At 38.0% G+C, this 71,332-nt stretch overlaps 5 protein-coding genes across 6 annotated transcripts; 4 read left to right on the forward strand and 1 right to left on the reverse strand.

Moving 5' to 3' along the window:
* Window positions 1–1,187: 1,187 nt before the first annotated feature.
* alpk3b (alpha-kinase 3b) lies at window positions 1,188–16,758 on the forward strand. Of its 2 annotated transcripts, XM_085367020.1 has the most exons (14): window positions 1,188–1,227; window positions 1,397–1,566; window positions 2,753–2,874; window positions 4,186–4,303; window positions 4,439–5,693; window positions 7,194–9,237; window positions 12,908–13,055; window positions 13,168–13,295; window positions 13,405–13,440; window positions 13,529–13,803; window positions 14,009–14,097; window positions 14,207–14,424; window positions 14,946–14,994; window positions 15,122–16,758. In XM_085367020.1, exons 1-14 carry the CDS (start codon window positions 1,225–1,227, stop codon window positions 15,435–15,437), a joined length of 4,971 nt encoding a protein of 1,656 aa, XP_085223146.1. In that variant the 5' UTR covers window positions 1,188–1,224; the 3' UTR covers window positions 15,438–16,758. The 2 variants fall into 2 exon arrangements, with proteins under 2 accessions (XP_085223146.1, XP_085223226.1); XM_085367100.1 differs by lacking the exon at window positions 1,188–1,227 and having other exon boundaries at window positions 1,504–1,632.
* A 5,447-nt stretch (window positions 16,759–22,205) lies between these two features.
* On the forward strand, window positions 22,206–28,449 carry sec11a (SEC11 homolog A, signal peptidase complex subunit). The gene is made up of 6 exons (XM_085353007.1): window positions 22,206–22,360; window positions 22,795–22,904; window positions 23,860–24,009; window positions 24,339–24,458; window positions 27,947–28,004; window positions 28,093–28,449. The coding sequence occupies exons 1-6, from the start codon at window positions 22,310–22,312 to the stop codon at window positions 28,141–28,143; spliced, it is 540 nt and encodes a 179-aa protein (XP_085209133.1). The 5' UTR covers window positions 22,206–22,309; the 3' UTR covers window positions 28,144–28,449.
* Window positions 28,450–30,599: 2,150 nt separating this feature from the next.
* nmbb (neuromedin Bb) lies at window positions 30,600–31,320 on the forward strand. Its single transcript, XM_085353019.1, has 3 exons — window positions 30,600–30,756; window positions 30,984–31,171; window positions 31,267–31,320. The coding sequence occupies exons 1-3, from the start codon at window positions 30,600–30,602 to the stop codon at window positions 31,318–31,320; spliced, it is 399 nt and encodes a 132-aa protein (XP_085209145.1).
* Window positions 31,321–37,843: 6,523 nt separating this feature from the next.
* Window positions 37,844–44,052, forward strand: LOC146639504 (tetraspanin-3-like). The gene is made up of 7 exons (XM_085353032.1): window positions 37,844–37,909; window positions 39,190–39,381; window positions 40,365–40,439; window positions 40,814–40,915; window positions 42,953–43,105; window positions 43,222–43,305; window positions 43,815–44,052. The coding sequence occupies exons 1-7, from the start codon at window positions 37,847–37,849 to the stop codon at window positions 43,905–43,907; spliced, it is 762 nt and encodes a 253-aa protein (XP_085209158.1). The 5' UTR covers window positions 37,844–37,846; the 3' UTR covers window positions 43,908–44,052.
* Window positions 44,053–47,467: 3,415 nt separating this feature from the next.
* On the reverse strand, window positions 47,468–56,560 carry LOC146639505 (proline-serine-threonine phosphatase-interacting protein 1-like). The gene is made up of 15 exons (XM_085353046.1): window positions 56,528–56,560; window positions 55,853–55,953; window positions 55,144–55,218; window positions 54,348–54,382; window positions 54,153–54,259; window positions 53,628–53,690; window positions 52,742–52,834; window positions 52,322–52,367; window positions 52,049–52,128; window positions 51,261–51,359; window positions 50,452–50,548; window positions 50,141–50,237; window positions 48,529–48,617; window positions 47,757–47,872; window positions 47,468–47,599 (listed from the first exon to the last, which is right to left on the reverse strand). Exons 1-15 carry the CDS (start codon window positions 56,558–56,560, stop codon window positions 47,468–47,470), a joined length of 1,263 nt encoding a protein of 420 aa, XP_085209172.1.
* Between the last annotated feature and the right edge of the window lie 14,772 nt (window positions 56,561–71,332).

A 71,332-nucleotide genomic window follows, 5' to 3' on the forward strand; every position in this document is an offset into this window, starting at 1 on the left:
TCAGTGCCAGTCAGTTCAAAGACAAGTTTGGGGGTTTGGAGTGTGTTTATCATGGAAGAAGTCTATATAGGTGACAAATAAAACATTTGTTAATGTCACTTATGCATCCAGTTATCAGCCTTGCAAGTTAATTTAATTTCTGCTTAATATTGAGATTGTCCCAGCATTTTGTTTTCAGACTGAGCCAAGTATTTGAATCAGTCTTGAATCCCTGGAGAATAAAACCACATTAGTCTGACTAAATAAATAAAAATTAAATGAACTTGTTCATAAATGCTCGCTCTCTCTCTCTCTCTCTTTCTCCCTCTCTCTCTCTCTGTTTGTGTGTGTGCAGCAAAGTGTGTGTAGATGTGTCTGTGCATCCTTGTATGAAGATTAGAGCCCATATCTCTTTGGGAGTCAGTGGGATCTGCCTATATAAGGCTGTTCTATTCCTACTGCTTTTCCTCTGGGGACACAATGCAATTGTCAGCCACTGAACAATACATGTCTGAGAACTTAGCAAACTTCACTGTCTTGAATAAACATATATATATAAATGGTTTTACAAGAGGTGATTCTGGGAAATACTGGGCTAAATGCTGTTGCATGATGACTTCAAGCTGTTTTTGCTATGTTCTACTTATACTCGAGAGTTTCCGTGCGCCACACTTTTTAAATAGGAAACTACGTGACCGTAAGAATGTGCTGCTCATGTTAATGCACTCAAAACTAAAGGCGTCATCCTTTTGACTGACAGGCTCAAATGATTCTTTACCACAGCCTGTAAACACAGCTAAAAAGTTGGACAGAGGATACCCAAAGAGAAAATCTTTTTTGTCTTTGCGAAACTGTAATTCACTAATAACAGAATGAGAAAAAAAAGACTTAACCATGTTTCTTTAAATTCTTTTCCTGGTATCTGGTGAACTAACAGATCTGGACATGGAAAATGTTTTGTTTTATTTTTCTTTTGTTTTTGTTTTTAAAGCATCTTCTTGATTTTTTTTACATTTATTTCTCTACTTAAGATATATATTTGGTGAATCCATTAGAGTTTTTTCCCCCCTCTTTATAAAACAGCTATAAAGATGAGTTTTGGAAAGTGTGATGTGCTCTTGTGCCTATTTGCAGGCCAACTATAAATAGTCCAGGAACCTACGCATGCTCATGTTTGATTGGAAATTGCAGTGCCTTAAGCCATTGCTGTGGGGTGTCTGTCAAAGGAAGGAATGAAACTTGTGTATGGTGAGTTAACTGTGTAAAATAGACTGCTGAATGTTGTTTATGTAGCTACTGGATAAGAACATGCAGAAGATGTAAAGTATATCTTAACCTAGCATCTCTTGTGCTGAATAATTGTGTTTTTAATATACAACATTTGTTTTTAATGTTTTACAACTTTATTGTTTTAAAGTTTAAACTCTTCTCTTGGCAACAAAACAATATCTGGTGGAAAATGACTTCATGGAGGACAACAAGACGCTCGTCTAATGGGAATGGGCGGTCTTCCAATGGGGAAGATGTCAATGGAAGTGGCCGCCTTGGTGGCTGCAGCTACCTCTCTAATGTGAGGCCAGAAAACAGGTACAGAATCCAGACTAACTCAGGGTGCTGTCCTTCCACTTGAACCATCTCTGCTGGGAACATGCAGTATGTATGATCCCAGCATGTATTTATTCTATAATATATCTATAATTCAGGGTTTTACCTAACCTGGGATGAGCATGTGTTGCATGGTGTTTTTTTGTTTGTTGTTGCCATGGACGGCAGAGTTTAAATAAACTGCTTATTAAGAGCACAATCTCAGCTATGCACCATTGGCCCCTTTTCACATCAAGGATACACGACAGCGTCTGCATGGGAAGATTTGTTTATAGCACAAGTAGGTGTTGCTCTTCAGGTCCCCTTTTTAATTAATCTTGTGTAATATTTGATTAAACTGCTGTTCTTCTTTAAACTACTGACGCAGGACAAACCGAGTAACATTATCTGCCAGTTATCTTGCATCGTTGCTTTAGGGGAACTTTCACTCTGTCAGCCTCAGCTGAACTTTGCAGAGACCACTGATTATGTCCTTTACTTATCATATCTAGTGTATTACCAAAGCTAAAATCAAGAATTACCAGTGATTTGTGTTCCTGATTTTAGTTACTGAATCATTACTGAATCTAATTTTCTGTTCTCCATCTGTATTGTTTTGCTAAATGTATATATATTCACAATATCTTGTTTAGTGTTTGCTTCAAAACAATAATAGTACCAACTGTATAACATTTAGTGCCTTGTTTATTAATCATGAGTAATATTCAGTGAAGCGTAATGATCTCACCTGACTGTACACTGATCTAATACTCAAGCCTTTATCATTTCATTCATATATTCATATTTCATTCATATCTTTGGACGATCAAATTTTTCATGCAATGAATGTAAATATGGGCTAAATGTAAAGCTTTTTATACTGAATACTGTAGTGAAAGATCAAAGAAACATTTTATTAAAAAACCAAAAAAAACCAAAAAAAAAAACAAGTTAATTGTATTTGCCTCCAAAACTCACAACTGTTTTGGCCTTTGATTTCAGTTCTTACATTCATCATTTTACATATATTTTGACTTGGGACTTTCTTTTAAATGATATGAAAAAACTAACAAACAATCAAGCCCAATATATACAGATAAAAAACTCCAATAAACAAGGTTTTTTAAATGATAAAAGACATATGAATCCAAATAAGTACCATGACTGACCAACTCCATTTTCTTGTAAGGAGCACACTCTGCAGTGTGATTGCTCATTTAACTGAAGAAACACAGCCGTCCTTTGAAGCTACCCTGAAGTCAAAAGCTGTGTCCGAAAATTCAAACGTGAAGTTTTCCTGTGTGGTTAGAGGTAAGCATTGCCTACTCCATACATCTGAGCAACTGAACTGAAATATAGCACAAAGAAACAAAAATAATAATCTAAAAAAAAAAAACAATGCACTGTACGTTTTTGTGCTTATGCTGCATTTTTTTTTTTAAAGAAGGTCAAAGACAAGAATAATACAAAGATAAACCTTTTGAACACCGACAAAGTTGGGAAACTGTCAAATTTAAGTTAAAAAGAAAATGCAATGATTTCCAAATTGCATAAACCCATGTTTTATTCACATTAAAAATAGAAAACACATTAATTGTTTAAATTGTGACATTTTACAGTTTAATGAAAAATCTTGATGTGTATTAGTTTTTCTGCTATCCCTGTGTGAGGCTGGCGACCTGTCCAGAGTATACCCCACCTCTCTCCCTCTGGTGGCTAGGATGGGCTCCAGCCCCACCGTGACCCTGACACGGAAAAGCAAAAAAAAAAAATGGATGGGTGGTTGAATGACTCGTTTTGATTTTGATGGCAGAGAAACATCTTTGAAAAGTTGGAACAGGGGCAACAAAAGAGAAGAAACTAATTAGGTTAACTCGCAAGTGGTCAAAAACATGACTGGGTATAAAAAGTTGAACAGTAGAGAGGCAGTTTGTTGGCAGCAAAGATTGGGCAGAGCTTCACCAATCTGCAAAAAACAGTATCCACAAATTGTAGCACAATTTCAGACTGATTCTCATCAACATAAAATTGTTAGTTCTGTAAAAATGTCATTATCTGCAATACATAATATTATCAAAGGATTCTGAGAATCTGAAAAATATCTTTACACAAGGGGCTAGGCTGAACATCAATATTGGATTCCTGTGATCTTTAGGCCATGAAGCAGCTTTGCATGATCCAGGTGTATGATCTCAGAAACACTTCCAAAAATCAACAATTGGCAGCTTGCACATCTGGGAAGTCAGCATGCTGAAAGGTATATACAGCCTTCAGACAGTATCTTTTTCAGTTTATCTCAGCAAGACAGTACTAAACTGCACACTGTATCTAACACAGCATGGCCTTGTAGTAGAAGACTCCAGGTGCTGAATTGGTCTGCCTGCAGTCCAGACTTTTCATTAATTGAAAACATTTTGCGTATTGTGAAACAAGATGCTACACAGTAGTAAACATGACCCTGTCCCAACTTTCTGAGACATATTTCTGCCATCAAAATCAAAATAAGCTAATACATGTTATGAAATATTAAAATGTCTCAGTTTAAATTATATTGTTGACCTATGGTATTCCAGTATCTATTTACAAATGATTGCAGTTTTGTTTGTTTGTTTTGTTTTCTAGGATACCCGGCCCCTCAGGTTACGTGGTATAAAGACGACATGCAGTTGGATAGATACTGTGGACTTCCTAAATATGAAATATTCCACAATGGACAAAATCATTCCCTGCATATTTACAAGTATGTATACTTGAAAATGCTGTTTGATGAAATCCACAAAGGAGATATAAAGAAAATTCAAATAATAGCTTTGCCATCTAAAATGTTTTTCCTTTCCAACAACTGCTGCTTGATGTGATATTGATTAATTTCCAGGTGCACTGTGGAGGATGCAGCTATATACCAGGCCTCAGCCATCAACAGTAAAGGTATTGTTTCTTGCTCTGGTGTTCTGGAGGTGGGTGAGATGAATGAGTTCAAAATCCACCAGCGTTACTTTGCCAAGGTCAAACAGAAGGCTGAGAGCAGACGCAGGGAAGCAGAAGGCAAAGAAAACCAGGAGCCACCACGAACCATGAGTCCCGATCGTACACAGAGGAAACGCCGCTCGACAATGGAGGCTTTTCTTAGCACACCAAGCTCAATGGAGGATGATGGTAACGAGGAGAACCATCAAGCTGTTGTTCTAGAGACAAAGCCCAGGTTACAAGGGGCCCCTGGGGAGGAGGTTAAAGAAAAGCCAGTCCCAATCCCTAATGGCACAATGTCTAGTTTATCTAAAGGAGAGCCTGTTAATAATACTGGCAGTAAGGCTGAGAAATGTTTATATGACGCTCCCCAGAAGATTTTTACGACACACCAAACGAAAGCTCCCTTTATCAAGAAAAAGATTAAAATTTCCAACAGTGCAAAAGCTGGAAAAGCAGATGGTCTAGCAGAGAGAGTGTCTGAGGAGAGAAGGCTGAAAGATGAGCCCTCGGTCTCTGCAGCTCTGACCTGTAAAGAGTCAGTCCAGATCCAGAGGAATTCAGATGAGATTATGGAAGTAGAGATTATTTCTAGTTCATCAATTACACATTCAGAAGTGACAAACATGATAAAAGAAGATCAGAAATCTGCATCAGAGGTGGCAGTGTTTCCTCAAAGGCCGTCACAGGGTGAAAAGATATGTACAGAGGTAACAGTGGCTTCAAAGAAAGAGCAACTCACTGTGCCACTGTCCCCTGTTGCTTTTGCTTCTTCACGCCATCCTGGGTCAAAAACCGAAGGTGAAAATGCTGCAAAACATGAGCCGAAAATTGGATGTAATGGTACAGAAGAAAGTTTGAAAAGACAACAGCAAATACCTTACATTTCCTCAACACAGCCACTGTCAAGTGTTAGATCAACACTCCTAACCAAATTAAAAGAGGACATTCACGCAACAATCATGGATGGTGATGTAAAGACAAAGCCTTCAGTTGATGGATCTCTAGTCCACGAACACAGTGAGTCAGTGGATACACCTTGTGACAGCAGGACTGCTTTATTTCAGCATCCATGTAAACCGGCTGGACACCAGCTGTCTGAGAAGGAAACAAGCCACAGCCAAAAAAAGGGGCCTGCGTCTCAACTACCCACGCCAAGTGAGGTGAGGGAACCTTTTCACATGAGCTCATGAGTGCTTTGTGCTGCCAAAATCAGTCCCATCACTAACACAGGCATCCAAAATCTATTTACAGCTTTTACAAGTATCCCCCACTGGGTCACAAGAATTAAATGACGCACATGTTGACAGTTGCAGTAGATATACTGACGTAGTGGGTCTGATTTTGTTTTAAGTTTAAAGGTCTGAAAGTGAGATTTTCTACATTTTTAAATATAAACAATTTTATTATTCTTTGAAACATTATTACAAGAAATAAGCAGACTACCAGAAAGTTAAAGTAATGACTTTGAAGAAGCCTACACTTTGGTTTATTGAGGGATCGACACAACTCTCATGTCTGTAAATTAAAGCTTCTCTCAGTTAGTCTAACTTAGCAGAAAGACTGTGAATGGGTAAAGCAAGATTTGTAAAATGTTTTTGCACAGATCAAATAGCTGAGATGTAATATGTTATTCGGTAAGCCGACTATCCTGGCAAATGGATTTTGGTTAGCTGTTTCCTGTCAATATTTCACTGCCAGCTGCAGCTTAAAATGATGCAGAGTTGGATCAGTTATCACATCCCATTCTTTAGATCCTTTTCTAGAAAACAAAAAAGTGTCATCCTTTAAAAGTTTTATCATTCCTTGCAATTGAATGAAAGTAATTGTGATAGGAACAAAATTTGTCATTTTAATTCACTGCATTAAAAAATAAATAAATGACTGGCTGGGAAACAAAGTTATCACTGATTGTCAGTCTTTATACTGCTTACGCAATCACATCAACCTCTACTGCATAGCTGAATACTGACGGCACCTATGACTGAGACAAAACACTGAATGGCTGGAGCGGCACTTAAAATAATTTGCATTCCTTTGAGGCCAGTCTTGCGTGCAGGATAGCAACCTTCATTTTAAACAGGCCTTCCCATACCAGACTTGCAAAGAGGATAAGAGAAAGAAGCAGAAATATAGAGTAATTCTCTTGATTGTGTAGACTAAAGGCTGCTTTTTGAGGCACAGTATTGCTTAATATCCTAGACTATATTGGGGTCATATTAAGGCTTATGTCATCCATGGTTCAGTTCACTAGCAGACTTTAATAACTGCCTCTCCACAAACGTGCTTTTATACCATATTTATGTTTTCCTTTATTAATTATGCTTAATTGAAATCACACTTCTTTGAGGTTTTCCAGTATATTGGCAAGTTGTCTACTGAATGATGAGCAATATTTCTTAACCTATTTATCAATTCAAGAATCGACTAAAACTCAACTCTTGTTTGGCGTTGGCAATGGAGCAGATTAACACACTTAAACTTTTCTCCAGTTCATAAATTTCTCTTTGTCCTAAGGTCTTCTCATTCCTTTCCCTGTTTGTTGCTGGTTACACAGTTGCTATTGATAAAAATTGCATGTGTTTATCCATGACCAGCATAGCCAGGGATAAGGGAATATGTATTTACAGCTTGGAAAATCTGTGCTTGTATTATGTCCCTAGGTTACACAAGATCCCACAAAGATGAACAGGAATGATGCACCTGTCAGCCTTGAGCTACCACCAGACCAGTGTATGGTCAGCTCGCGACAACAAAAGACTGCAATAGAAAGGCCGACCGTGGCAGATGACATCCAGACCCCTCTTTTGCATAGTGGTTTTAAAACAGCCATTGACACAATGACACAGGACGCATGGGATCATTCCAAGGCATCAAATGAAGTTCTTTCCACAAAAGTGCAGAAGTCACCCCTCAAAAGCCCTGTCAGTGGCGAGAACGCTTTAGGGTGTAATATTTCGCTCAGTATCCTGGAGAGTCAAGTTAACACAACTATAAAAGCTGTTGAAGGGACAGAAATACAACATGATGAGAAGGCAGAGCTCACTAAGTTGTTGGTAGAGAGTGACAATCCAAATGAGAAGATAGTTAAGATGGAAACTGAAACTGCTGCTGTAAATGTGACTGAACAAACTAAAACAGAAGAGAGCAAAGATGCAAGGAACAAATACACTGGAGGAATCATTGTGGATGCACCTTGCAATGAAACTGGGCAGAAAGAGCACATATCAAAAGTGGTGAAGAAATCTAGTTTAGACTTAAAACATTTGATGGAAGATATAAATGACACCTCTCCCTCGCGCTTAACAAAAAGCGCAGAGAACACAACCTCAGTAGAACACATCAAAGGTTTTCAAGAAATTTCAAAACCTGAAACAAAAATAATTTCTATTGCTGAACTTTTAAGATCACAAATAAAAGCTCTTGAATCAGCATTGGCTAATCCAGTATCTGACATACCACCCCATTCTAACTTACTACAAAATCAGAGTGTAACAGCAAGGGCACGCCAGGAATTAGTACAAGATAACAGAAAGCTGGAGGTGAAAAAGTTCATGCCTAAAAGAGAAAATAAGAAAGGCGTTGACGAGTCACCCCCCACAACCATAAAGGCAACACTTATGGAGGTTTATCATCAACTTCATAAAACAGACTACGAGCAATCTAAGACTCAAAGTGCAACATCACAGCCTCTTCAGGCTCTTTTGATGCCACCCATCTCTGCTATAGACAGTGGAACAAATAAAGTCATGGCAGGACTTCACGGAAGTGTTGAAAAGTATAATGGAGGTGCCATGGATATTGGCAAGGAAATCCAACCTTCAATTCTAGTTCAGCCAGAAAATTGTTCTGTTGTTGTTTCTCAACAAACAACACCCAAACTAAATTTTCCCTCTTTAACTTCTGAAGTCAAACTGATCAGTACACTTTCAAATCTATGTGGAACTGCCAGTCAGGAACCTGAGTCTCCACTTACAGTGACAAATAAGAAGCAAAGTATTCAAGAGGCAAATATAGTAAATTCGGAGCGTACCAAAGATGAACATGTTCAAGGCAAAGACGTGCAATTCACGCAAAAGTTAACTCCAGAAATTAAGCTCAGCAGCACAAATGAAAGGGATTTGACAACAGTTTCTGATCAGTGCAAAATGGAAGAGCAGTACACAAATACAAGTTCTTTGCAAAGTAATGAAAGGTTTCCCTCTGAAACTGGGTCTAACACTCAAGGGAATAATCTTCCACTTATTCTCAAGGAGGTTAAGGAAGGTTTACCGTCAGACTCCACAGCCAATCAAACTGCAGAACCTAGCCCATCATTGAAGAAAAGAACCTGTGTTTCTCCCATCCCTTCTGCTACTCCACAAGAGCTGGCCTCTGGGGCTCGCCGCAAAATCCTAACACCCAAGGCCAAACCTGACGATACCACAGAGGTCACATCAGCAACTGATAACCAGACTCTGAAAAGGGAAGCATCTACGCAGAGCAGCAAGCTTTCCACAACTGCTGTGGCCCTCTCTGTATCTCCAAGCGTGTTGCGACGGTCATCTGCACTTCAGCCCACAGGTGAACAAACCTCTCTACTAGAAAGGCGTTCACCCATCTTGAGCAGAAAGAAGATGGCATCAGAAACACCCAGCCAGCTGCCTGCTGAGGAGATTCAAACTGAAAGGAAACCTGAAGAGAAGGACAAGCGTAACCCATTCAAAGGTAAAAAGAAAAAAAAGGCCTGAAGGTCTCATGCTTTATCAGAATTCACTCATGTGAGACAAAGGAAATGTTTTAGTACTTTTGTATTTTACTACTTTTGAAAAGCCACTATTGCATCTTTTCTGGCCATATCAGACAAGACACCGTGAAAGGCAGCAATCCATGCTGCAGGTCATCAGAGAGACGTGATTCACAACCTCCTCATTAGAATCTAACAAAACCAGAAGTTTCTCCTTTTCATGAATTCATTTTCTGTATACAGGCTGGTTCTTATAGTACCTACAGTGGGGCAAAAAAGTATTTAGTCAGCCACCGATTGTGCAAGTTCCCCCACCTAAAATGATGACAGAGGTCAGTAATTTGCACCAGAGGTACACTTCAACTGTGAGAGACAGAATGTGAAAAAAAAATCCATGAATCCACATGGTAGGATTTGTAAAGAATTTATTCGTAAATCAGGGTGGAAAATAAGTATTTGGTCAATAACAAAAATACAACTCAATACTTTGTAACATAACCTTTGTTGGCAATAACAGAGGTCAAACGTTTACTATAGGTCTTTACCAGGTTTGCACACACAGTAACTGGTATTTTGGCCCATTCCTCCATGCAGATCTTCTCGAGAGCAGTGATGTTTTGGGGCTGTCGCCGAGCAACACGGACTTTCAACTCCCGCCACAGATTTTCTATGGGGTTGAGGTCTGGAGACTGGCTAGGCCACTCCAGGACTTTCAAATGCTTCTTACGGAGCCACTCCTTTGTTGCCCGGGCGGTGTGTTTTGGATCATTGTCATGTTGCAAGACCCAGCCTCGTTTCATCTTCAAAGTTCTCACTGATGGAAGGAGGTTTTGGCTCAAAATCTCACGATACATGGCCCCATTCATTCTGTCCTTAACACGGATCAGTCCAGAGGTGGGACCAAGTCATTGTTTTGCAAGTCTCAAGTAAGTCTCAAGTCTTTATCCTCAAGTCTCAAGTGAAGTCTCAAGTAATGTCAGGCAAGTCCGAGTCGAGTCTCAAGTCACTGGTGTAAAAGTCCGAGTCAAGTCACAAGTCTTAAACTTTGAATTTCAAGTCCTTTCGAGTCTTTAAAACCCCCCGAAAAAAAGCATGTTGCAGTTATGCTAAATGTAAATATTAGACCATGTAATTTTAAAATCTGTGTTTTTCTCAACACATGACAAAATAGTGAACTTAGAAAATATACACAAATTGTGAAATTGCACCTCTTTAAAATGCAGCTCAATTAAACCTAGCTCCAAGAATAATTTTCACCGACGGTTCTGAGATAAGCTGCATGTTATTCTTGGATGCGGTTGTAGGACCAGCTTTAAAATCGCATGACAAAAATATCATACACATTAAAAAAAACTGTATCACCAACGTAGCCTGGACAACATTTGCTAGTTAGATGAAGTCAGCTATCTCATCGTAGCATATTTATATGCATATTTATAATTATACGGTTCTTGGAGTGAGTGCACACACTCATGAAGTTTAGTAACTTCAGGTCACTGCAACAAGCCCAGGTACAGTTTACCGACGGATGGGTACAGGACCTTGAAACGCACCGTGTAGAACGAAAGACCATCGTACCTATCATAAGTTTACCAGTCTCACAAATCGTCGTCATAAATACACATTCGTTAACCGTTTATTAATAGGACCTTTGAGCTCAACGGTAATTAATCAGTAGTGGAAATAATTTCTGGTACCCATCACAGAAATGTAGCAGTGACAATAATACTGTATGCTGTAATCGCACTGGGCAATTAGTGATACAAAAACCTGTTTTATCCTGTGAATAAAAGTATATGTTTTTGTCAATGTACCATAATAACAGAGGCGAAACGCAATATTGTGTCAGGACAATTCACTATTTATGCACAATAAATAAAGGAGCATAGCGCGACAATTTCTGTTCAGCGCCAGACTTGCTTGTAACCTATATCACCAATTATGTTATGAAAATGACGTATTAACTACTAAAAAACACTGACCTTCGTGTAAATGCTTGGAGCAGACTAACCTGTGAGCTGGAGTGTTCTGGGACGTTATATTTGATCTTTGAATGGCTGAAATCCAGGCCATCCGTCGCGTCTTTGTTACTTCGGAAACATGGCTCGAACAATTTCTCCTCAATGACGTAATCCGATAACAACCGATCTCTTTACCCGTCGGCTTCCCGTGGCTGTCATGCGACCGGCTATTGCAGTTAATAATACAACAGCTTCTTGACATTTTTGTGTTTCTTTTTATCGCTGTGTGACTGATTTCAATTGAAAGCCTGCGTGCGCTAGTACCTCTTGCCACGAGTTCCCAGAATCCTTTGCGGTTTTACCCCTGAATGACATCACATTTTCAATCTCTATATAATATGCATGTTAAGTTTTATATTTGGGGTGAAATATCAAGTCTTTTCAAGTAAACCGGTTCAAGTCCAATTCAAGTCCCAGGTCATTGGTGTAAAAGTCCAAGTCAAGTCACAAGTCTTAGAACATTTTTTCAAGTCAAGTCTAAAGTCATAAAATTAATGACTCGAGTCTGACTCGAGTCCAAGTCATGTGACTCGAGTCCACACCTCTGGATCAGTCGTCCTGTCCCCTTGGCAGAAAAACAGCCCCATAGCATGATGTTTCCACCCCCATGCTTCACAGTAGGTATGGTGTTCTTGGGATGCAACTCAGTATTCGTCTTCCTCCAAACACGACGAGTTGAGTTTATACCAAAAAGTTCTACTTTGGTTTCATCTGACCACATGACATTCTCCCAATCCTCTGCTGTATCATCCATGTGCTCTCTGGCAAACTTCAGACGGGCCTGGACATGCACTGGCTTCAGCAGCGGAACACGTCTGGCACTGCGGGATTTGATTCCCTGCCGTTGTAGTGTGTTACTGATGGTGACCTTTGTTACTTTGGTCCCAGCTCTCTGCAGGTCATTCACCAGGTCCCCCCGTGTGGTTCTGGGATCTTTGCTCACCGTTCTCATGATCATTTTGACCCCACGGGATGAGATCTTGCGTGGAGCCCCAGATCGAGGGAGATTATCAGTGGTCTTGTATGTCTTCCATTTTCTGATGATTGCTCCCACAGTTGATTTTTTTCACACCAAGCTGCTTGCCTATTGTAGATTCACTCTTCCCAGTCTGGTGCAGGTCTACAATACTTTTCCTGGTGTCCTTCGAAAGCTCTTTGGTCTTGGCCATGGCGGAGTTTGGAGTCTGACTGTTTGAGGCTGTGGACAGGTCTTTTATACAGATGATGAGTTCAAACAGGTGCCATTCATACAGGTAACGAGTGGGGGACAGAAAAGCCTCTTACAGAAGACATTACAGGTCTGTGAGAGCCAGAGATTTTCCTTGTTTGAGGTGTCCAAATACTTATTTTCCACCCTAATTTACAAATAAATTCTTTACAAATCCTACCATGTGAATTCATGGATTTTTTTTTCACATTCTGTCTCTCACAGTTGAAGTGTACCTCTGGTGCAAATTACTGACCTCTGTCATCATTTTAAGTGGGGGGACTTGCACAATCGGTGGCTGACTAAATACTTTTTTGCCCCACTGTATAACAGACCTTTGCTATTTAATTTGTATAGGAAAACTTATAAAACTGGGCACTTATGGAAAAATGTGTCTGTTTGTTTAATTTTATTTCTCTCCAGCTCCTCAAGTTATCCGTAAGATTAGGGCTGAAACTTTTGCAGATGCCTCTGGACACTTGAAACTGTGGTGCCAGTTTTTCAACGTTCTCAGTGACTCGACTATTAAATGGTACAAAAATGAGGTGGAGATTACTCAGGTTAAAAGAAAGTAAGTTCTCAGAGTGATCTTTTTGGAAATATGTTACATTCTTTCAATATGTACTGTAAGTTTAGGTCTTCTTAAACATTTTTATATTATTTCTTAATTGTATGTCTTCAAGAGCAGGGGATGAAGCCCAGGTCAATCTTGCCATTGTTCAGGCGTCTTCCAAAGATGCCGGTGTTTACGGATGCTCAATCACAAATGACTATGGGACAGACTCCACAGACATTCTGCTCAGTGCAGATAGTATGTACTGTTTTAAAATAACTTTGGAATACTAGATACTTAATTTTTTCCTTTCATTTCCTGTCTGCAACATGATTACTTTTCTGTATTCTCTCTTATTATTTTGCAGTCTTGACTGGACTGTCCATACGCGAGGACCTTGGGGGTAAGATGACATTTCACATCTTAAGATAACATTTTTTTTCCTGTGCTTTTCTTTTCTAACTATCACCATTAAAAACTTGTGAATGCAGTTGGGGAGGAAATCGAAATGACACCCCTAATATTCAGCAAGGGAGTGGCTGATTCTGGTGTCTGGGGCAACAAATTCTTTGGTCGCATAATGATGAAGGAATCTCATATTGGAGATGGCTGTTCTCATAAAGTCTGGAGGGCAAAAGTCATCTACGGTCTGGAGCCTGTGTTTGAGTCTGGTAACACATGTATCATTAAAGTATGCAACCCCATCGCTTATGGAGGCAAAGAGGACAGCTGTCTTATAGATACAAACCTGGACATCATGAAGCAGGTATATAAGAACGGGCTAATGTCATAATTTATTCATGCCTTCATAAATATGTCATTCGATAAACAGCAATTCCCGTATTAAAGTGGATCAGGTGTCAATTCTGCCACCTTAATAGGATTACTATGGCACTAATCCAGTAAAGACTGAATAAATGGTGTAGGTGGAGCTGATGTTTATTGGCTATTCTCCAATGTTCTACATACAGGAATGTAAAATTCAGAACTTGGCTCGGGAATACTGTAAAATCTTTGCTGCAGAGACAAGAGTTATAGAAAACTTTGGTCCCTCTCTTGAGTGAGTACACTTTATTTTTTCTTGAAAAAGTTATAATAATTTTGTATATCTATCTATACAACAGGGACCATTAAGCATCTCCTACACCCTGACAATCTTTGTTAAACAGGGTGATTCCAGTCTATTTGATGTACCGACCAGCGAACGCTGTACCATACGCCACAGTGGAGACAGATCTCACAGGAGTGTATCAGAAATTCTCTGACCTGGACTATACTGGCAGAATAGACATGAGGACTGGCTCTGAGGTGGAGCAGAAGTGCTGTACCCTGCAGCATTGGATCTTTCAGTGGACCAATGGAAATCTGCTGTTCACTCGACTTGAAGGTATGGTCACACATGAAGCCAGAGTAATATTTAATAAGTAATACGTTTGTGTTTTTCCTGTACTTGCTATAATTTGGAATATGTCTTGTGGTTTGGCACAGAAAATTACCAGAGGCCACCTTGTCTACTTATGTCCCACCTTACCCCACATCACAAGATTCACATTTAACAAGTTTGTGTTAAATTCTCCAGTATAATAAAGGTCCAGTGAGCAAATGAAGCTCAAACTGGTTGAAGAAAATATTGCTTACATACATGACCTCATAGGCTAAAATTGTGCTTGCAATAATGAAAGGATATTTCAGTTTTAACATTTAAATTGAAAGAGTAGCAACAGTATTCCAGATACTTTCAGGCCCAATATGGACATTTATTTTATTTTGATATATTTTAGGTTGTGAGGTTTGGAAAATGTGCATGTTGTCTTTCACATTTCTAAAACTGCAGAGGGTATTTAAATTGTACATCTTTCAATATGACTATGTTACATGAACAAGTAATTTTGGGGTGTCATTTTGCAGGTGTTGACACTAAGATCACCGGTGTTGGAATTTCAGTCAAATCAACAGGGTCAGTATTATTTGAATTGTTCGTTTCTGCAAATTATACTGCGAACACCTCATTTTACAGGTAATTTACATTTATAGGAATCATGTCTGTTACATCTAGCTTTGCTCTCTGTTTTGCATTGCTACAGGCATCAAGGTTTATCTATCGAAGCGAATCCCAAAGTTTTTGAACAGTTTGTCTCTCAGCACAAGTGTAACTACTTTTGTGGTCTACTTGGCCTGCGGTCACTAAAAGTTATGGACTCTTTGCTGACACCAGCAAAGCCAAAGAGCTCCAGGAGTCCCTTGCTTCAGCGCAAGATGGCTGCAGGCTCCTCCAGCCCACAGACTGGGAGGAAAGCTGCTGGTAGCCCTAGACTGTCGAGGAAGACTGAGCAAGAAGGAAGCAAGATGGCAACAAAACAGAAAGCTGCTGATGCTCCCAAAACAATGAAAATGGCATAGAATAAATATCTCTTAATGAGACGTGAGATGTTGGATATATTCACAGCAAGCCCAGGAAGAGCTTGTGGAATGATAGAAGCCTGCTGGTACCTTATTAGAAAGTATAAATCTTACAGAGACAGGAAAAGATGTTTATTAATGATATAACTTTTTACTATTAACAGCCATCATTCCTTGCTATTTAATGTGGACTTAGGCATTTATCTAGTGTAGCAAATCCTAGGGCTAAAGCTGTTCTGTAAAGAAATGCATTAAGCTTTTGTTCTATTCATCAAATACCATAGGTTACTGATTGTGGATGCCTCTCACAGGTCAGTGTATTCATCCTATATGAATGTCAGACACTTTGGACTGAAGTGGAATTGTGTTCTATGTTGTCTATGTGTAATTCTCAACTTTACTCTTTTGTGGTCACATAAATGAAGTCAAGAAGAAAAATGGAAGCAGGATATGCATTAAGCCGATCGACCTGATCTAACACAGGGAGGTCACACTTACCTTTTACAACATTCTCAAAAAAGGTTTATTTCATATGCATTGATCATCGCAAAGAAACTGATCCTGCAGCTTTGGAAAGGCAAAGAGGTTCCTGTGTTAAAGATGTGGCTTGCAGAGCTTACAAATACTCTTCACCTTGAAAAAATAAGATATACCATGAATGGCAATGTGAAAGATTTTGAACTAATTTGGCACCCTTTACTTGCATATCTTGGGAAAATATAAATTTTTGGCAGTCGGGGGACCGGGGCTCCTAGTGGGTGGTTTTTTTTTTTTTTTTTGTCTGTTTTGTCTTGTTTTGTTTAGAGAAAAAGGGGGCATAAGTTCTATTAATTTGTAACAACTGTGATACTTGCTTCTAATAAAAGATATTTGAAACAGGATATGCATTAAGCCAATCACGCAATGCAGGTTTTAAAGACTGAGAGTAACCAGCCAGTTTTCTCTTTCAGGAATATCAAGCCAAATGCAGCTGTTCACGTGACACTGTTGTACAGTGGCTAACGGTGCTGTGCTTTTATATTATAACCTGACATGTTTACTTGCTACTGTAATTTGCACTGCATTTTTAGAAATTGCACATTTGAATGCAACTGGCTGCACAATAAAAGATATGATCTTGTATGTTCTGAGACTCTGTCTTAGTCCAAAATGTACCTTTTAAATTTGGAGTGTCTCTCTTACAAATGTGCCTATTATGGAGTGGGCTGACTAATAAAAGCCATCCCACTCTGTCTCAGACATCAGCTTTCACTCATTATCATATATGTATTTTACTTAGAAAGATTAGTAAGATTGTATCTCAGTGACCCTTGTTATTAATGCAGACTCTTTGAAATCTCATCAAAGCATGAAGTTTCTAATTACAGCATGAGAACAGCTTAAGACAGTTTTTAAAATTCTAAATGCTTTAGCTTTATTTTTCCTACCTACAGCAGAAAATGTATACAATAATATATTTGTCTTGTCTTTCAAGTCACATTAGTGGAGCATCAGTATACAGCACATCTTGGAATGAGTAAATCATCTAACTGATGGTACAAAATCCAACATAAACAACACTTGGTGGCAAAAATGTGCATTAATGTGAAAAGAGTGTGTGCTGACATTAAATGTGTTGTAATGTCTATGATTTTGTGTTCTAATCAAATGCTGTGGCTCCTGTGAAACAGGATAGTGTTCAAATTTGGCCATTGCATGTTTAATAACACTACCGCTGAGGGGCAAATGCAATTACATTCTGTAATATCTTTGATAGGATCACACAAGCAGTGTGTGTTTACTACGTGAAAGGCTAACTTCATCACACTAATCATATTTGATTTTGTGAGTCATTGCTGATGTAAGTGGTGGCCTCGCTCATAAGTGTGAACAGTGCTGGAAAGCTAAATTCATGCAAAAAAGTGTTACTTAGTGTCACCTCTTATGTTGTCTAGTAGCACAAGAGGGTTAGAGGTTGTCACCAGAGGGGAGAGATGACAGACATTGGTGTGAATACCTGATGCTTTATGTTGTACATTTCATACTTCCTACACGCTACCATGAATGTACTGCATTACAAATTTGCCTGTAAAAGAAACCTTTCATTACAATTTTAATAAACAATATAATAGCTTGCAATTAAGTGCAGCTTTGAAATATATTTTCACTTGACACAAGTAAAATATACTTCCTTGAAGCTTATTCAACTACAGTATGTAACTAATTCATAGGTAATTTACAGCTGATATATCTTTATATCATGGAAATGAACAAAAAAGGTCTTTGATAGCCTCATAAAAACAGGTAACTATACATAAGCATGGATAATAGCAATAAAAGACTTTCCAGCAAGCTGGGGAAAAACAAACAATCTTAACAATAAGAGCAAATCTTTATTTAATGTCAAATAGAAAAAAAAAATGAACCGACTGGCCCATGAGCTATACAGATTAATAAATAGCTATCATGTTCACATGACACTGAAGACGGTCTGCTTCATTCATTACTTTATTAATTTACCATGGATGAAGTGTGACTGAGGCGTGGTAACAAGATGAGGAAGACACAACACTCCTGCCACCTACTGTTAGTTCAATCACTGTGCTCTTGACAAAAACTAAGAGAGAGAAAAAACACTTTCACACTGACATTAAACTCTGTCTGTTTTAACTGGACATCTAAAGTATGTCTCTTTTAAACTTGACTAATTTTTAGGTGAATATTATGCTGTAGTGGGCCAAAATGAGAAGTGTCTCTTAGTGTTAATGTCACATTTGTTTGGGCTTAAAACTACTGAGTACATTTTTATGCTACTTGAGAGAGTTAGCATTTTTTAAATATTTTAAATAATCATATTTCTACCACAAAACTGCCACCGAATGAAAAAAATGTATTTAAAATTAATGTTGCTTAAGAATTTAATTAACATCATCTTCATTCTGACAATGCTCTATACCTCTGTACCTTTGTTCAGCGTCAGAAAATGATGTGCACTAATGATATGATCCAACTGTTTCTTACAAGACATTAATAAAAAAAAGTATGGGTGAGGTGAGAAAATTACAGAGAAAAGCTGCACTGACACTGCTCTTCATGGTGCACTGAGTAGCTCTGATAAAATGCAATAAGGAGCTCGATCACTAGCCGTGAACTAAGCATTAATACTCATGACATGACACAGTAAATGAGGGAATTATTAGTCACAAACTGTAGAAATTTTACTGGCACATTTAAGCCAAAGGAAGTTCCATTTCACTTAATAGGACGTAATGTTGAGTTAATGTCAAGATCTCACACTCAGCACCCAGATCCTTAGCACATTAAACACATTTGCAGCGTTGATTTTCACACTCTGGCTTATTATGTGGCAATATATAAAACATGATGATCACAAAGGAGCTTATTTGCATTCGATACTTTCAGCAGAGAACACTGGCAGAAACCTGTGAAAGAATAAAAATGCTCTTTACAGGCTGTGCAAGGTTCAAAATAGGTTTAAAATAGAAAAACAGGATATAAGCAGAAACAGAGAGACCGTGCTCTCTTACAGAGCTGACTATTTGACTCACATTGTTGTGGCTGACTGACCTCAATTACCATTGCTGGTTCATCATGGGTGTGACCATTTAGGTAGATTATATGAAAAGGATCACACATTCCTAAATGCCACAGACTAGCTGGCATTTGAAAAAAGTTTTATCTCCAGTTCTCCAAAAGTCGCAGGCTGCCAGTGGTCTCAGTGGCATCGCTAAGTTGACTGCCAGTGGTGAGTTATTCTACCATATCACAGGAAGCTTTTTCTGACTATGAAACAAAACAGTTCTGATACATATCTCGGGTTATTTTCTCTCACAGGAGAGCTTAAAGGCTAAATCTAAATAAAATCAATGTTGTCTACATACTGTATGTTGGAGACAAGAAAGCAGTGATGATACATAGAGGAGACAGCAACCTGTTTTGACAACAGGGAGTCAAAGGGTATGTCTACAACATCCCTGGGATATCATGTAAAAGTTTTGTAGGGATATTCGTGTTCATTGTAGAATGCAGGTGAACGGCTTCAGTAAATCAGCTAAATGTAATTTTCACAATACCAATCAGCACCCCTGCTATATTTAGTATGACTTGGAAAGAACAACCCATCACCTTATTAAAGCTGTCCTTTATTCAAAGGAGGAAGACTGCTTTAACACCAATAAACAACACACAGGAACAACAGCATTCTCTGCATCATAACGTTAACCTTTAGTAGTTACAAGACTACAATTTAACTATTGTAACAGAGCGTAAAGACATGACAAACAAATTCAGTCCAATAGTCTGTTTTGATAATTTGTGCTTTTACGAAAATATAAATTCAAACAGAATTTAAGTCGCATTGGTCTTTAAGGAATAAACAAAAGCAGTTACTGTAGAGGTTACCAATTGTGAAGCCAAACAGACATTAATGAATAACTAAATTCTGTGGTGTGTGCGAACTGGACAGCTGCATTTCCTGCATTTGGAGGTTGTGCATAATAAGCACAAACCATACTATATTTGCTTTTTTTTTTTTTTTAAAGCTTACCTTTTATTGTAGATTTAGGCCCCCACAGTTGCATGAGATCAGCCCTGTCAATAATATGCATACATATCAGATGACAATGTGTCACATAAATCCAATAGTGTTACTCAAACACATATCCAAATATACATAACCCTATTTGGAAAAAAGCAGAATTTAAAATGGACTTTGGAACAAATTGGGAACAAAAACACAATTAAATGGCTTTTTAATTGTGGCTCAAACACACGTGACATATATTCTACTGATCATGTTATCAGACTAAGTCAACAACCAAGCAATGTTTGTAGGTTTCACGTGTGTGTCCACTAATTATGTTATCACTTGCTCAGTCAAACGCACTTCCTCTAGGAAATTAGATGTAGTCTATGATAGAAGAAAATGGTTAATAATTACTGGTCATTTTTGTTACATTATTGCACTTTTAATTAGGAGACGCATTATTTAAAGTTGCAGTGGAAAGTCAATGCAATTACATTTGCTATTTAATTTGCAGAATAAACTTTAGCCACCTTTAAGGCAGCAATTAATGTAATAAATTATTAGTTTAAGTGATTATTTTATGGTTGGCTGTTTAGATAATGACACTATCCCAGTCACAATAAGTACATCACAGTTTACAAGCTTTACTTCATCTGGATCACAAGTGGAAACAGGATGGCTGCTGTTTGCACTGTGAACATTTAAAGCTGCACTCAGTAATGTGAAAGTAATGACTCAGGGACTCTGATGCAATCTGGAAGGTTAGGACATCACAACTCTGTAGTGATTTTGCACTGATGAGCCAATTGTACTGGTTTTCAAATCAAATGAGTAACAGGAAATTGCTACTAAAAAAGATCCTATAAACTCAATGAGGACTACCTGTCCACAAACCAAATATCAGCCAAAGTTAGTACATAACTGATAATGTAAGCAGAGCAATTGGGGTCTAGAAATAAGCCAGGATTTGGTGAAAGAGGAAGCAGAGAACACACGCCAGTGAATATTGAAAATCAATCTTATTCCAAAGAAATAATTAACCTGCACAAATCTTCTAAGGCAGGACACTGAAAATGATTATTAACATTCAGTACTGCCATACACTATATCAGCCAAAGTATTGAGCCACCTACATATTACACCTACTAAAGGAGCTTTTCTGAGAGCCCTTTCTAAACTTTTACCCTTTTTTGCACCTACAACAGCTTCCAGTCTCTTGGGACGCCTTTCTGCAAGATTTTGAAGTGTGTTTGTGGGAATGTCTTCCTATCTAAGGAGAGCTTTTGTGAGGTCACACACTGATGTTGGACAAGAACACCTGACTTGCAATTTCCCTTCTAGTTTATCACAAAAGCTTTCAGGGTTTGAGGTTGGGGCTCTGAGCGGGCCAGTCACATTCTCCCACACCAAACTCATCCAACCTGATGCTGGGCCTAAGGGGCCCGTGTCAAACACTAGAAATACAACCCCATAGCAATATTGAATTCAATAATTAAGAAATGTGGGTATGTGGATGTGTGTGTGCAACATAAGGAAGTGGTTTAAAAAATGAACTGAAGAAGCTTCTCAGATGAGAGGTGAAACGTCTTCAAGCAACTTAAAGAAGTCCAAGCGCTTTTCTTTCCAAGCTCCTTAGACTACGAGAACTGGATGACTGAGAACCTTCACAGACATGGTTTATAAAGTGTGATGTGTTCTGATTATTGTTTTTTTTTTTCTCCCACAGAAGATGTTTAAAATTCCTTTGGTTAACGCAAGGTGAAATCTGTCAAAATGTGAGCTGTTTGTGAAAAAGCACCAAAGCTCTGCCACACAGTTAACCAACACCCATTCCCCCCAAAAGTGAGCCTTACTTTAGAATTTTCTATTTGGACAAAGTGTGCAAATATATTTATATATTTCCTAGACTTTTATTTTTTAACTAATTTAAAATAATATATATCTATGTATATATTTGTTATGTATATATTTCATTTTGAATTAAAAAAGAGAATGAAAAATGGATGTGTCCTTTTTTGTCCTTTTTTCAATATAGTGTCCATGTTCATTGTTTTCATTTTCAGGACATATCTTAAATTCTACAGTAAACTCCAACAGAAAACACAGCAGCCAGCTGCACGCTTGCAGCAGACAGTGTGGTGTCCTTTTTTGGAAACCCCCCTCTGCTCGCGTCTCGTATCCTGAACTGACACCTCAACACAGCACTGTTGCGCGGGCGGGACTTCCGGTGGAGCGCACCCGGAAGTTTCGGATGCAAGTTTTACTGCCCGACCGTGCATCCATATGGTCGTCACTGTAAACGTTTTAATGTGATTTAGGACTTTTTCTACACCCTAGTTTTGCAAAGATGTTATCGTTAGACTTTCTCGACGATGTTCGTCGCATGAATAAGCGGCAGGTAGGTACCAGACCGTTAGTTCACGGCCACCTCTTTGTATGGCAAGTGAGCTCATAGCTAATGATGACTAGCCGCCGACCCCGTTTTTACCGTTGCAACCTCTCTGCGCCATCAAAAGTGTTTTGTTTCATGCGCATTTATATTTTAAAGCTCGTCCTCTCTAATGCATTACGAAGGGCCTATTTTAACCACGTGTAAAAAATAAAATAAAAATAGATGACTTTGGTGTAGCTAGCTGGTTTCCTGGTTTAACATTACTGTCATAGCACCGCTAGCAAAAGTCAAATGCCGAATGTGCTAAAAATGAATCACCACTGAATTCACAAACGCACAGCAATGTTGCCGTGTTCAGTAAGTTGGGCTAGTTTATACTTGTTAAGCATGCAGACTTGTATTTTGAAATAACTCGTTTTTTTCCCTCGTTTTGTTTGCAGCTCTACTATCAGGTGCTGAATTTTGGTATGATTGTTTCCTCTGCGCTGATGATCTGGAAGGGACTCATGGTTGTCACTGGCAGTGAGAGTCCTATTGTTGTTGTTCTCAGGTGAGTTCGGTGTTTTTGTTGTTACTTTAAATCTTGTCCCTTTTTAATATCTGCTGATAATTTATGTTTGTGTAAACTGGAGGAAATTCCTCTGTGTAGTAAAGAACCATGTTCCATATGGTGGTGATTGGACTTTCTTGCAGATAAAAAAACAATGATATTCTCCAAGGATATTAAGCTTTATACCTTAGAAGTGGGTAACGTTATGATTTTTGAAGTACATATTAGGAGAGTTGTACACATCCTTCAAAAGGCACATTTCTTCTTTACATTTTAATGCGTTTGAGCTCACATGGTTGTCCAAGAATGTGCAGCAGACTGAGTTCAGATGCACCATGTGTCATTCCCCCCTCACTCTCTCCATGCTTTACTGCACACTCAACACTGCCTTATCCTATTAGGATGCAAAGCTCAGTTTTCCTGTATACTTTTATTAGCTCTTTCTTATATGGCGTTTTGTATAGTTTTGGGGGTTGACAACATACTCTTTATGAATTAAATGAACTGTTTCATTGTTGTGAAGCTGTGTAAACTGTTAATTTCAAACAGGATGTGATGATTTGCAAATCATGTAAAGCGTATATTTAAGTGAAAATCAAGATGCTGAAAGTTAGAATTTTAACTGTTTACTTACATCTGATAGCAGCAACAGGTTTCAAGACTGAGCGAGGGGCATGTTTACCACTTTATGTACGCCATTATTTGCCAAAGCTGGTAATGACTGTGATTCAGATTACTTTATGACCCTGTGTAAGTAAGATTCATATTGGCATAGGTAAACTTGTTTTATAACCCAATTAAAAATTTCTTAGCTAGTGTCTTGATTTATTTTTAACCTTATATAAGCTATGCAGCATAAAACTGTCATTTTTAAAGTAGGCATTAATGCTTATTCCAAACTTAAAAAAATTAAATGTTGCCAGCTTTACTAATGTGGGCATCTTTTGTATTTCAGTGGAAGTATGGAGCCAGCTTTCCACAGAGGAGACCTCTTGTTTCTGACCAACCGGGTAGAGGATCCAATCAGAGTTGGAGAGATTGTTGTCTTCAGGATAGAAGGCAGAGAGATCCCAATAGTACACAGAGTACTAAAGATTCATGAAAAGTATGAATGTGTATTTTATGAGTGTTGTTTTGTTAGGTTGGATTCCCATTCCCATCTGTTAAACCGGAATTTTATTATATTTTGACTGATGTGGTGAAAAGGATGGGGCACTCAAGAGCAGCAGAAAGTTAAGCTATTAATGTAGCATGTTGTGATCTAACACCTTGCTGCACTTTGTTGGATTTCCTTTGATTTGTCACCAGTTTTGTATTTAATGTTCTAGGAAGCCTCTGTTATATTACACACATGAATCCTCATCCTTACACAGTATTGAAATGGGTATTTAGTGACGCTGCGGTCTGAAAATCATGCTGATACTTTGTTCACAGGGAAAATGGAGACATTAAGTTCTTGACCAAAGGGGACAACAACGCAGTTGATGACAGAGGGCTGTACAAGCAGGGTCAACACTGGCTGGAGAAAAAAGATGTGGTGGGACGAGCTAGGGGGTAAGTATTTTGGTTGGGAAAAAATGCATAGGAGGACAGATGTCCTAAAACATATTTGATACAGATAACTCCAATAAAATGTATCCCAAAAGGTTGATTCTGTTCATCTGGACGTAGCGTTTTCAGTGGGAGAAACTTTTCGTCACTCATCCAAGTGACTTTTTCAGCCTCAGTTGACTGCAGGTTCCCCAACTTTAGAAACAATACATTGCACAATGACTTTTCATTTCACATTTCTCCCACTGAAAACGCTATGTCGACTGATGCTCTAGTCTTGTCACAGGTGAGAGCAGGTTCAAAATAAACATGTGTAGATGTGAAAGAGTCCAGAGTTGTGGTGATGTTATACTCTCTGCAACATCATCTAGCATGACCAGTTCTGGAGGCTCAGCGATAGCCTGGGAAGCCATATTCTTAGAGAATTCGATTGAAGTTACATAATGCTTGCGACTGTAGTTGAAGACACAGTAAACCTTCTTGTAAGGTTTTTGCTCCTGCATGGTATGTATATGGATGTGCTAAGAGATGGTTTACCTGTACAGCCCAAAGGTGCTGCGTGTACCATCTTATGCTACCAGTAGTGAGAAGGACACAAGCAAAAAATCAGAACTAGAAAGAAATCAGCCTCGATGGATAAGGTATTAAGATATACTCTTCGCAGTGGTTGCTTTGCTTGCTGCTGCGATATTGTCACACAGTTGCTTTTATTTATGCCTGCCATTAAGGCACGGGAAGCTGTTGCAGTATTACCCTGAATGATAGGTGTTGCCCCTCAGACAATAGCGCCACATAAGCGCTGATATAGGAAGAGAGGAAGTCAAAACTGGAAGGAAACACTTGCACAGCATTTTATCAACAAAATCAACATCTCCCTCTGTATATCTGTGCATCTCTGAGCTTCTGTAGTGGAATATCAATTAAAGTAGCAGTGGAAATCAACACTGTGATAGACTTGTTGTCTAAATCCTGCTGCAGCGGCTGTGGCACAATGTGCCAGGTTACAAAATCGAGGTGCATGTTTGGCAAAAGTGCCACAGGCATTGTGATGTGAGATCAAAATCGGCATGTGACTACCCATGATGGGGGTGCACGGCGAGCATAAAAACACCATAAGGAGAAAGCAATGTACTGTGGCCATAACCTTTAAATGTTTTTGTGGCCTGCTTTGTTATTGGCTCTCGAGTGCAACTGTTGTCACTTTCATTTGGATCAAAGCAGGATAAATGAATTCAGTTCAGTTCAGTTCAGTTCATTTTTATTTCAAACATTTCAAACATGTGCCTTCACAATCATTACAAAATATCATTCCATTATTTGTTTGAAAAGGAGTAGGCTGAAGTATTTACTTATTTGTCCCTACCCCCTCAAGTTTTACCTCTCATTCATTTAATTTTTTTTTGTCTTAAATTAAACAAACAACATATGAAACATATAAACATATGAAGTAAAACAAAACATAACATACATAAATCAAAAACAAGAAATTAGCAAGCCCCACCACAGTATAGTTTCTTTCATATGAAAAATACAGAATGTGTATATTTGCAGATACACAAGTTATGGAAAAACAACAAACCAAAACAAAACAAAAAAACAACCAAAAAAGAACCGCAACACCATTACCAGCAACATTACCGTCCTGGGTTAACCCCGTTTTCTTCATTCTTATACTTATTTAAAATTAGGTTTTTATATTTTACTTTAAACTGTTTTATGTTTTGACTGTCTTTTATTTCTTCTGTTAGACTGTTCCATAATTTAACTCCTGCAATTGAGATTGACATAGTTCTTAAAGTTGTTCTAGCACTTTGTATTTTTAAATTCCATTTCCCTCTTAAGTTATACCCACCTTCTCTTTCTATGAACAATTTACAGATTTCTTTGGGAAGCAATTTATTTCTGACTTTATACATTATTTGCGCTGTTTTAAGCTTCACCAAGTCTTGGAATTTAATAGCTTGCATTTTGACAAAGAGTGCATTTGTATGGTCCCTGTACCCTACATTATTTATTAATCTAATGGCCCTTTTCTGTATTATAGTTATTGTTTGTGTGTTACTTTTGTATGTGTTTCCCCAGACCTCTACACAGTAGCTCATATATGGCAGTAGTAAAGCACAGTATAAAATGTGCAGTGCTTTCTGATCCAACATATGCTTTGCTTTTCCCAGGACGGCAATGCCCCGTGCCAATTTCCCCCGAACATAAGTAATGTGTGGCTTCCAACAGAGCTTGTGGTCAATGATCACCCCAAGAAATTTTATTTCATTTACTCTTTCTAAATATACATTGTCAACACATATTTCTACTTCGATGTTTTTCTTTTGGTTTCCAAACAACATAAATTTGGTTTTATCGAGATTCAATGATAATTTATTTATATCAAACCACTTCTTTAATATCGTTAATTCCTGTGTGATCATTTCCAAAACCTGTGGCAATTCCCCACCTGCACACAGTATATTTGTGTCATCTGCAAATATTACAAACTTTAAAATCTCCGATACTCTGCAGATATCATTTAAGTACATAATAAACATTTTTGGACCCAGTACTGAACCTTGAGGTACTCCACAAGCTATATCCATCAAATTAGATTTATATTCATTTATTTGTACATATTGTTGCCTATTCCCTACATAGCTTTTTAACCATTCCAAAACCACTCCCCTAAACCCGTACTTTTCCAGTTTTTTTAATAGAATTTCATGATTAACAGTATCAAACGCCTTCTTTAGATCTAAGAAAACTCCGAGCGCATACCTCTTATTATCCATACATTCACAAGGGTTTATGCTTCATATGACATCAGTATCGTTTGCTTTTCACCAACTTTGTGTTATATTGCGATGATTGGGTGTTCCACACTTGGACTGTATATTTATAAATATATGTAACTAATATAACAGCCACTATTGGTTGGTGAAGTCCCATTGTGAAGCTACATTTTTTTCTGCTTATCCTGGAATATTGAAAAACTTCTTGCTGGACATGGAAACGAATGAAAAGTTTTAGGTGTTGTTTGTGAACCAGGTTAAAGCCAAGATCCAAAAGGAAACTGTTGTGTGACAGCTAATTAACACATTTCCTTATCTAAATCTAGCCAGAAGAACAATATGAATAGTTTACACACACATACTACATAGCGAGTGGTCCAGAACAGTACAAGCAGGAAAACAGTCCATGTAGGTTTAAAAAACAAATGCATCTAAGGAAGCTTTAATGTTAGGTTGGTCTCGATACTGAATAACAGGCCACTCGCTTGAATATAGAAGTTTATTCTGTTGACTTTGAAGCTTATGCACTTAATAGCTACAACAAGTAAATGTAAGTGCTTAAAACAGCATTTTAAATCCAGTGTAACATTCATACTTGCTCATTCTAAAATTCATTGAAGGAAGTTTTAGACGTTTTGTTTATGTGGATTACATTGTGTTACAGTATGTGTCAATAACATTTAACAGCATTTTCTTTTTAATCATTTCCAGGTTTGTGCCATACATCGGAATTGTCACCATCCTCATGAATGATTACCCCAAGTTTAAAGTATGTTGGCTGCAAACAATCTCTGGTTTTTAGGCTTAAAAATGTAGAATGTGTTCTGATTTCTTCTTCCTCTGCTATAATTCTGCAGTACGCTGTGCTCTTCTTGCTGGGTCTATTTGTGTTGGTCCATCGGGAGTGAGGTGCCCAAGCTTCAGCACTTGAGAAGGATAAACTACGTCCAGGAAACCTCAGTCATGCCTTTCAGAACAGAATTAAGTTAGACTTTGTCAAACCCAACTGGCTTTTTGTACCATTTGTTTGAACATTTTGTAGAAATGTGGATAGGGTGTTTACATTTGAAATATCCAAGCTTTAAAAATATTTTTGTGAGGGAATTAGGCTAAAACTAGCATGTAGTCGCTCTTTATTTGTAATCTTTGGAAAGTGAAACGGCGTTCTTAATGACTAATTCAGTCGTTTCTTTCCTGTTAAATTCATTGTCTTATGTGACCAATATGTGAAGTATTTTATGACAACTGAATATGAATGAAAATTAAATATGAAATCTGGTTACCATCCACTATGAATTATTTTACTCTGTGTCTCTGTGATTTCTTTTTTCCTCTGCCTGTTGAAATCAGTGTCAAACATCTTATACCTTCTCGTAAAAAAGAAATTATACAGTTTATTTGCTATTTGTTTGGAGTTCTTCAAATATTTGAAAAATGAGTTTTTGTATTTCTGTTGCTGGTTGTCATTAAAGTTTTCAAGCATTGTTAGTAATGCTATAGAATTCATGTATTTCTTCATGTGGAATTGGTAAAGAAAGTTAAGAGTTTTGATGGTAAATAATTAGTTCTTTCTGGTTTTGGGGTTTGTTTGTGTGTCCCCACCCCCCATAAATTCACCATCTGATTCTTGTGTGTGTGTGAGAGAGAGAAACTGGGGCTGTGTGAGAGAGAGAAACTGGGGCTGTGCCAGAGATAATTTGCTGCTCGCACATTTTGTTGCAAATTAAATGGTGTAATGGCTTGTTTGGTAAATTTCTATTTAAAGGTCAGTGGAGTGGGGTCCAGTGTTTTATTTCTATGGGCTGAGCTTTAATGACTGCAGAAATGGTTGTTGATGACATCAACACACTTGCAATCAAATCTTGGATATCCAGCTTTAATATGTAATCATATAGTGGGAGGTGTAAACTATAATTTTACTATGGATCCACTTGAAATTGTGTTAAGGCACCTGAACTCGGATTGAAATTGATTGCATTTGCAGTTTTCCTTTGACCTGAGAGACGACCTTGTTAGGTGTGGATTGCCACTTCCATTTGAAGCCATGTATATTTATAAACCAATATTTCATAAATATGATGCAGTCTTGACTTCAGACACTAAACTTTCATATGAGTTATGAAGTGTTAAAGAAGTATTTTCTCAAACCCTGATTTTTGAACCAAGCTTTGTTAATTAATTTTGGTTTGGCCTTCAATGAACAAAGCAAATCCAAGTAACCCCAAGCATTAGTCAATCCATGAAGTTAATTGTAGACTTTCGTGTCTAAATCTATTATTTTGACCCTTAGATGCTGATGTCCACATATCGTAAGGCAGCCGTGGCTGTCTCTTACCATTTAATCTGTGAACATAGGTTTGTCTTGATGGTGAGGTGGTTTCCTAATTAAACTGACATTCAGCTGTGCACAATTTATGAAATCACAAGATTGTGTGCTAATGTGAAAGGTTATAAAAGAGCAAGATTTAAAACTGCAGCTCTTTCACTATACTTGTAACTTTAGCACCCTGAAGTGACAGAGAGGCCATCTGTCTTTTCAGCTCTAAATTAGCAGTGAGAATCAGCAGGTTCTCTTGTCCACGGAGAACTGACGGTGATCACAGTGGCATGTTGCAACTGGCCAAATGTCATGTTGCTCATTGTAAGGGGCTAGGCATGGCCATGGGAGAGAGAAGGGGTGTAGGGACCTTAGCAGGAAATGATTATATGTGTGATTATGCTGGAGAGGAAAGCATTAGCTACCCCCTGTGTAATTTTGTGGCTCTAACCAGCAATTTGCACCAACAGTGCACAACATTTAAAAAATCATTAGTTTTTGCTCACCTATGACACTTTTATACTAATAGTTAAAATATAGTCTACTGCGATGCTATATAGAATCATACAGATTAAAAATAAACTGAAAGGTCATGATGACGCATTTGATTGAATTCTCTTAAAAGAAATGCCATATGCATCCACGCATATACCTTTTCCATTTTCCGGAACTTCTGAAAACAATTCCAAATACAGAATTTTATTTCAGTTAATAAACACACATATGTGTACCGGTATGTTGCTGTTCATAGCTTGGTCAGAGGAGTGTTTTTCAGCAAAGGTTCCTGTCTGCTCTGAGTAAGAATAACCGCGTGGCGCGTGAAATACGCACAGCCCGACGCGCAGACCAACAAAACCTTGAGAATGACTCAACTGTCTTCATTTCAATTTATGCAGCAAGCTGACTGAAAAATATACGCATCATACAAAGAGCCCACCCCGGTCGGGAGAGCCTATAAAAGCTGGATACATCGGAGCAATCTACAACCAACAGGAGACACTTGGAAATTTGCGCGCTGGAGGACACTTCACTAGTTGACACGCTGAAATGAGAGGGTTTACACTGAATAATGTCTGCCAGTGTGGCTTGTTTACATATCTTGTTTTATTTTCTTTCACCGCTGCAGTGAGTTTCGACCTGACTGAGCTCAGAAATAAAGTTGCAAAAATCAAAGTGCATCCAAGAGGCAATCTTTGGGCTACAGGTAAGAATATCTGAAGTTACACTGTAGACACATGGGTCGTATTTATGTTGGGTTCCATCTCATCTTTGTATGTATTTTAATAGATAGCATGTTTCTTTCTTTTTCTTTTCTTTTTTTAAAAAACATTTTTATTGTGTTATGTTTTTTTGAAAAGTTATTATGTCTTATGTCTTCCAATTTTTGCTTAGTTTAAGCAATAATTAATGGGTGTTTCTTCGATTTGGAAGGACATTTCATGGGCAAGAAGAGTGTCGTGGATACTCCTATGCTGCCTTCAAATGAGGACCAAGGTGCCGATGCGCTGGAAGTCACCCTTCCTGCAGAGCAGAGTGCGCTCGGGGAGCTTTTCCAAGAGTTTCTGCGGGTGGCGCTGCAAGCGCAGATGGATACACAAGAAAGTCGTTCGAAAAATCAGGCGAGAAAACTTTCCCACGTTTTTGATATAAGATGTCAAAAGGCTGTTTCTGTGTTATAATATACTAACTCGCAATGTCATGCTCTCTCTTTCAGGAGGCGGACTTGTTGATGAAGATTTTAGAGAACTACATCCGAACCAGAAAGTGATGTAAAGGATACAAACCTGGCACGCATTAACATGGATCGAAGGTCACCTGGGCTTATGAGTTAAAATAAATAAGAATCGTGTACAGTCTCATGCTCATCATGATTGTAATTTACTGTAACTGGCTTGCTCATTTGCAATACATCTTTTTTTCCAATTATTTTGATGGATCTATTTTACATGTTCTTGTCATTTGTTTAGTTATTTGTATTAAATAAAATAATGATTTGCACTGCTTTGACTTTGATGTGTGATAAATTATAGATCGATTTGTTCTTTCTGATTGCAAAAGCCCCTCCCAAACAATTCATTAGTGAGCCTAAACACTGATTTTATTATATATACACCGCTGGTGTCCACTTGCACAAGAATGAGCAACACAGAAAAGATGCAGGTTGATAATGCTATAATGTCTGGGCACCTTTCATTGAGATGAGTTGAATTCATACTTTGGTAACACTTGTGGCCTAAAACACAGTATTACAGATATGGATAAAGGTCTTATTTATACACCTTTCATTAACATTTGCGTCAACCTTTTTTTCCCTTATAAAAATAACACTTATATAAATATAAATGTAGGAAGCTTACATAAATCACACTTCTTAGTTTCCTGAATATTTTGACATGAAATCAATATAATCTTTGTACTTTTTTTGTCCTTTGCATAAAGGGATGATCTGTTCTCTCGATCAATATTGGTCGAGCGCAGTGAGATGGCCCATGCAACTTCTTTGCCTTGAGCTATTCTGTTGTATTTGAAATGGATAGGCTATTTCAATTTCTCTCCCACAATGCCTTGTCTGCTTTGTGTCATTTCAAGGTGTGGATTGTGCATCAAATCCAACGTGGTGAGAGGTGTGAGTAGAGGAAGTCTTTATAAGCTCTAATACACCTTTCCGGCAGTGTTTTTGAGAGGGTCAAGAACTGTTATCTTGATATCAGTACGATATGAACCCTATTACCTATGATACACCATTTGTTCAAAACTTTTAAAATTATAGTCATGCAAAAACATAACATAAAAAACATAATTCTGTATCCATGATAGTTATTGCCAGTTTCTGCTGAATATGTACATTTGAAGATGGGTAAGAACCAGATATTATAACTATTTTGAGCCCTGTGCAAAGTGGGAAGCTTTCTTGAAAAAGAAAAATCCATAATTTTCTTTTGTTGGGCACTTGGCTCACTGAGTTTGTTACACGAAAAAAGAACTAGTGCCAAACTCAGATAAACATGTAATTCATGAAAATGCCTACAACCAAATGATTCTCTGTCTCAATAAGATAAGATAAGATAACCTTTATTAGTCCCACACGTGGGAAATTTGTTTTGTCACAGCAGGAAGTGGACAGTGCAAAAGTTATGAGGCAAAAATTAGAATACAATAAGAATAAATACAGTACACAACTGTACAGAATAGAATAAAATAAAATACTATATACAGTAGAATAAAATAAAATAAATATACAATAAGATAAAAATAGAATACAAATACAAATACTATATACAACTGAGTAAAAATACAACGATGGCTGCTTCGTGTCTAGTGCTGATCAGAAAATCATAATCCTCAAAACTTTTGCTCACGCTTTCAAAACCTACTTTTCATGACACCAAATCAACACTGAATTATTTTGCAGTTAATCAATTCTCTTTCTCTTCATTAAAAAAAGAGTAACGAGTGTTTAGCCAAACACAAGGAAATCGAAGTGATTTTGAATATAGCGTGATTGTTGATGCTGGACAGGGTGGTCTGAGTATTTCAGAAACTGCTGAAATGCTATTCCAATAAACAGATGAATGAATAATTAATTCTAATACATTTTCATTTACAATCAACTCCAGGGAAGGGTCACTATAGATAAAGAGGAGTTGAAAATGATTTACTTTACTTCTGGATAGAGCTCCTTCCTTGCTAAAGTTACATGTGGAGATGTGTCTGCTTCTTAGTAGTGTGGGAGTCCCACTGACATGCACAATTCAACCACAAATCACAGTACTGCAAATAACAAACTGTTGTTACCTGGCTACAATTGTAACTGTGCCATATTCTATTGAGTGGTAAATTCTAGACTGCTGTAGGCTGTTAACATTTTGTCTATTTTTGTTAGAAACTGGGTTATCAAAATTGACCCTTAAGTTTGTAACTTCTGATTTTTGTATTTCACATTAGAATCTGGAGCACACACATTTATAATTAAGTCTTTGTCCAGTAAACAACAGCTTTCAGATCCTGGAATGTTCAGGTGCAGGATGCTGTGTCCAACTAGGTTAGTAGGCTAGAAAATTGGCCACAATTTTTACAGGAAAATAAGCCTGCACAATAATTTGAAGGAGAATGAAAAGCACTAAAACATGCTTTTAAAAATGACAAAAGGAAAATCGATAAAAAAAAACATTCTCGTTCCTTTTTCTTTTCTTTTCATTTTTATTTTGTTTAAAAGTGCGAACATGTGTCCTGGAACTTTGCAGTCATCACATAGATATGCAAAATGTACAAGCATTTGATTTTTATGAGAATTTTGGTATTTTTCTTATTTATTTATTTATTTTAAATGTGAGGCAAGTGACTGTTGCAGTTTGATGTAGTGGTAAAATAATTAGTAAAGTCCAAACATGTTGCATGTTTAACTCTTGAGAAAGGTGATGTTTTAATAAAATCTGAGCATGTGCTTACTTACTACTAGGAAAGTGAGAAACACTGTTCCTCTATTCTCTGTTTACTTTGCACTTGTTCCATTGCTCATTTAACTGAGGAAAGAATGCTGATTATAGATGGGATAGAACTAGAGAGTGATAGAGAAGGATCTCTGAGCCAACGTGTCAGAAAAAGCTTGTGTCAGAAAGATTCAGAGATGTATCAGTAGGAGTAGGCCAGAACTTTCTTGGAGATAATGTGAACTGTGTCACAAGTTTATGGCATCAAATGGAAAACACACTGTCAGGAACAGGTCAAGTTGAGCATTTTTGAGATGTGCAGAGGAGGTATGGTGGATATACTGGCAAAGAGTGTTGAAAATGCAGCTGCCAGGCAGGAAGACAAGAGGAAGAACACAGAAAAGGTGTATGGATGTAGCAAACAAGGACATCAAGAGCATTGGTGTGACAGAAGAGGATGCTAGGGATATCGATATGTTGACAGATCTGCTGTGGCGATGCTAAAGGGACCAACTGAAAGAAGAAGAAGAACAAGAGTGGTCCATCACTTGTTATTTTTGTTGATTATTTTATATTTATGAGTTCTGACCTTATCTCTTTTTCTTTCATATAGAATGGTCCAGTATATCTTATGCTAAAGGAAGCACCTTTCCTTAGTAGTTAGAGATTTTGACCAGATTGTGTTATGACTGCCACATACATACTTCTTGGACATTTCACACTGGAGCAAATTTGACTACTTGACCACATCGAAATACCAAGGAGGGAAAATTAACATCTAGAGGAAGTGCAAACAATAGAAATGCACAAGGACCAGTCATTACTGAATAAAACAGGAAATTACTTAAACCGAACCTAATAATGCAAAACTATGAAATCATTCTGTTATTAAAGCTTTGTCCAAAAAAACATCCTCACTAAGCAACTCAGTCTGCATCTCAAGTCAATTTCAAGTCCCAGTGTGGTCCTGTTTTTAAATGTGTACCTCCCCTTCTCTTCCACTTATCATTTTCAGGGTCACAGGGTGGCTGGAGCCTATCCTAGCTGTTTTAGGGCGAGAGGCAGGGTACACCCTGGACAGGTCGCCAGTCTGTCGCAGGGCTAAGACATAGAGACAGACAACCATTTGCACTCACATTCACCCCTATGGGCAATTTAGAGTTACCAATTAATCTAACCCCACTAACTGTATGTCTTTGGACTGTGGGAGGAAGCTGGAGTACCTGGAGAAAACCCACACCAACACGGGGGAACACGCAAGCTCCAAGCAGAAAGACCTTGGCCTGGTGGCGGAATTGAACACAGGACCTTCTTGCCGTGAGGTCCTGAGTGCTAACCAATGTGCCACCGTGCTGCCCATAAATAAAATTTGCACATACATAGATAAAAATATAGAATTTCATGATTTTACTGAGGGGTAATTAGTTTTAAGAATATGGCCCAAAGTTACAGTTATGTATGCCTCTGCCATTGGAACATTTGGTATTCCATTTTTTGTCTTTTCTTTTCTTTTTATATTTTATATTGTGCTATTTTAATCATGAATTAAGTGATTGCCACAGGCAAACCTGATGCATAATTCACATAGTGAATATATGTTGTGTCAAAACAGGCAATCTCTGCTAGTGAAATTTGTAAATTCCATTGTTGTTAGTTTGAACACCAAAAGCTCACAGAGACGAATTTATCCAGTGTTCTTGCAATAAAGCCATGGCTTTGGGCACCACTTTAGGTCATTACTGATAGAGTGTTGCATCTAATTTTCTCCTGTGTAATCCATCCTGCACTCTTAAGAAACATGCGAGCCTCATAGGTGACATGTATTTCTTACATTTGTTTATTTTTGCCAGGGGACTGTGTGGGCACGCTGTGCTTGTTATTATTTATTCAAGCCTGATACTGAACACCTAAAAAATTCATGGAGTTGAAAAACAGATTATTATATGGTTGTAGGCTGTTCTTGCCAACTGCTCATTCTTGATAAATCTCTGTCTCACAATTTGTGTGCCTTTGTAAAACTAGCAATGATACACTGCCACCCTCTGGCATAAAACCACTCATTACACATCACTGACATCTCAGTGTGGAATTTCCCTGTTGGATTTTTAAGAGCTTCAAAGGAAGGTGCTGATGAAAGTATAAAAAATAAAACGAAAAACACGTAAATCAATATTTGTCTTTATGGGAGTCTATATGTAAGTAAATAAACATATAAAACTGACATTTGATACAGGCGAGTGAACACAGTTGAACCTGAATCATATGCAACAGCAGATTGTTACAATACTTGGATCAAAAACAGTCACAAGAGAACTATTCTCTACTACTACTACTACTCCCACATCATAACCAGTTCTGACAATTTTAGGTCCTTGTGTAGATTATTCAAGGAAACAGTGCAGGGTATCTAAAAGCATTTTTTCTAATTCCATTCTGACTCTAGAGATAAACACTTGTAAAATATTATGAGAGGATAGGGCATACTGGCAGCAGGTTTTACACATAAAAACAGACAAATAAGAAGGAAAGAGCCCAAGCTGAGATTTATATATGAAAAAACAACCAAAGGGAAGTCTGCGGACAGCAGCACACACAATTTCATCAACCAGTAATAACATGTAAAGCACAATGGTAGACATTATCTAACCTCTTTAGGTACAGGTGCTAGGCCAGGTGCATTTATAACGAGATCATCATAATCTAATAAAAATTCCTCACCTGGAGGAATGTATTTATTTGTATAAAATAAACTTAATTTTCAATTTCAGTTTCGTTTGCAAAAGTTCAGTTTGGACACAAGCTTTTCAACATGAGTTTTAAAGGACAAATTCTGGTCTATAATGATGCTTAAATACTAGTTGTGACCATTTCAGTTTCACCCACTTAAGTGTTTTTGATTTTAGGAAGTTTCAGTGTGTTTGCTATTGTCTAAGCTGTATATTTATGAGATTACAAACAGCAAAATACCAAATGTTAATCTGTTCACACTTGAGTTTTATAATATAATCTGATAGGTCAAAATAAAAAAACAAGGCATTCAGTCTCAGTTCATGTTAGGTAGTTTCATTGTATATCGGTGTTAACATGCTTTAAAAAAAGACTCCCAAAGTTTTCAGTCATTAATGAGTTAAGTGATAAGGTTTAAGGTTTAAAGACAGGGTTGAGCTTGACACCATGAAGCTATTTTACTTTGCTAGCTTTGTTAACAAACTCAAAGGACATAGATAAGGAAAAACTGTTTAATGAGTGCAGTCATCAAGATAATAAGACATTAAATAAAATTAAAAAATACATACATGCATTAGTCTATTCATGCCAGTTTATGTTTCTCAGAAACCTCCTGCCTACAATATTGGAAAGCTGCAGTAAAATAGGAGTAGCACAGCTGGTAGTTGGCATGAAGGAAACTTGCAGCTGTGGAGAGCAGCATGTAGGGAGAAGAAAGAAACACCCCACATGCAAATTCTAAATATCAAACTTGTTGAGTTACTTCTAAAAGACTGATCAAGCTCACTTTAACTCTGGTGCTGTGTCAGAACTTTATGAAATAGATGCTGTTTCAAATAACACCGCACGATAGATTTACAGACTCACAGATCATTAGCTCAAATGTAGTACAATGTTGTAGACAAACGTCCCAGCATTACCCCCAGTTTGTTTGTTTTGAATGGTGACGTCACCAGAGCACGTGACCGAGCAGCGCTTCCTTGCGGCTATTTTATTGGTCAAACCTAGAAGAATCTGCACAGTGGGGTAGGACGAAGCCATTTTATTATTTTAACAGCAAAGGTGCAGGTGCATCAGTATTTTATTTTTTAAATATACATATATACTAAGTCTTTCCATTTAAGCTCTCTCGATACGATGGGCCAGTGTGGGATTACGTCATCTAAAACCGTCTTGGTTTTCCTCAATCTAATATTTTGGGTAAGGAAACGGCAGATGCTTGAACAATGTGCAGCATCCCAGTAAGGCCAAGGATGGAGACTGTTAGCAAACTGCGCCAGAGATGCACTGCAGTTAGGCGATAAAACAGATGCATTATATGGCGGTAATTATGTGTACAGACTCACTCTGACGTTAGTGTTTACTGTAAGATGCACGGACCTTAACTGGAAACCCATTTGAGTGGTTAGCAGTAGCTGTAGCTGTAGCGTGTTCTTTAGCTGCCGCCCACAACTTATAGCTATGACGTTATGCAGCAGCAGCTGAGTTAACCTCCAGCGCAGTTTGAGCTGCATCATGCTAGTATATTAAAAGAACAGCAGAGCTAAATTAAAGCATGTATAGATGAGCAAAATTCAAAATATACGATCAAGCAGGATGACTGAATAATATAGAGACGTGAGGCCCAGTCCACACTGCTTATGCGTGCTTTGTCTGCGAGCCTGAATTACCATTATTCATGTGAAGCTATGATGTCGTTATAGCACATGTGGGTGATTGAAATGTCTTGTTTTTGTGTCCAAGTTCATGATTTCTATTTAAAATCATTTATTAAATGAATTACTTGTAGGTTTTTAATTTGATAAATAAATAATATATTTATATTTTGAGTTTATTCAAAAAATATATATGATTTACAATTTTTCCGTTTTGGTAAACATGCCTATATTTGTGTGTGAGTATAAAAGCAGCATAAGGAATATTTCTCTATTGGATATCATGTTGTAGATCTTATATATAATGTTGTGTTTGTAGCATTTTGAAAAAATGTTTTGAGTTTGTAAGGCTGCTATCTTGTCCAGGACTCTCTTGGTTAAATAAAAGTAGTGAAAAAAGAGAAGACTAAGAACACTTTTAAAGCTGGGGTTTAAATTATTATACATTCAAAATCTGATATAACAATCATTTTAAAGCTGTTCAGCTCATTAAAATAATTGTTTAATGGTTTGCATGTTCTCAAATGTCAGGGTGGTGCAACCATACAAAAACTATAGTTTAATTATGAAATCAAAAAACTAATAATAGGGGAGAAGTGTATGCTTTTGCTACCAAATAAAAACGTTAACACAGACGATTAAGTAAAAGCCTGTCTGAATTGAAAATAATTACAAAAGTTGCAAAGATGGCTTAAGTCAGGTGGTGCAACTGCAAGAAGTGTCAGTTAAATTCTTTTAGGCCGAAAATGTATTATTAAATGATTTGCACTCACATAAATTGAAGCATTGGAAAAGCAGGTTATTTTTCCCTGTTTCTCTCTGCAGGCTGCAGCTGGAATTTTATGCTACATTGGAGCTTATGTGTTTATCACATATGATGACTATGACCACTTCTTTGAAGATGTGTACACGTTGATTCCAGCTGTTGTAATCATAGCTGTCGGAACTCTTCTCTTCATCATCGGTTTGATTGGCTGCTGCGCAACAATACGTGAAAGCTCCTGTGGCTTGGCAACGGTGAGTGAAAAAAGTGGTTGTATGCCTATGGTAGGAAACTGTAGGAAACACGTTAAGAAGTGCCAAGGAAGGTGGGTGATATATATCAAGAAAATTTGCAATAGCTATATTTCTGATGATAAAGTAAAAAATACTGAATGGTGTTTTTCATGCTTGCAGTTTTCAGGCAGCACCATTAATATTGTAAGTAAAGGAAGGGCATTTTCACAATATTGGCACTAAAACCTCATTTCTACCTGGGATGCTGTATATTGCTTTGAGCTTCTTAACTAGCATTTTAAAGCCCTTCCTTTCGACCATCACTAATGGTGGTGTTGAGCATAACTTGCAAGTGCTGCGCTTGGGGGAGTCGTTTGTTTACATTTCAGTCAGACATCAGCAGCTGCTAGTATATCATAGCCTTTATATTACCTTCATAGCATGGTTGTGTTTTTGCCTCAAGTGCTGAAAGAAGTTTATGTCTTTAGTGAGAACAGTTTGTTGCACATTTTGAGAACTTTTTGCTTTGTTGAAAGTTGGTGAAGAAACTCCCTTTTTTAATTTACTACTGGGGGATGCTGACAACCGACTCTTGCTGGGAATGTACATACATGGCTTTGCTAAAGCAATAATAATGCAATATGGGTTTTAATGGGAGTTTATTGAATTAAATTGCAGTAGTGGAAGAAAATACTTAAAATGCGGTAAAAATGCAGGGAGGGATTTTAAAAATAAAATGCCAATAATTTGACATTTTCACTTGTTTTGGCAATTTTGATTGATACAACCTCACATTGCATTGAAATTACATTAGAAAAGACACTTTTTATAAATGGGGACAATTATTATTATTATTATTAATTACTAATGCATTCAGTGGCCAACTGCCTATTGATTTAAGAGTTTTAATATAGGCTTTAAGACAGAGAGGAAATGTCTTATGTTCAATATTTTCTTTAATTTTAGATCAATTTTACCATCAGCTTTCTGTCCCTGTTTTTCAGTTTGCTGCCATACTCCTGCTGGTATTTGTAACGGAGTGTGTGGTGGTGGTGCTCGGCTACATATACAGAGCAAAGGTAAACACTGTTTTGCTGGTCACGTTCTCTTCTGTTAAAGGCGACAATGTAATGCTGCTGCTAAATCTTAATTTGTCTCCTGTTTCAGGATAAATTACCCACTGTGGCAACCCCTTGTGAACAAGGAAGTTTTTATGTAATTTACAAATAAATGGTTTATTACTGTGTGTAAAACAGCTCCTTCTGCTGTGAAGAATAAATGTAATTAAATTAGCCGCTCTCATTTATCCTTAATCTGTTTGGATTAAAGTGCTTCTATAATTAGTTTTTTGACAATGTTATAAGACTAAGTCAGCAAATTACTTTGAGTGAGCAATGAGTGGTGAATAGTGACAGTTGTGTTATTTTTTCTTTTCTTTTCTTTGTTTTTATAGGTAGAAGATGAGGTGAATCACTCCATTCAAAAAGTTTACAATGAATACAGCGGCACCAACACTGATGCTCCTAGCCGGGCGATTGATTATGTGCAGAGGCAGGTGAGAAAAAAACTTCTATTGTGACAAATGATTTTGTCATCTAAAACTGAGGAAAAAGTGAGTGCGTGCAGTTTTTAATTACGTTACTTTTTATGCTTTCCTGGTAGTGTGTGTATATATATATATATATATATATATATATATATATATATATATATATATATATATATATATATATATATATATATATATATATATATATATATATTAGGGGTGCAACGATACACAAAATTCACGGTTCGGTTCGGTTCGATACTTTGGTGTCACGGTTCGATATTTTTTCGATACAAAAAAAATGTTCATGCCTTTTTAATTTGTCATTTATTAAAATTATAAATATATATTTTAACTCAAAAGTACAGTTTTTAAATTTAACCCTAACCCTTGTGCGTGTTTTTTATTTTGACAGTGAATGCGCACCTGCGGACCACTTATGTGCAGCCCTGGTTATTTAGCTCGTCATATTGCAGCCACAGAAATTATTTTGTCCATGAAACCATAAAGCTGCACTTTCTTTTTGCCTTATAGTCTGATTTGTCATAACTTCTCCGTTTTGTGGTAAGCTTTTCTTTGGCTGTCACTTCTTCACCCTGACCTGTCTTATTTGGCTCAGCAGAACTAAAATATATATCTGTCTGTGAAGGTTCTCAGTCATCCAGGTCATCGTAGTCAAATATAAATCCTGCTGCTTTTACACACGCACTCACATAAGCTCAGCGATTCTCTGCGCGATCAACCTCTCACATGTGTAAGCTGCGGGAGATTTCACTTGTCATGTTTGCATAGTAAGCTAACGATTAATAAGACGATGTCAGAGGAATTGGTGCGCAAATTATCATCACTCACAGATCAGTGCTGTCGCTCTCTATACACAGTTCGCACGATTGCAAAGTGAAAGCAAAAAAACAAGCGCAAATTCAAACGCGATTTCAATATGTCACATATTGACAGTGGCTCACCGATGCCAATGACATAATTACCCAGCTACATTTCTGAAAGAATGCAAAAGCATTGACATATATTTTTCCTTCCTACAATAGCCCGACGGGCAGGGAAGAGATAGATTTTGGTAGCCCGACTTTTCGCTAGCTCCGGGACGTCGGGCTAGCGATATTGCAAGCCCTGTATCTGATTGAGGAATCACTCATCTTTGGAAAAGAGAGTTTATTACAGAGAAATGGCTCTTTCCAAAATAAAAGCTATACTATCTGCTTCTTCTGGGCTATATTCTCAGCAGCATAAGGAGAATCATGTGCTAACAGCTGTCTAAATGACTCGGCTAAAGTTATTAGCATGCTTGCTTTTTTTTGTCTGCTTCCACTTGTCTTTGCACTAGGATGATGTCGGCGTAAATGTGCAGTCATATTCGTTGTGTTCCCACTAGTGCTTTCAGGTTAATCTCGTTGAAATGACCTTAACGCCACAACACGGCAAATCTCCGTTAACGAGCTACCGCCGATCGCCCCGTGCGTGGGGCTAGACGGCCAACACGTTAACGAGCTAACTGCGCTAACACACTAGTTCCCACCCATGTAATTGAGCATTGCATGGCACATCCAACATACTGTTTTACTTTAGTCCATGATTCGCTTACCTTCAGGGTCATACGTCACATGAAAACCAAAATAATTCCAAACGCCAGATCTGAATGAGGGTGGGGGAGGTGCCCTGCGCTCTTCCTTCTGACGATGCTGTCTGTGTTGAGCGCTCAGTGGATCTGCGCTCGACAGTGCAGCCTAGGCGGAGTAGTCAAACGCAGATTCACTGAGCGCTCAACACAGACAGCATCGTCAGAAGGAAAGTTGATAAAATAAATTACAAATGTTGTATTGTTCGATACATATGCGTACCGAACCGAAAGCACTGTATCGAACAGTTCAATATCGATACGAATATCGTTGCACCCCTAATATATATATATATATATATATATATATATATATATATATATATATATATATATATATATATATATATATTAGATGATGATGAATTTTAAAATTGTAATTAAACATTTTCATCCACCGTTTGTCCTAGCTTCACTGCTGCGGCATTCACAACTACTCTGACTGGAAGAACACCCACTGGTTTAAAGAATCCAAGAACAACAGCGTCCCCGTCAGTTGCTGTCAGCCCAACATCAGCAACTGTACAGGCACGCTCACTCGACCAGCAGATCTTTACCAAGAGGTACACACCACTAGTTTGGTGTCTGTAATTAAATCGTTTGCAGAGACTGTAAGTATTTTCCAGCATGTTACAAGTGTGTTTATAGCTGGAGAACTTTTTTTATTTTTCGTCTTTAGGGATGTGAAGCTCTTGTTGTGAATAAATTAAAGGAGATTATGATGTATGTCATATGGGCTGCGTTGACTTTTGCATCTATACAGGTAAGGAATATAAGCTGCAAACACAAGGGTCTTAAAATGTTGACACCTATATTTTGTCTTGCAGATAGTTATAGTGAGATTTTACATATTTATATGCCGCATCATCTCTCAGCTAAAGCTTATAATCAGAACTATATTTAAAGAGTCTTGCAATAGACTCAGGTGAGTAGGGTGTATTATTGAAACTGCAGTTGTCTTGGTAACAAGTGAACTGAAAGTAGCTCTGACCTAATTGAGACAAAGTAAATGTGGTCAAAGACTCTATGTTTAACAAAGCATCTATGCTGTGGTTGTTGTCAGCATAACATCCAACTTTACAGCCAGAGTCCATATAGTGATAAATACAAGTATAGTTCTTATACATTACAGAGTATGTTCTATAGTGTGTCCCAATATTCCTGTTAAAATTTGAAACTGTTGAGTTGTGCTGTTTAATGAAATTCACATGGAGGTTGCTGAAGGGAAAAAATTAACTTCACAGTTTTGATCCCTGTGCTGTCTGCCTGCAGATGCTGGGCATGCTCTGTGCTTGCGTGGTGCTGTGCAGGAGGAGCCACGACCCAGCGTATGAGCTGCTGGTCACAACCAACAGCTATGCATGAAGAATGCAGCCGGCCAAAAAAACACTAAGAAAATCAACAGGAGCGTCACAGGACATGTTCACACTAGTTATCAGCTATAGTTATATAAGCTCAAGCACACCTTGCACAATTCATGATAAAGTAGCGAACACTGACGTTTTGGGTGGGGGCTTCAAGGGAAAACCATTTATTTATTGACATGCTTTCCAAGTTCCTGTTACTTTTAAATGTTTATCCTTTTGTTACAAATACTGAAATATTTACAAAAGCCAAAGTTGTATATGGCTAATTGATTTCTGATTATTGATGTGCAATTTTTTTCTTTAAATTGTGGCTTCATAAAATTTGTGTATATGCCCAATAAGGATGACGAGAAGCTTAAATGTGAAAATAAGACTGGTCGTGTTGTATGAAAGCTTTTTCTTGGCGTGCTATTTTGCACCATGGCTGGAACTCTGGAGATATTTAGTGGTTGTCCAAATGTATAAGCTGTGTTAAAAATAACATGTACTCTGTTACCAAGGCCTTGGTTTGACCAGACAAATCTTTTTAGCATAGTACAGATCTGACGTTTTAATCTTAGCTGTTCCATGAATGCAGTCTAGTTTTTAAGATTTGCAGAATAAGAATTATGAATGTTTGGTTTTTTTAGGTGTTGGAGCAGCATCTCATTCTCAAAGCGATGTTTGGTGAAAGAGTTGTTTATGTTCACAAATATTCCGATTGTAAATTTCCAAATCAGGCTTCACTAACAAGGCATTGCTAAGATATAAATTGTGAATTAACTATTTGGTCTCCAGTGCCATCAGTAGGAGTATTATCAGTGTTACCTAAAGATTTATATATGTAGATTTAATCGGTTACAGTCACACATTTACTTGTTTAGTTTGATTTGTTAAGTTTAAACCTGATTTTTAAAAAAATACACATTCTTTGTACCTTGTAGTGAAAGTGTGTACCCTTTTAATATTTTTAAGCTGTTAAGTTGATCCCATATTTAGCTAGTTCCACAGAAAAATATGAGCGATAAAAGGAGACAAATAAACTCATACACCTCAACTGGATTCTTTTAATTTTTTTTTTCACGTGACAGTAAATATGCTACCAAAAAACCCAAACCGACACAAAGTACTTAAACAAGCAATATCATATGGCTATATCATCAGGCGCATGGAATTATATTAAACATGTTTAAATGTGCCGTCACTTGACAAGCATAAAAATAGTTTATTCTAGTAGTTTGTTCATCTGTATGTGCTACTTTTGTAGCTGATGGTCTGTGGAAGGTTTACAGAAAAACTTTTATGTACAGCAGATATAAATGATGATTACTACAGTCATATGAAAAGGAACGTTTTTGCAGGATTTTATGCAGTCCTGTGAAAAACACATTACACAGTGGGTAATTATCAGCCTGGTGCTGCTAATCAAATGCAACTGATCATCAGCAAGTTTGACCACCTCTGTAAAAGAAGAAGTTTTGGCAGATTACTAATTTGGAGCATTTAGTTTTGTTATGTTAACGCTACAAGACCACATCTACTTCCCAGTAGTAAATTCCCCAGCAATTTCACCCAAAGTCTGACCATGCAATACTTAGAAAAATTGCAAAAGGCCAAGAGCTACATTCCTCATTTAGGGTGTTATATCTAAGTTCCTGACAGTACAATTCCTGAACGAGTATGGCTTGTTTGGAAGAATTGTAGGGAGAAGATGGAATAATAGTTTAGGTTTGCAAAGTTGTATTTGAGCAAACCAAAAGACCTCCAGAACAAGACCAAAGAGAGATGCCTAGTCATAATGCAAAGGGGCACATTTATTGGAAGCCAACTGCGCATCAGCACAAACACCCCATACCACTGTTAAGCATGGTTTTGGAGGGCTGATAATTTGGGCTCATTTTGCAGCCATTGTATTTCAAAGAACACCAGAGTCAAGAGTGAGGCCATCTGTCCGACAGCAAAATCTTGGCCAAAACTGGGCTATGCAATAGGATAATGATCCCAAACACATAAGCAGGATGGCTGAAATAGAAAATATGTTGCAAAGTCCAGACCTCAACATGACTGAAATGCTGTGGCTGGACCTTAAGAGACCTGTGTGTGAGCAAATGCTCACAAACCTAAATGAACTGAAGCAATGTTGTAACGATGAGTCTTCAACAACAGCGTGAGAAACGGATGAAGTATAAAAACGATTACTTCATGTTATTGCTGCTAAAGGTGATTCTACAAGGTAGTGAATCATAATTTGTACTCAGTTGTTAAGGACAGCATAGAGTTCTATGAAAACCTTCCTTTTCCTAGAAATCCAGCCCTCTATTTTCACCAGCTCACATGTGCACCAAATAAATGGATGATTTAAAAGACTATGTCATAGTTTAGTCACAAACTGCATTTCTAAACAAAGAAGGATTGACAGCCAGAAGCATATACATTTCCGCTGTATATATGTGGCTGCTTAATGCTGTTAAACTTAGCAGTCACTGGTGGTTTACACATGGTACTCATTCTGTTTTCTTGTCATTTGAGATGAATAAGATGATTCATCTTATCACAAGTCATTTAAGTTCAAATTTTAATGAAAAAAGTATGTGATGTTACAGTGCTTAGAATGTACTGGTGCAGTACTAGTTTGCTACTATTAGTAACATACAGATTCATGTTGAAAACATGGTAACTTGACTGAATGAAGGGAATTTTAAAATTCTTCATTGGTTTTCTAAAGTAGATGGCTAACCATTCTTTAGTCATATATTACAAGTATAGGAACTAAAGATGAGATAAACAGTATAGCTATACTGATTATCCAAACCAGTTTAAACAATGAGGCTGATATAAGCTGGTGAATGCATTTCCTTTAACTTGCATTAATTGCTTAGGTAGTCTACTGCTTACTAAATGATCTTTTTTAGTTCAGGTTTTTGGTTAGTTTTTCATGTTAGCCAGTATTGTAAGAGCACTTGGGAAAAAAAGCCTGGCAAAAATGTGTGTGTCTGTAGGCTGTATTGTGTGTGGCATGTGTTCGCTTTGGTGTGTGTCTTTGCAAGCGTGCAAGTTTTTAAGCATATGAGACATCTGTTTTGATGTGTTGACATTCTTTGTGTCTACTTTCTTGCATTTGCAACTGTTGTTCTGTGTATACCACGCATGTTGTGGGGGCACAATTGTGTTTACACAATCACAGTGTGTTTGTCCCCCAAAACCAGTCATTCTGGGGGCAAAAATCAGATACCAATAACATAAATTATTGCATTTTATGATAAAACTCATTGTAAGGCAGTGGTTCTCAAAGTTCTTTTTTTTTGCATGCTCTATATCATAAGCTATAAACCCCCCACCCCCCACAGTATTTAATTTGATTAATTATATTAACGATAAAAAATGATGCACATAGCATTTTACTTAAATAAAGTTGCATATTATCAGTGAAATAGCCCACCCACATTTTGTGAACTACTTTTTTAAGGTAAAGGGGCAGGCAAGTAAGAATTGGATTTACGGTTCTTTTTCATGAAATTACTATAAATAAATTGAATTTCTCCTGAGATATAAAGAAAATTACTGTATTTGCGTACATGTTTAAATTTTGCCTAGATAATTTCCTGGCACCAGTCCACTAAACCCATTCCTCTCCACCGTCCACCACCCATTTTGTTCTTGGTCCAGCACTCGAACTACTTCTCCTCGGCTCACAGATAGCTCATCTTCTTCCTGATCAGTCGATGTAAAGAAAGCACATCTTAATTACAGGCAAATATCGCTTAAATACAGTACTGCTAATATTGTCTATTTTCTTCTTTTCTTTCTCGATCATCTTGCTCAATGTTCACTTTCTTGCTGTAGGTTTTAAAATAATCATGCAAATCACCTTTGCAGTGTATTGATAAAGCACAACATAGAAGATTTCATCAGGTGGACCCGTGGACAGTGGCACTTCTTGGTGAATGCATGGAAGGGGTGCATATCCGTCATCTGAAAGCTGAACTAAAGCAGAATTAAATGTCAGAAAGTGCAAACACAAAATGTAAAAATAAATAAATAAATTTATTAATCTGTTATGTCTTTTAAGCTCCATGACAAAGATTTTCAAAGTGCAGCTTCTCACACTAAGGGCAAAGGTAGCCACCCACATCCACCCACAGAGTTCAACTTTAAATAGCACAAAAACCAACAAATTCACACACCTATGTGTTTGACCCATGACTACATATAATACTTTTTCTAGCCCCATGTTTTATAATTGCAGTGTGTATGCATGCAAATACATTAAGAGACCAACAGGGCCTGTGATGTGTTACTGTTCAAAACCAACAGTCTATACAGTTTTACACATTTGGCACATACATGACTCATTGGAGAAGAGATTGGCCTCTCATCAAGTCCACTATAGCAAATTTAAAGTTCTTTCTTACTTTTAAAGTGTACTTTCTTGATATAATATTAGAATATCATTTTTATCTCTGATTCATATAGTGAAATGTTTCAAATTAATTGACTGCTCTAACCTCCAATATATGAATAGAAAGACCAACTCTCTATATATGTAATTCATAAAATATAGCAGAACCAACAAAATATTGAAGATTTAGGTCTTTCCTACAGTTTAACAATATAACTGAGTGAGCAGTTGCAGTACTTACATTCTCCAATGGATGACAGTGTAGATCGTGGGCTGAGTGGACTGTCCATGCCAATGTTCAGAGACCTTCCAAGCAGGGGATCAGAACACCTTTAGATCAAGAAAGATATTTAAGATACAAATGTTTACTTTTGTGAATTCACCGAGCAAAGGTCCAAATTTCTAACATTAAAAAAATAACAACAAACGATGAAGATAAAGATGATGATTAACAAAGAGAATATTTTCAGGACATGGTTTGTGTTTAGTTTGCAGAGTACAAAGTATATTATATACATTATATGAACTAAAGTATATTATATAGTATATTATATACACTATAGTATAGTATATAGTATGTTATAAATACTGTTGAAGCAGGTCTCCTCTGGAATTAATAAGTAAGTAAGTTAAATGTATTTATATAGCGCTTTTTAAAACAGGAAGTTATTTCAAAGTAACTCACATTGGAATAAAAACATATCAAATGAAACAATAAAAATGGTATAAAAAAGGTATAAAAGCATATCAATTGAAACAGTAAAACACAGTATAATAGCACATCCAATAACACAGTTTGCTACACATGAATATTACCTAAATGCCTGTCTAAACAGATGTGTTTTGAGCTTTGTTTTAAAAGTAGCTAAAGGGTTGATGTTGCGTAGTGGGGGAGGTAAACTGTTCCACAATATTGGAGCCAAGGTTTGAAAAGCGCGATCCCCCTTTGTTTTCAGATGGGTCCGTGGAATGGTTAGAAGACCACTATCAGTGAATCTAAGGATCCGGTTTGGAGAGTAGGGTTGCAGAAGCTCAGTGATATAAGTGGGGGCCTCACCTGGATTTCTTTTTCCCATTTTAATTCTGCCTAGCCCTGCGAACCCGAACACAAGTGTGGAAAGATCGGCTCTCCAAAAACAGCATGCACCTGAACATCAAGAAGACTGAATACCTTGAATGCGGCCCCCAGACTAACAGTACCATCACTATTGACAGTGAGCCACTGACTAAAGTTGCCCAATTCAAGTACCTCGGGTCCCTTGTCACCTCGGACTGCAAAACTCTACCAGACGCTAGACTCCGTGTCAACGCAGCGTGGATGAAGTGGCGTCAGATCAGTGGAGTCTTATCCGACAAGAGAATGCCAATCTATCTTAAGGTGAAAGTTTATAAGACGATCGTGCGCCCAATGGCACTCTACGGGTCAGAGTGCTGGCCAGCGATGACCAAGCACGAACAAGCCCTTTACACCATGGAGATGAAGATGCTGAGGTGGCCTTTGAGTCTCACATGACTAGACCGAGCGAGGAACGTAGATGTCAGGAAACGATGGGGAGTGACACCGATCACGGACAAGAGAGGCGCGGCTCCAATGGTACAGCCATGTTGCCTGTAGCGATAAGAACTCCATCGCAAAGACAAGACAGCACAGCAATTAGATCTAGGTGGCAACAGGCCACGAGAAAGACCAAAAAAGTGATGGATGGACCGAATCAAAAATGATATGAAGGCTGCGAATGTTACACCAGAAGACGCCCTGGATAGGGAGAATTGGAGGAAGACATGCAAAACATCGGACCCTGCATCGCAGGATATGAACTGCTTGGAAGAAGAAGATTTTAATTCTGTCTCACCTCTTTGAGGGATCTTCTTCTCCTCCTACAGAATGAGCTTGGCCATTGTTGTCCCTGACTGTCCCCGTCTTGTAATAGCTTTCAAACACTATGGGCTCTGCAAGAAGAAAAGTGAACCTGCTCATTTGAGAAATGAGGCCAAGTGATACTTTTTGCCTGTCTGTCAATTGAAAGAAAAAGTCAAGAAGCTGAGCTGCACTCTTTATATCCTGTTATTTTGTAGTGGAACTTTTCTCACTTCAACTTTGTACTTATAAGTAAAGGAAACAAAACAACCATCTTTCCAGTAAATACAAATTGTGAAAGCTCACCTGGTGGCTTCAATCCAGTGCCTTTCATTTCTATGAAAGAGTTGTTGTCTTTGGTAATGTCACACTGTTCCAGAAATTTCCTCACCTCCTCGTAAGACTGGTTTTAAAAAGGAGGAATTCAGTACATTTTATATTACTATTATATTACTTTCACTTTTCATTTAGGTTTATGCATAAGTGATAGTTAATTAGGTTTATGAAAAGATCCCGGTTTGGGTTTATATACAATCAACCAATGCTGCTCACCAGCTCTTACAAAATCTTAGATTCCTAAATCCTGGAAAACACACTTTTTCTGTCTGCCAGTTATTTATATTTAGAATGGTTAAGAAAGTGGCAAGTACGGAGCCCATAAAACTATCGGCCAAGTGATTGTAATAACTTTCAAGAAGAAGTCAAGGCTACATGAGCCTACTAACATGCTTCAAGTCACAATCCATTAGTTTATCCAGTAGCAGGCCATAGCTGTGGTCTGACATTCAACTTAAGCACACTTAAGATTTGAAAATTAAAGCCTCATTGAACTAAAATGTGATCAGAAGAACGACAAAGAGTGAAAACTGCACTATTATTACAATTCTGGTTGATAAATTCTCATTAAAAGAACATTTGGGAATAAAATTTTAAAATCAGTTTTTTGTAACTGTTACGAACTTGCATGTTTCATTTTGTTTTTTAAGAAAACTTTTTTTAGGTTTATCCAGCAAGACAATGTACTTATACTTGATTTAAGAATAGAAATTTGCATTTTTATTCTTCTTGACATTTTTATTCTGTTTAAATATTAAATAAAGGGAAAACTACTTCACCTCATCATCTTTGACACATTGCATGGAGAAATGATTGCAGTGGTCCCAGAGAGCACACCTGAGCATGCTGATGCGATTTCCCTCCAACTGTTGGAACACCTATAATTATCAAATGAATTCTGTGTTATTACCAACAATGTATTATTGTACTATGTACTATTTCAAGATTTGCCATGATACTGGGTTGCAGTAATGCAACTTCTGCATGCGTGCCCATTTCACGTTTCAGAGAGGCAAAATGGGCACAGTGAACCTGTGTGTTTGTTACGCATTTTGAAATGATACCCTGTTGGGTAATGATCAACTCAGTATCACAGCAAAACGTGATATTTGCCGTGACATAGGGTTGAATTGCCTTAACATATACAAAGCTCATTATAGTTTCTTTTTTCTCTTCTTACTTACAGGGGCACCACCAAGAGGTGCCGTGCGTGTGTGTGTGTGTGTGTGTGTGTGTGTGTGTGTGTGTGTGTGTGTGTGTGTGTGTGTGTGTGTGTGTGTGTGTGTGTGTGTCCACTAGTGACAGCAAAGTCAACACAAAGAGGCTGTCGTTCGAAAAAAATAAAGCAGAACTTTTGTGTGATTAAGTGTGTTTCTGCATGGTTGTATGTTTTTCCATTTGTGGCTCTCTCAGCGCAAGATGAAATGTACTTCTGCAAATGGTCGCTGCCAGGAAGGTTTTCACAGTTATAGGGGTTGTGGTGTGAAGCTATTTCTGTGGTTAAAAGCCATTATTTTGAATAGAGACATGATTAGAAAGCAGTTAACGAGAAAATATTCTGCAGTACCTCGCATGTACTTTTGTGTGTCCCCTCCCAGTCCTGGCGAACAGCTTCTAGTTGAACAATGTTGTTAAAATACACCTTCTCTGTGAGAATAGAGCATAGTTAATAGTTACAGTTAACAAATGAAACACTGGTAAAGAACACAACAATGACCGCCGCACTGTTTTCCACTCTCCTAATTTATTTTTCCATGAAATATTCTCAAAAAAAGTAGTGGACAATGAATGCAATATACTAAAAATGCATGCAAGTTAAAAATAAAATGTGAAGGCATACCAGCATCATTGGCCGCCTGCCTGCATTGCTTTATCTTGTGACGTACCTGTGAATGAAATCGGTGCACAGGAAGCCACGTTCAGTGAGTTATGTAACCATTTTAACACCAGTCAGAGAGACTGATATATAAATACGTTGTATAGGGAATGGTCTTGAAAGAGATAGAAGAAGAAAAGAAAACATCTCACACCAGCACACAAACACACTTTAGTTCCGCCTTGCAAACTGTTGCACAACTGCAGAAAAGTCCCATCATAAAGACTGCACCGCTGACAGCTGGAAACTTGTAGTTCATAAATAGAACTGACAGTGGGCATTTGCATATTTTGTGGTGAATTTCTCAAATAATCTAAAAGTTTGTATTTTGTTGCTTATAAAAACATTTGTCTTTTAGCGAGGTAGCTCATGCACTTATTTGACCTTTTCAGGGTTTTTGGACGTAGCATTTGTTTTCTCAGCCCCCTGCTCTGCCTCATCGGCCTCCTTGCACTTCACCTCATAGTTCTTCTTAGACTAAGAAAAAGAGAAACAAAAGTTATTAGTTCTATTTCCGACAAAGCAACAGGAAGAACACTTTTTGTAAGTGATGCAAAATTTTTTTATTTTTTTAAAAATCTGACTTCTATTTTTTGTGCTTGCTTGAACATAAATTAAACAACCTTTATGTGCATTACATGGAGAAACCTTTGGAATGCAAGCATGCTGATCCACACAGGTATGCACACATGGGTATTCACAGACGCGGACTAAAGCTTTCTTGGCTGCTGCCTCAAAGCACACTGTGCGCTGTCTATCTTGCGTGCTGCACAATATCGTTTATTACTTAGTAAATACTGATATCTATGACTAGCTAGTTTATTGTGATGGTGCTTTGTTTTCTCTATTATTATGTTGCTCTTTGTTGTTTGCTGTCTCCTCTGTTTGTTTTTTTTTGTTTGTTTGTTTTTTTTTCTCCATACAGGTGACCCAGGAGTTCTTTTTTTTCTCTCTCTCTTCCCCCCCCTTCTCACCGTCTCTTCTCCCCTTTGGTTTTCTTTCTTTCTCTCCCCCTCTCTCTCTCATTCATTCCCCCTGTCCTATTTATTAAAAAAAAAAAAAAAAAAAAAAAAAAAAAAGACAAAGGATGAACTGAAGCTCTGCCATCACGTAATGTCGCATACTGCTGTTTCTGATGTCATTTAGAAAAAAAAAAAAAAAAAAAAAAAAAAAAAAACAACCTTTATGTGGTTAAGTTTTCATGTTTATTTCTAAATCACGCTGGTTCCATGTGTTAGTGATAAATGATAGGAGTGGAAGTGTCTCCTACCTCCATGGTCTTCTTGAAGAATGAAACTTTTTTCTTTTGAACCTTCTCCATGATGCTTTCAAACTAAAGATAAAAGGTTGAAATTACTTGCATATGTTGCTTCAATGCAAACCTGATACTTGCAGTTATTGTTCATTAATGAATAAAAGACCTGGATTTTTACTGTTAATGTGATAAAAGTCTTGATGTCACTTTGATAAAGACTGAATTAGTCTTTACTCAAGTCTTGAATCGTTTGATTTTTGAAACTATAGGTTTCCCCTTATCAGCTGCTATCACAGCATTGCACTCAGTGTCTGTAAAGTGATTTAAATGGTTGCAGGATTAAGTCAACACTTACGTAACACAGTGTTTTCCAAACAGGAAACAGCCATTAGTTACAATATTATTCTAATGACTTGTGCAATACTAAAAGTAATAAAGAATTATATTATCCTCAGAGTATTCACACCTTAACCATTTTTTTTTGGGGGGGGGGGGTTATTTAATAAGTCAGTTGTTAAGCAACACACATTTCCCAAATACCTTCTTCCTCTGCTCTTTCTGACGTTCTCTGAAACTCTCAATCTTTTTCACCTCCTCTTTCAATATATCAGATAGTTGGATGTGAAAGTTTCCAATGTTCTCAATTTCTGCAACAAAAAACATCGAAATGGCACTGTGAACCATTTGACATTTGACACATATATGGGTATAACTTTACACAGCACATGGACTTACGAGTTTTTAGTTGTTCGAATGATGCCCTCAAAGTGCTGGAAAAACAACACACATTCATAATCAAAATTATTCACCATGCTTGCACTTTGTGTTTCTTTCACAAAGAGGCAGATTAACATTTTTAAAGCAAAATTTTAAGCAAAATAGCAGCTGAGTACAATTTTATTGCTAGAACTCTGCACTGTGTTTTATTGTTTAACCAGCTGCCAAGACCGTGAGGACACCCAAACCTTAACAGGCAGACTTTGTGCCCTAGTTTTGTTTTGTTTTTTGTTTAAAGAAGAAAAGAAAAGAAAAAAGAAAAAGATTTATTTGGTTTTACTGCACTTAGATGATTCTTTTATTGGAGGCTCATTGTTTCCTTTTTGCGGCTCTTAGAATATATTGAGTTCAGTACAGATGTCTGAGATAGCAGGGAACAGGAAACTGACAAGTTATGACCTACTGTACACTGAGCGAGGGGCTTACCACACACACACACACACACACACACACACACACACACACACACACACACACACACACACACACACACATACTTACACTTCAGTCTCTTTTTTTCTGTGTCTCACTTTCTGTATCACGCACAAATGTGTTTCCTCTTAAAGAATGTGGCGATGATGTGCCTGACTGTAGTTTTATATGTAGTCTTCCTGGTCAGTGCCAGTCACCCTTAACATGTCCATCCCTTACCAAAACCCTTCCAAATAAAAGTTTTTGTCCAAATTGCTATATTTATGTACTAGTTGGGCAGTCTATACAATACATAATGCTGACCTCAAAACAAGTTTTTCACCTTATCTCTATGTGTCCTCCAGCTTTGCGAGCAATAGTCACCAGTTCCTTTCCATACTTTTCCTCTGCCAGTGCCCTGTGGAGTATAAATAAGCAGACAAATCATTAGAACCCAGAATGTATATTTTAGTATTTATTTGTAAAACTGAATTAGCTTATATAAAGTCTGTTATAACAGTCCAACATTTGCCTTGACATGCATATACCAACATTTTTACCTGAAATTTTGTTGCTACTTAAACTCTTGTTGCTCTTTTACCTAAAGGATCACTGACTTTATGTTACGTCATTCTATTCAGGCCATAACATCACAAAGATGATTTTGGTGACATCTTAAGGTTTATCTTGAATTACTTGTCATTATCAATTAATATATTTCAACAATCACAAATGAGTGTTAATGCAGAATATTTTCATATTTCAAGACACAGAATTAAAAGAAGAAATAGCTAAATTCTCATATCTTGTGACCTAAATGAGTCATGGGCCTGCTATCTTTCATACATGACTAGCCACATGTGGTGTTTAATGAGTGAAATGACAACTAGATAGCTATTTTTTTCTTAATGTTATGATCAAGCTGGAAGTTGATTCCATGTATGAAGTCATGTAAAGTAAAGATCATGGAAAGAGAAGCGCAGCTATGATTAAAATCACAGAACCCATGATTTTAAGTTTATTTTGATTGCACAAATACAAGCTGATCCAACCTCATCTTCAATAGCTCTTCCACATCTTTGCACATTTGCCTTCCATCTCGTAACCTTTGGGTCACGGCTTCATACCCAGCGTGGCAAGTGATGTCAGACCCCTGCATTGACGAAACACAAAAAACGAAAACTGCTGCAATAAACAGCATTTCTGAAAAAGGTGTTGCAACATGTTCTAGGCTCATTTTGTGGTAAAATGCAGAACTAGCACTTGTGTACTGCAAAGATATCTGTATGTGGCATGGCAGCCTTAGAGTTAATACACTTGGTAAACCAACCCTCTAGATCGCTTCAAGTGCACGCAGTGGTGATTCAACACGTTACAGTGTCTTTGCATGTATGATGTTGATAATTGTGCATATTAAGTATTTTTTTTAAGTTGTAAAGCTTACCTTAACCCCCCCACCCCCACTCCCACCCCATACTGCTGTGTGTCTATACTAGTATAAACTATAATCACTTGTGGTTTACCTGATTTGGCAAATTGTAACTTACAGATGACAGTTAGGGTGTAAAATATATAATGTTTTAACAAGCGATAGCTGACTGTAACGTGGTGTTTCTCGTGGTGTTTCTCGGGTTCCTAAAACAGTCTGTTCAACATAATTAATACATACTATAGTTTAGAAACTATAACAAAGCAAGTAGACAACAATACCACAAAAATATACTTACCCAGAAAGCATCCTTAAACATCAAAGGAGCCATTGTATTTTTTACTTCCTTGAACTAAGCACAACTCTTAGTGCCGACCTCACTTACAGGACATTTCTCCAAATTTAAAAGCTTACCAACAACCTTGTATGGCTGAAACGTCAGTGAGTCACTTTGAATGAGGAAGAGCTTTTGTCCCGTGATGTCACTGACCACAGACAGCTCAGCCCATTTGTGAAACGGCAACTCTTTCACTTTATGTTTGGTCTAACAGTTGTGTCAGAGCACAGCAGTTACATGTGCCTTGCTAGGTAAAGGTGTCAGTATGTCTTTGTATTGTTATGCATTGTTATGTGTTATGTGTGATGTGTTGCATTGCTGATGTAATCAACACTTACACAGAGACAAGCAATATGTTTAAGTGTCACATACTGTAACCAAAAGTTGATGGTTTACTTGCTGCAAGTAGCATTAGTGGTAAATCATAATTGTCTTATTTTAATTATGTTGCAGTGACATTTTTTATCAGTATTTTAAGACATTAATATTATACAATTAAATGTGCTTTAAGGTGATGTTAGACTACTTTGATTCTCTCTTTTCTTCCTTAAATCATTTACCCTGTTGTTTTGCAAGATGACATTATGAAGTGCTGCAAAATTAGATAATATTATTTTTAATAATATGTCATCATCAGCATATTAACCTTCTGTCATTAGAGCTCCAGAAACTATTGTTGCCATGTACATTCCAGAGATTACCACAAGAGGGAGCCAAAAATCTTTGTAAAACATCAAGGCTTGTAATATTATACTGGCTAAATATAAGAAGTCTACTTTATGGGAATCAAACCCACCTGAATCAACAGTTCCTAAATCTGTATGGGATGTCTGACATAAAATCCCAAATCTCTCGACCCAGTTGAGATGAATACAAATCTGTGCCTCGGGCATCTCTAAGGGAAGCCACAGAGACACGTGAATGAACACATAGAAGGTTAATATTGATTTTCAAAGTGAGAAGAAGGACAGGCTGTGGCGTCTCTCACCAGTCGCTCAGTGAGATGTGTGAAAATCTTTGACTCTCTCACAAAGCTGGAAAATCATTTTGTCACACACTGAACAACATGCTAAAGGGACTGTACAAATCAATACATCTAACTCAGAATAATGGGGCTTTATTTATTTTATTGTTTTTTTATTTGCATTGCATATGCATTTTGTTCTATAATTACTCTTTTTTATTTATCCAATTAGTGTTCTTTTTTAAATAGGTTGCATTAAAATCCCATCAACTCACTGAGTAACAGTTAATCAGTGTTTGTCATTTCTCAAAGTAATTTCTGGTACTCCTTCAGATTTGAAATGGTGGAATATCAGATACCAATGCTGACATAGATAACGAACGAAAAAGCATCCAATAAATTGACATAAAATAGTAGGAAATTACATCAGTATTTACAATAACTTTTTTTTTCATCAGTTCCCAACCACAGAAAATTTGTATTCAGGAAATGCTGTTTTGGTTTTCATTCTGATTATTTACCAAATGCTTTAGATTAAAGCTAGCTATCAGTAGAGTGGCCATTGCTGGGTTCAAGAGGAGAATAATAATTCAGTTTTTCCACTTGGAAAGCCAAAACACTTACCAGTTAGAGCGAAAATAATTCTTCCAGGCCAAGGCTCACAAGTTTTCACATCATGATGTCTGAGTCCATCATGCTTGGCCTTCGTTGTGACCCCGTTTGAAGCCTCAAATGGAGGGACAAGCCCTGGGAATCAGCTGAACACAAGCCCACACACACACACACACACACACACACACACACACACACACACACACACACACACACACACACACACACACACACTTCCTACCCTTCTCTCACATGTTTTCTCTGTCTCCCTCACACTCTCCGGAGTGGTAGTTATTGAACTGTGACAAACGAGCCGTGTCAGACCAGCCCCCCTACCTGGGGGATTGGCTAAATGACCTTTCCATTACCCAACCACTGCTGTATTCCCCCTCCACAGATAGAGTTACACACATAGCCACACAGCCCATTTGCCAAGACCAGTGTCACCAGCGCTACCATGAACCATTACATCCTACCGCGCATTCTACACAAAATTAATTTTTTGTATCAAATTTCAGTACATTTTGATTTTTTGATTTTCTAGATCAATTCTGCAACAAGACTTGCAATAATTTTATATTGATTTTGTGTGTCTTCGCACTTAATAGTGGTCCAAACAGTGTGCACAGGCTGAGAGTGATGTCAGAAACTGCTTCTGCCTGGTTGCTTGGATTTGGACATATATGTAAGTCATCTGCGCTTCTCTCTGTGCATTTTAGCCTCTCACAGGCAGAGTGGTGTGTGACTTAACTGGTTTTCACACATTCTCTATCCTCCATCTTGTTAATCCCCGGCTGACCATTGGCCCCAGCCCTAAATCTCACCAGATACAGAACAGGTATAGTGAACGAAAACGGGGGAGGGTGTGAGAGTTGTTCAGTAGAAAGGTTAAAAGTGGATGAGGAGTGCAGAGAAAGATGGAAAAGGATAAGCAAAGGTAATGTGAGGAAGGGGATGATGTAAAGATGAAAGAGGAAGCAGAATCAGAAGGTAAATGAGAGAGGAGTAAAAGTCAGAGAAAAAAGGCAGGTTTGGATTGAACAGGACAAAGTAAAGTTGAAAGTTAATTTCTTCTGCCTGTTGGCTAAGAATGGAATGAAATGAGTCCTTGGCCACATTAGTGGGAACCTGTTAGGAAGCTGACAGATGGAGGGTTAATGATGTGTAGGCGCAAGGGCAGGGCCTGTAGTTGCTAGTGAGATGATCTGTAGTGGCTGTCATAATACAGCTGAAAACTAACAGCTGAAGGAGGCAGAGGAGAATGAGAAGTGGGAGGAAGAGGAGCGAAAGGAGCAGAGTCACACCAAACCCTGAGAGTGAGCTGAGACCTTTCTCACGTTTGATCTATGTCTGGCTTTGAATGAAACATTTATTAGCTGTCCTAATCCTCAGTATTACTGCTAAGAACTCCAGCTTTAATCAATTTGATCCTCATGTGTTCTTTATTCCCCGGTGTGCTTCCCTGGACACTGAGATGAACGCAGCAAGTGCACACATGTATAAATGCACATACATTTTTTTGTTTGTTTGCATAAATATTTGATTAGCATTGACATCTGTTTTTCAGTGGATTGAGTGAATTTCTATACATGGATACCATATTAGTAAAAAAGAAAAGGTGCATGAGGACTTGTTTGGATGTAGCTGTCCATTTAAGCTGATGTGTACTGGTGTTGACCCTTGCATGAGGGTTGCGTGCCATAAGCAATTCCCCCTCCATCTTATTCCTCTCCTTTCTTCCCCCCACATGGTCCCTTCAGCAGACTGGACTGTGGTGTTACCAGTGGCCATTTTTTCCGCTACAACACATCATGTCCCTCTCACCTGCCTCCCAGTCCCAGTTTTTTTTATTACTTTTTGTTTGCCTTTGTTTCCTCTCCATTCCTCTCGCCTCAGTTCTTCCACCTCCACTCCCGATGTCATCGTCCTCCCTTCTTCTCTCACCTCCCTCATGCTCTCCTCTTCTTTCTCACTCCATTCCTCTTACTTTTTTTCTTCATCCAGCCTCTACATGTTCCTGGTGCTATAGTTTCTCCAGACCTTTTAATAACCCATGGTGCTTGTTTGTGCATGCAGGTGTATGTACTCGCACATTCCTGTACTTTTGCTTTTACAGTATGTGTTTATACTATGCATCCACATCTGTCCACGTGTGTGTTGTGAATCTAGAAAGAGAAGGCTGCTAATTTGCTAAGTGGTTTCATCTACTGACATAGGACAGAGATTATGCTTGGCTTCACTGCCCTAATTAAGGCAAGTCAAAGTCTGATGGAGGTGAAGACAGGTGGCCACTCTGTTTTGACCAGGTCCCACCTTTGCTTTGTTGTTGCTGTTCAAAGAGACTAAAAAATGTTTTTTAGAGTGTAGCTATGTGTGTTTGCATGCATGTAGGACTGTGTCGTTTTAGTGGAAGAAAATGGGCTGCATGTGTGCACGTGTGCATACCTGCACTTATCCTTTGTTTGCATTTGTTCGAAAGGTTTAAAGGGCCATAAAGTGAAAAGCACCCTGTTATTTGACAAACTGATTAAAGGTATCAAGTTTGTTTTCTTTGACATGGACTGAGTACATTCATCCTGATGCTGTCAGTTGCTGTCCTACTTCTTTAATTCAGGACATTTCAAATAAATTAAATTAGCTTCACTGGGGGAAGGGGGAATTCATTGCAAGAACTTTATTTCTTATAGTTTATTTTTTATAAACTATATATTTATTTCAGCCAATTCTAACTCAAAATATTGTGTTATCTCTTAAAATTTCAGGTTGTTGTTAAGTAAGGCGTCTTAAATATTTATTTTACTGTCTCACACTGAGTATTTCTATGCGAAGGTGTGTCTTTGTTTATTCAGTCTGTTAGTAAAATGATGACAAATGTCTGAAAAGCTGCAGTGTAGTTGGATGTACTGCTAGAAGACTGCAAATCCCAGAACTATGTTTTAATGAATATCTTTAGGTTACTAAAAGTGGATTAGACAATAAGAGCTGAGATATTATCAGCAGAAAGAATGGAAATTAGCAAGTGTTTTGTCACCCAAGTCTAATATCCAAGTTACATTTTTAGGCTATTATATCTTCTTAAGTTGAGCTATAGCATTTTGACAGTGTGTTATGTGGTATGTGGGTAACTCAGAGAGTTGTGCATAATGTTATTGTTTGTCTCATCTACAGTACAGCTGCTTTTTGCCACATAACTAACACAGCTTTACTAATTTGTCTAATCTTACAATACACACGGTCCTTAAATAACCCTTTAAAAAACAGAAGGTCGACATTTATAGCCAGCATTGTGTTAGGGTTTCACTCCCAACGTTCATTCATTCATTCATTCATTCATTCATTCATTCATTCATTCTCTTCTAGTGGTTAGGGTTTTCAAAGTTGTAGCTTCAATATATGAAATGAAATGATCTTTACCAACGCAGCCTATAGCAGTATTAATTTTATTAAAGAAAAAAAGAAGAAGAACCTGTTGAAAAAATTGTAAGGCACTAAGTGATTTACAGTTCAAAAAGTGTTTTAAAACACACATACGCACAAACACACACACAAACATAACAAACTGATCTCAGAGGACTTAAATGAGAGAACTATATGCTAGCAGCACAAACATTTATAAATGCAAAATGACTTGATGTTGTGAGGTGATGGAAGCCATAAGAAATGGTTGTGTGATTTATGTGTTAAGTTTAGAGTGGATGAAAATTGTGGCATTTTTATTTCAGTTGTGGGTGCTCTATCAGTTTCATCTTGTGAAGAATAAAACACTAACATTTTACGTACACTTGTTTCATGGCTATGGTTCTTCTGCCAATACATTTTCGACTACCTGAAGTTTTTTTGTTAGATTTCTGCTCTCGGTGATTATGGAATCCAAAAATTATTCCAAAAATATTTTTGAATAGTAGCCTGATTTTTAATTAAATTAAATTATTTTAGTCCTCAATTGTTGTTTGTACTCCAGTGTTACATGAAAATGACAACAAGTTATGTTATGTTATATTATTATGGGCAGTGCACATATGGAACAGCAGGTGGGGCTGTTGAGGTTTATTTTAGGTTTGTAGTATAAAGGATTTCTTGCCATCTGCCCATCCATATTCCTTTTGTTTTCCATTCAGTTTTAGCAGTGAAAGCAAGGTTTCCTCTTCTACTCATCCACCATAAATGGAGAAGATAGGGAAGCCTGTGCTGCTCACAGAAAAGAGATTTCAAAATTAATTATTAAATGCTTAAACCCTAACTTCATCCTTCTGTGGTCTTTATCTAAATGGTGGCGTATCAGCAAATTATTGCTGTTTCTCTCTTTGCTTTTTTAAGATTGAGACGTTTTACATTTACTGTTTGGGATTGTAGCATTTTTTTATAGTTATTGTAGTATCTTTTATTTCATTCTTATCAAAGTAAAAGATACCCCGACTTGAGTTGAGGAAAATTTCTTGTGCTTTTCATTCAGTTTTTCTAGGTGCGGTGGTGAGAGATTTGTCTGTGTTTTAGGTTTTAATCTGGTATGGAGCCACATATTTTTCCATCTTTTGCCTACTCCATTCATGATATTCCTTCAGGTGGTTTGTGTGTAATCTTGCTGAGATGTAAACATTCATACAAACTAGAACTGAAACAAACCCACACAGAAACCACTGGTGGTGGAAGGCCTCAGCAGAGGTACCAGTGAAACCACTACTTTTATCTTAAAAGTACCTCTAAACTGTAGATTTTGTACGACAGATATAAATGTTTTGTTATTTTTAATGTGATAGGTAGGAGTTTAAATTGGGTCCTGTTTAATTTTCCATACACTCAAATTCAAGAGGCTCAGAGTTGTTGTTGTTTTTCTGTAAACCATTCTCTCGCGTGTTCTTTTATGATCTTCTGCATAGGACTACTGATGCAATTTAGCTTAAGCTAGCTCTGGTACAATGCCTTGAATGGCAACACTTATGTTAATATTGTAAATGGTCCCTTTTCAAATAAAATAACCTACAAAAGATGTACTGTACATAGCCATGTGGGTGGAAAATATCAAATATTCAATACATATATCTTTATTTTCTCACAACAAAATAGTGATGGAGTGTGGCTCCATCCAGGCGTGTTTGTTTATGCAAGCAGGCAGGCAGGCCCAGGTATCGCAGTTACAGTGGTGTTGTGCTATGCGGTGGTGTGCATGATTATCGACCAGCGTGTCATGCAGGATAAGGCCCAGTGTGCCTCTGTTGACTGCTTTGCGGTCAGCACTGCAGGGAGCAGGATTGTGGTTAGTCTACAGACAGCCAAGGCTGTGTAAGAAGATCATCTGTGTGAGCGAATGAGTGTGTGTTTTTCTTCTACTGTGCTAGACTCTTCGTCTATTGTCTTCATGCTTTGTTCCTTCCACTCCAAGCTAATTTTTCTACTGCTTGACTTAGTTTTGTCTCTTTGTTTTTAATTTTTTTAAATCTTTGTGCAATTGTTCAATTTCCTGCCACATCATTTGCACAGATTCTTAAAATACACATGCACTTTCACTGTTGAGCATTTGGGAATTGCCTAAGGCTTCAAACAAGCCACCAGTACTAATGGCCTTGCTGCCCGAGAGTCTATGCCCGTACCAGAGCGTATAATTTAATATGCAATAAACATTCTATCCAATCATCTTACAGCTTGACTAACTGAGTTGTCATAGAAAAAAACTATAAAATATGTCAATTGAGCATGTTCTTCTTCTACCTCCTCCTCTTTCCTTTGTTTGTCTTACTTATAGTAATATTTGTTAACCCCATTCTCTTTTTTTGTCCCTCCTCTCTGCACATACACAACATATACGTTCCACACTGACCACATACATGTGCAAGATTTGGGCCCTCTGGCTGACGCTAATGGATGGCTCTCATAAATGCCAAGAGCTTTGCACAGGAAAGGCAGAGATGGAGTTTTTGCTATGCTCTGATTCTCCCCTGTCCCGATGATACCACTGTTCCAGAGAGCTTCATAAATTCTTCATGGGGCCAAGCACTAAACACAAACAATATCTGACGGAGGTTTGCCACAGGCATGATCCGAGCACCCTAAACATCCTTTTTCTGTCCTCCCTCAGTATGTTTCGCAAGCTTGAGTGGCTTCGATACATCCGTGGTGGAATGGGGACATCTTATTCAACATCAAGTCAATTGTCCGATGTGATGTATTTAATGTTTACTTTGCCTGATTCTTGTCATGACACATTGTGCTATTGATTATAGTGTAGTTAATGCACTTTTGCACAAATTTTCACAACACAATTGAAACTAGAAGGCTTTATTCTGGCCTGAATGGATGGAGGCTACAGTCATCTGTTTTTGGTAACCATGGAAATTGACTGTATAAATACATTTACACAAAACATTTCTGTTCAAGCATTTTATTGGCCAAACATTAGTTAATCATCACGCACTTCTGAACGCATGACCTAAGAACAATCTGGTGACCTGGTTTCTACAAACCCAATTCCAAAAAAGTTGTGAAGCTGTGTAAAATGTCAATAAAGACAGAATGCAAAGATTAGCAAATCTCATAAACCCATATTTTATCAACAATAGGAAACAGTAAACAATCTGAATGTTTAGACTGAGAAAATGTACTTTTATATTGGACCATTTTGAATTCAGTGGAAAAGGAAGTGAAAAGAAGCAGCTACAGGAACAGTTTGAAACCATCCATCCATCCATCCATTCGCTTCCGCTTATCCTTTTCAGGGTCGCGGGGGGTGCTGGAGCCTATCCCAGCTGTCATAGGGCGAGAGGCGGGGTACACCCTGGACAGGTTGCCAGTCTGTTGCAGGGCCAACACACAGGGACAGACAACCATTTGCACTCACATTCATTCGAACATTCACACATAGTGGCAATTTGGATTATCCAATTAACCTATCCCCACAAGCTGCATGTCTTTGGACGGTGGGAGGAAGCCGGAGTACCCGGAGGGAACCCACGCAAACACGGGGAGAACATGCAAACTCCACACAGAAAGACCCCGGCCTGGTGTTGGAATTGAACTCAGGACCTTCTTGCTGTGCGGCAACAGTGCTAACCACCGTGCCACCGTGCTGCCACAGTTTGAAACCATTTAGGATAATTGGCAACATAGCAGTGAAATGATTAGGTATAAAACTGTAAAACATTTCAGTTTCTCATCATACAGTGTGTAACATCAGAAGATTCCTAAAGATTATAACTATGATCTTCATCCCATCAGGTGGCACTGTAATATGTCACACAAGCGCCTTGAGGCGACTTTTGTTGTGATTTGGCGCTATATAAATAAAATTGAATTGAATTGAATTGAATAAAAATTTGGGATGATTCTGTCATAGAAATCATTGCATGGGCTCTGTAACTTTCCAGAAGTCATTGTTTGCTGTGCCATCCACAAATGCAGGTTAAAGGTCTATCATGCAAAGCACACTTAAAAAGAACTTAGAGAAAGTGGAAAACTGTTCTGTGGTCAGACGAACTGAAATATAAATTCCTGAATGCAGCATCCTCCAGCTTGCTTTCAGCACTCAGGTCAAAAGATTGCAATTCTGATGGTAGGAGGCTGCAATAGTGCCTATGGAATGGACAGCTTGCAAATCTGGATGGGCACCATCACTGCTTATGGTTATATTTTAGATCAACATAAGATCCAATCCACATGACAACTTTTTACAGGGAAGCCTTTGCATATTTCAGCAAGGCAATGCTAAATAACATACTACATCTATTATAGCAGCATGGTTGCTGAACTGACCTACCTTGAGTCCAGATCTTTGACCAACTGAAAACATTTGGCATATTTCTCCTGTTTTGGCTTCCCTTCATTGGCTTCCTGTTAAATCCAGAATTGAATTCAAAATCCTGCTCCTCACATACAAGGTCTTAAACAATCAGGTCCCATCTTATCTTAATGACCTTGTAGTACCATATCACCCTATTAGAGCACTTCGCTCTCGCTCTGCAGGCTTACTTGTTGTTCCTAGAGTATTTAAAAGTAGAATGGGAGGGAGAGCCTTCAGTTTTCAGGCCCCTCTTCTGTGGAACCAGCTTCCAGTTTGGATTCTGGAGACAGATACTATCTCTACTTTTAAGATTAGGCTTAAAACGTTCCTTTTTGCTAAAGCATATAGTAAGGGCTGGACCAGGTGACCCTGAATCCTCCCTTAGTTATGCTGCAATAGACGTAGGCTGCCGGGGATTCCCATGATGCATTGAGTTTTTCCTTTCCAGTCACCTTTCTCACTCACTATGTGTTAACAGACCTCTCTGCATTGAATCATGTCTGTTATTAATCTCTGTCTCTCTTCCACAGCATGTCTTTTATCCTGTCTTCCTTCTTTTACCCCAACCGGTCGCAGCAGATGGCCGCCCCTCCCTGAGCCTGGTTCTGCCGGAGGTTTCTTCCTGTTAAAAGGGAGTCTTTCCTTCCCACTGTCGCCAAAGTGCTTGCTCATAGGGGGTCATAAGATTGTTGGGTTTTTCTCTCTATCTATGAAGCGCCTTGAGGCGACTTTTGTTGTGATTTGGCGCTATATAAATAAAATTGAATTGAATTGAATATCATAAAAAGAAAAATGACAAAGAAGACCGAGTACTGCTTAGCAGTTGAAATCCTCTATCACAAACCTCACACCACAAAACTCCAGGTCTCCCAAAATTTCAGTCACTGGTCTCGTCAGTTCCCAGATATTTATGGACTTAAAGAAGATGTGGTAAACATGTCCCTGTTACCCAAAGTTAGTCAATATTTTTCTTTAAAATTATAAAAAAAAATTCACTGGATATGCTTTTTAATTTCTATTGTGAATATAATACGGGTTTATGAGATTTGGAAATCATTGCTTTCTGTCTTTTTACACAGCATCCCAACTTTTTTGGAATTGTGGTTGTAAATTGTAAATGTATAGTAGTCTATATGTCTGTAGACAAAACCTTGTTTACGCCTGCATGTAAAGCTGTGCTTAGTATTGTTATCAAGATATAAACTAATATATCATGAGCCTGTAGTTTTAATTCATCTATATTTTATTAACATCAGCAAACGAATTAGCTAAAGCTGTTATGCCTCTGTCTGTATATTGTCTACTGACATACACATTGTGATTAATGAATTTGTTTGAATAACACCAGGACCCCTTTAACCCAGAGCTTGAATGCCTAATTAGTTTTTATCAAATGCTCTCTCCTGCCTTGTCTTGATTTATGTCACTTCATACATTACAGGACAAGAGGCACTTCGCACTGTCTTGCAAATGAAAGCTCTCCATCATCTCATCATCAGCACCTCATGCAGCAAACTCATTAAAATTCAAATTCAGAACAATTTTGTTTCCTTTGATTGTACAGATGAGCTAATAAACAACATAGGTTTTAGTTATAGTACTAATAAATACTGTCATGCCAGCAGTCGTCTCATGCTGAAAGATAGTAACAATATTGATTTTAACTCTCTTTGGTGATTTTACTCATCTGTCTCTGCGGCTCATACTAATGATGAGGAGTGCGGTGAGATCAGATGTGTTGCTCATTCATTTTCTAGGATGAAGTGGTCATTTCTTTACACAGATGTCTTGAGAGCTATTAGTCATTCGGGGCTTCCTGTGTTTAATTCTGTGGGTTATTTTTCAAATTTGAAAAGTTTGGGACTTACAGCAATTATGTAGAGCACCAGAAGAGAGCAGACTAAAATTTGCAATATTTTTTCATATTTTAAAAGCCAAAGCAAGAATACCAGCTGGCCATTAGTGTACTATGCTGGGCATGACATTAAGAAGCAAAGCCGGATTTGTCACATTTTGTTTGGGACTGTAGCTGCCAAGGTCTCTATTCCTTGTCAGCATTGCTCTTCATTTATTACATGATGAGTGCTCACCGGTTCGGCCCTTTTGCTTCTGTTAACCAGCATCCTTAATAATGGGCGGTGGTGGCACAGACATCTTTCACTAGTCGACTTGTCATTAACTAAAAGCATTGTGGAGCTTTACTTCCAATTACCACTCCTCTCACAGCTTACATAAATCACGCGTTGTCGTCTTTCATGAGCTACAGTCTTGTCTGGTTTTCTCTGGTCTCTCTCCAGGCCCCCACAGTCGCTCTTTCCGCTCTGTGTCGGACTTTGTTCACCTGCATGCTCTGAGGAGGTTCATACACCATCATTATGAGGTGTAACTTTACCTCTCAACTTGTTCTCCTTTATATTGAGTGCAAACAGTGCTTTGATTGCAGGAGGTTTAGGCCAGAGCAACAACAGAGACCTCTCATCATTTAAGCTGTTATGATCTTTTAATGGTCTTCTATTACTGTATCGTTATGCTAAAAGCCACCAGTCACTGCTGTGGCGTCTCACTTTGATATCACTTTCATTAAGAAGAGGCCAGGATCATTTGTAGTGGCACTGAAGTCATTTGTTGGGGGTGTGTGAATATGTTTGTGGATGTGTGTGTGCCTTTGTGTTTATAAAGCAGACTCGCTGAGGTGCAGTGTATTTTTATCTGGATCATCGATCTGTTTCAACCTCCCCCCTCTCCTTCTGGGTGTAGAAGCCTTGACCTTCAGTGTGGGAGGTATCAGTGAGCCATGTGACCTCCGCTCTGGGCCAGTGCTACGCCACAATTTGCTAATACACACAGAGTCTCACACACACCTGCTTGCACATGCAAAATTACTTGAGTGTTGTGGATGAAATAACAGAAAAAAAAATTGGTAAAATGTTGAAAATATGATATTCTTTTTCATCTCTGCCTGCACATTCCACATTCTATCTATCTATCTATCTATCTATCTATCTATCTATCTATCTATCTATCTATCTATCTATCTATCTATCTATCTATCTATCTATCTATCTATCTATCTATCTATCTATCTACCTACCTACCTACCTATCTAAACACACAAGCAAGCACATACACACAATAACACACATGGATAGGGTCAGGGTCTCGAAACACAAGATTTCTGTTGTCTTTGTTTGTCGTCAGCACCTTCTCAGGCGGTTGAGGTTTCGCCTTCTCCGGAATCAGTTGTGCGCTGCAAGGGGGTCCATCTATGTGTGTTTGCGTAGCAGAGTCTGTAAGGTATATTGTGTCCCTGTATGTGTGTGTCTGTCTATGTGTCTGTGTGTGTGTGTGTTGAGGAGGAGGTGGAGGGCTCAGTAGCTGCAGGGCCCTGTATTGATGTCCGCTGCTTCCCCCCCGAGGCCCAGCTCTGTGGGATAGTGTGTCAGTAGGACAAAGGCATGGCGCCATCCGTCCTGCTCTACGGGCCAGTAACTAGAATTAATTACAAACCAATCGAATCTGCTGCAGCCAATTGGTAAACTAATTGGTAATTTCAGCTGCCCATCTAGCCATGGATGGGCATCTAGCTGTGGCCATTGGTGCTGGTGTTCTCGGTGGAAACCCTTCAGATGGACTTTTGTAGTCTGTCCCACACAAAGCAAACCTTTTAGCTTTAGGCCAAGCCAAAAGCTCAGTTGTTAGAGTGTTACAGAAATAACCGATGACAGCTTTGGTTCAGTCATAGTTCACTTTTCTGCCTGTTAGCATTTTTTATGTGAAGGGTGTGGTTGTCAGAAACATTTTTTGTATATTTTTGGTAAAGACATGCATATTTTCTAATAATTACAATAATAATAATACATTAAATTTGATTCACATAGCACAAATCAATATCTCAAAATAAGAACCAACAGCTACACTGACAAGGACATACTGACATGGTTCAAATGACAACTACTAGTCCTTCTTTTGGATATTTCTCTTTCAAAAGCATCAGAGGGTCTCACTGTTTCTAACAAAAATATTATTGGAACACATTAAAAACCTTTTTTCCAAACTTTGGAGAGACTTACCTCTGCATGTCCAGCCAACTCTAGAATAAAATTGGTTTCAGATTTAATTTTCCATAGAGTTAAAGCCTGAATTTGGAAGGGTTGGCAACGTGTTGGCATTGAGACACACTGTCAGTCATACTGGCCCCTTTGTGACAAAATGTGATTTTTGTAATTAGGTGAACTAACCATTTCAAATTGGTCCAGACCTCTCAAAGTCACATCTTATTTAGGCAGACAGCACCAGTCAGGACATGCTCCAGTGGCCCTTGCCTGCCCCAGCTTCTTGTTGCTTGTGTTGTAGAAGTGGTCGACACGAGCTTCAGGTTACAGCCCACTCCGACGTGGCCTAATGATAGGGCATGATAGAGCTACTGCTCCTACTGATCCCATCTCGACATTCCCCACAAATAAGCCCATTAGCTGGAATGGATGCCCCAGTCCTTCTGGCCCATTCAAGAATTTCCTAACTCTGGGATAAATAAATTATATCCTATTTTATCATCTTTCTATAGCCTTAGTAATAGGTATAAATGGTGCTATGAAATCGTCTTAGATAAAGTTGTTCAAGACAAATTGTAATTTCTTAAAATAGTGCATTGGTGCTTGTGGTTTTCTCCTGGTGACGTCATTTCTCACTCAAATGTCAGTCCTGCCTTTGATTGACTGAGCAAAGTCCCCAAAAAGGACAGTTGTCTGTGTTTCAGTCAGCCGTCAACATGTCTGGCTCTTGCCATTTGGGAGGAAGTGCACGAGGGAGGATGAAAGGCATGTCAAGGTGCCAGGTTTCTGGAAGAACATCAATCTCCCAATTAGGCCTGAAATAACCTGGCCTGGCCTGACACTTCCTGTGTGCCTGAGCATGAGAAAACGAAAAAGGAGTGGGAGTGCAGGATGCAAAAGGGAAAGTGTGAAGGATGAAAAATGAAACTGAAAGGAGGAGAGTGAAAGGAGCCCTGGACCTGTCTGTAAAATGGAACAAGTGAGTCCGTATTATAAGGGAGTCACTGGAATACAAATATACAGTCTGCTCCTGTGCGGATTTTCTTAAATGCTGAAATTTAAGAAAAATGGCTACACTGAAACAAATATAAAATAAAATTTATGAGAAGGTTTAAGATATTTGTAAATTATTGTCCATAGTACACATCTTTCATGGAGTCAAGATGAAGTTCTTGGGAAATATGTTAATGTTTTACCTTTACCTAATGTTTTCATCCACATAACCCTATAAGGTTATGGGGCAGTTTCAACTGCAGGAAAATGGCAACTCAGTTACATCTTGGCAGCATTTTTAAAACAGATGGTTGTGGCTCAACTCTGACTGGTGAAATTTAGGATACCAGCAGTTCTCGTTATTTCATTTATTA

This window comes from Diplotaxodon limnothrissa, linkage group LG1, assembly GCF_057381915.1.
Source record: "Diplotaxodon limnothrissa isolate DT_005_m linkage group LG1, D_limnothrissa_male_GT1.1, whole genome shotgun sequence".
In the NCBI taxonomy this organism is placed as follows: domain Eukaryota; kingdom Metazoa; phylum Chordata; class Actinopteri; order Cichliformes; family Cichlidae; genus Diplotaxodon; species Diplotaxodon limnothrissa.

Excerpts from the sequence above, each read along its gene's own strand:
- alpk3b (XM_085367020.1), top strand. Across the intron at positions 4,304-4,438 it reads CATTCCCTGCATATTTACAA|GTGCACTGTGGAGGATGCAG; the intron begins GTATGTATACTT and ends ATTAATTTCCAG. Across the intron at positions 13,804-14,008 it reads ACCTGGACATCATGAAGCAG|GAATGTAAAATTCAGAACTT; the intron begins GTATATAAGAAC and ends TTCTACATACAG.
- sec11a (XM_085353007.1), top strand. The coding sequence starts at position 22,310 with ATGTTATCGTTAGACTTTCTCGACGATGTTCGTCGCATGAATAAGCGG. Across the intron at positions 22,361-22,794 it reads GTCGCATGAATAAGCGGCAG|CTCTACTATCAGGTGCTGAA; the intron begins GTAGGTACCAGA and ends TTTTGTTTGCAG. Across the intron at positions 24,010-24,338 it reads GTACTAAAGATTCATGAAAA|GGAAAATGGAGACATTAAGT; the intron begins GTATGAATGTGT and ends CTTTGTTCACAG.
- nmbb (XM_085353019.1), top strand. The coding sequence starts at position 30,600 with ATGAGAGGGTTTACACTGAATAATGTCTGCCAGTGTGGCTTGTTTACA. Across the intron at positions 30,757-30,983 it reads AGGCAATCTTTGGGCTACAG|GACATTTCATGGGCAAGAAG; the intron begins GTAAGAATATCT and ends TCGATTTGGAAG. Across the intron at positions 31,172-31,266 it reads AAAGTCGTTCGAAAAATCAG|GAGGCGGACTTGTTGATGAA; the intron begins GCGAGAAAACTT and ends TCTCTCTTTCAG.
- LOC146639504 (XM_085353032.1), top strand. The coding sequence starts at position 37,847 with ATGGGCCAGTGTGGGATTACGTCATCTAAAACCGTCTTGGTTTTCCTC. Across the intron at positions 39,382-40,364 it reads GCTCCTGTGGCTTGGCAACG|TTTGCTGCCATACTCCTGCT; the intron begins GTGAGTGAAAAA and ends CCTGTTTTTCAG. Across the intron at positions 40,916-42,952 it reads TTGATTATGTGCAGAGGCAG|CTTCACTGCTGCGGCATTCA; the intron begins GTGAGAAAAAAA and ends CGTTTGTCCTAG.
- LOC146639505 (XM_085353046.1), bottom strand. The coding sequence starts at position 56,560 with ATGGCTCCTTTGATGTTTAAGGATGCTTTCTGG. Across the intron at positions 54,383-55,143 it reads GGAGGACACATAGAGATAAG|CACTTTGAGGGCATCATTCG; the intron begins GTGAAAAACTTG and ends TTGTTTTTCCAG. Across the intron at positions 47,600-47,756 it reads TTTATCAATACACTGCAAAG|GAAGAAGATGAGCTATCTGT; the intron begins GTGATTTGCATG and ends TCGACTGATCAG.